Consider the following 72089-nt stretch of genomic DNA (forward strand, 5'->3'; position numbering starts at 1 on the left):
TGCAGAAAATCCGTCATCTGTGAGTCGCACAGTCGGGATGCTCGGGTGCATTACAGAGCACCCGAGCACAATAGAAGTCAATGGGAGAACCAGAGCATTAAACCAGGCACCCCCTGCTCTGAAGAGGGGATGGTGTCTGGTTCACAGGAAAAGGTCAGAAATTTATGAAAACACCACTGAAATAGTTCGGGAACAGCTTGGGGAGGATGTCTGGATGCATCTTGCTATCACTGAAGCCAACTACCTAAAACATAACTTTTAATATAAATATACAAAAAAATCTCTCATTGAGCCCCTCGCATAGGGACTAATATACATACAGACAGACAATAAGGGGCTGTTGAGGACCAGGTAGGGAAGAGGAGATGTTAACGGTGGTGGACAGGGGGCAAAGCCATACGGGTCCCTAGTATGTCCCTAGGTTATCCCTTACTTGTTCTCTGCCCAGAGATGCACCCAGATGGTAGGAGCACTCTGTCCCCGTACCTAACCTATCTGTCCTTAAAGCGCCCTTACAACACACATGGACCCATATGGATGCCTGGGTCGTTCAATATAAAGATATATATAATACAGATTGTCTAAATATGTGGTCCTCGTCTCGACGCGTTTCTCCTTATGAGCAAGGTTCGTCAGGAGACAGCCAGTGGACAACCAAATCGGTCGCTGCCAATATACAGCGAATGCACATTGACAATCAAAAGTGCAAAAAATCTAAATAAACCAAAATACTGGAGCACCCCCAAGACGGTGCTCAGCTGTCAGACAGGGAATGACCTAGCAAAGATAATGCAGGTAAGGAAAGCAGTTCTAAACAAAATGAACTTGCAGAGATAATGCAGGTATAAAAGAGGAAGAACAGTTCAATACTCATCCGATGATGTGCATCCCTTCTGAACAGCGGACTGCGGCTTGGGGTGCTCCAGGGGGCACTAAAGTGGGGCTCCAATTTGTGCACTGATCCCATTGCTATTTAAACCCTGAAAGGGGGCGGTCCCTAGATATTTCCATCCAATCACTTGCTCAAGGATGGATCACCTGACCTCATAATTTCCGGTATGTGTTGGGAGGAGAGAAAACAGAGGCTGTTTACTTGACTGGTTAACTCACAATCAGGGGGAAGCAATATAAAATGTATAGATGTCCACTAATCATATAAGGCAGCTATCGCTTACCCTGGCATGATTTGCTCCTCACCGATCGCAGGTGAAATGCACGCCAAAGCTAAAGATGGCCGTGCGTTCCACACGAGACCAATCAGAATCCTCTGCATGATTAATGGACTGTGGAGGCTGGGACGCACGCCGGAAACTAAAATGGCCGTGCGTTCCACCGTGAAAGAGCTGGTCCAAGCCAGCTAGTCGGCTGCGGAGGCTGGGTCACGTGGGCATATGCGTTCCAATGCGGTGTCCTGTGGGCGTGGTTATGCGTTCCACCAGCGGATTAGTGTGAGTTTAGCCCTCTTGGTAGACTAACCATATGTAAAAAAGATATTAGGGTCCCAGTATATTAATAAAAAGCCAAATAGGTACTTATTGTCATAGATAGATTAATTAATGGGTGTGCAAAGACTCAAAAATGTGAAATAGCTGCCCATAATAGGTCGCCATCCTAGATGTAATGCATGGACTGACGCACAAATGTACAGAATCCACCTAAGGATATTGGTGACAAAAAGGATGAATCAATATTATTATAAAATCATGGTTTTAGGTACAAATTTATACATAATGACACAAGTGTGAATTCGCTGCTTAATAACATCCTTACACATAATTTTTTTCTCTTCAATGGGCAATTCTTCCATCAGCTCAGGGGGACCGCAATGGAGAGCCCTTGTGACCCCACTTATGCAAATCTCCTCCTGGGCTGGTGGGAGGATAAAGTGATCTTCCCGGATATACATACTTGGTGGGGTGACAGGATCGTCTTCTGGACCCGTTATATAGATGATGTCTTCATTATCTGGAATGGGACCTCGGATGAGTTTGATTTATTTGTTAGGGCTCTTAACATTAATGAACTGGGGCTCTCCTTCACCTCCGAATTCCATACAGACTCTTTAACGTTCCTCGATGTCAGGGTCACGAAAATCGGAGGCGGTCTTGTCACCTCCACCTTCAGGAAGACCACTGCCACCAACAATCTACTACACTGGGATAGCCACCATCCATCAAGCCTAAAGAAGGGTATACCCCGTGGTAAGTATTTACGCATGATGAGAAACTGTTCGGACCGAGAAGTTTTTCACCACGAATCTAGGAAATTACAGAGGAGATTCACAATGAGGGGTTACCCACAGCATGTCCTTAGGGAGGCGTTTCAACATGCGTCCAAATGTGAGCGTAACACTCTTCTGGTACCAAGAGAATCAAAAGGAAAAAAGGATGAGGTTATTAGAATCATCTCGACCTTTGATACCAGGAGCCAGGAAGTCAGGGATATCATCAGTAAATACTGGCCCATCCTTTTGATGGACCCTGACGTGTCAGATAAACTATCCCCCCGACCAAGTATCTCGTTTAGACGGGGTAGATGTCTTCATGACCGGCTAGTCCACAGCCATTATTCAGGACCTGCCCCGAAAGGAACTTGGCTTGATCGTAAGCCACTGGGCACATTTCGGTGTGGATCTTGTCTGGCTTGTGGCAATATTAGAAAGTCTAAACATAATATCTGTTCGGTCACGGGTAAAATCTATGACGTCCGTGACTTCATCAATTGTCGTAGTAAGGGGGTGGTTTATCTGGCCCAATGTACTTGCCCAAGAGATTACGTGGGCAAGACGTTCAGGGAGTTTTGGAGGTGTATCCTCGAACATATTAATGATATTAAGAACAAAAAGGATACCCCCCTACCCAATCATATGTGGGAATATCACAATGCGGACCCCCGACTCATTAAGTTCTCTGCACTGGAACTGATTAGACCCTCCCCAAGGAGGGGCGACTGGGACCGCAGGATCCTCCAGAAAGAGACTGAGTGGATCTTCCGGCTCCAGTCGCAATCTCCGGGGGGTCTGAACGAACTACTTACGTTCTCATGCTTTCTGTAATTGACCGGGCTTCCTTGTTTATGGGGGTTATCCCCAATCCATAATTCGTCCTCGTATGACAGGAATCACTATCGACACATGAAGTGTCAATATCTCTATCCTAGGGCTTTCCTTTATCAGTAAGGCCCACATTTGAAAGATTTTGTTTTATATCATATCCAGACAACATTATTCACTGATATGCTATCAACCCTGCCCTGTATAAGTCTTTACTAATTTCCGGCTGTCATCTGTATACCCGATTACTCCAATGTGTTGATGTTATTGAGCAGCGAATTCACATTCTGTGTCATTATGTATAAATTTGTACCTAAAACCATGATTTTATAATAATATAGATTCATCCCTTTTGTCACCAATATCCTTAGGTGGATTCTGTACATTTGTGCGTCAGTCCATTCATTACATCTAGGATGGCGACCTATTATGGGCAGCTATTTCACATTTTTGAGTCTTTGCACACCCATTAATTAATCTATCTATGACAATAAGTACCTATTTGGCTTTTTATTAGTATACTGGGACCCTAATATCTTTTTTACATATGGTTAGTCTACCAAGAGGGCTAAACTCACACTAATCCGCCGGTGGAACGCATATGCATAACCACGCCCACAGGACGCCGCATTGGAACGCATATGCCCACGTGACCCAGCCTCCGCAGCCGACTGATGATGTAGCTGGCTTGGACCAGCTCTTTCATGGTGGAACGCACGGCCATTTTAGTTTCCGGCGTGCGTCCCAGCCTCCACAGTCCGTTAATCATGCAGAGGATTCTGATTGGTCTCTGGTGGAATGCACGGCCATCTTTAGCTTTGGCGTGCATTCCACCTGCGATCGGTGAGGAGCAAATCATGCCAGGGTAAGCGATAGCTGCCTTATATGTTTAGTGGACATCTATACATTTTATATTGCTCCCCCCTGATTGTGAGTTAACCAGTCAAGTAAACAGCCTCTGTTTTCTCTCCTCCCAACACATGCCGGAAATTATGAGGTCAGGTGATCCATCCTTGAGCAAGTGATTGGATGGAAATATCTATGGACCGCCCCCTTTCAGGCTTTAAATAGCAATGGGATCAGTGCACAAATTGGAGCCCCACTTTAGTGCCCTCTGGAGCACCCCAAGCCGCAGTCCGCTGTTCAGAAGGGATGCACATCATCGGATGAGTATTGAACTGTTCTTCCACTTTTTTACCTGCATTATCTCTGCAAGTTCATTTTGTTTAGAACTGCTTTCCTTACCTGCATTATCTTTGCTAGGTCATTCCCTGTCTGACAGCTGAGCACCGTCTTGGGGGTGCTCCAGTATTTTGGTTTATTTAGATTTTTCACTTTTGATTGTCAATGTGAATTCGCTGTGTATTGGCAGCGACCGATTTGGTTGTCCACTGGCTGTCTCCTGACGAACCTTGCTCATAAGGGGAAACGCGTCGAGACGAGGACCACATATTTAGACAATCTGTATTATATATATCTTTATATTGAATGACCCAGGCATCCATATGGGTCCATGTGTGTTGTAAGGGCGCTTTAAGGACAGATAGGTTAGGTACGGGGACAGAGTGCTCCTACCATCTGGGTGCATCTCTGGGCAGAGAACAAGTCAGGGATACCCTAGGGACATACTAGGGACCCGTATGGCTTTGCCCCCTGTCCACCACCGTTAACATCTCCTCTTCTCTACCTGGTCCTCAACAGCCCCTTATTGTCTGTCTGTATGTATATTAGTTCCTATGCGAGGGGCTCAATGAGAGATTTTTTTGTATATTTATATTAAAAGTTATGTTTTAGGTAGTTGGCTTCAGTGATAGTATTTTTCTTACAACTACCAGTTAAGTATTTTCTCGGTTGATAAAAACTGGATGCATCTTGGACTCCCAGGTCGCTACTGGGAACGATGTTGTCCGAGTAGTACGCCACTTTTACAGACTGACAATAATACGCACAAAACCAAAGATGAAATCAATTTTAGAGGAAAAATTGTTAGGAAACATTCTTTCCTATATATTTACTTGTATATAAAGTGCAAGTGTTGCCAAAAATAACAAGGAAGAAGCACTCTGATACAATCTGTATATCACATAAAGGAGGGCCTCATTCACATTGTGGTACAATTGTTCAGGTAGTGGGACTCCTACACTTATAAAGCCTATGCACTAAGTGAAATGGCTGTCAAAAATTACAAGGAACCGGCACTCCAATACACCCTTTATTACACATAAAGGAGAGCATTATACACACCCTTGAAAAATTATGATTGATGGCCTGCTGGTGACCCTCAAAAACTATTGGAGCAAGGGCCTGCTTATCTGACCATCTAAAACATCAGGGGCGAGGGCCTGCTGGTGACCCTCTAAAACATTATGGGTGAGGGCTTGCTGGTGAACCTCAAAAATATTATGAGTGAGGGCCTACTGGTGACCCTCAAAAACATTATGTGCGAGGGCCTGCTGGTGACCCTCTAAAACATTATGGGTGAGGGCCTGCTGCTGAGCTAACCCTCTAAAACATTAGGAGCGAGGGCAGCCTAATGAGCATGTTGATATGATGGAGGAGGAGAACGAGAAAAGGTAGATTGAACCATATACCCTTTAAGAGTCAACCGGTCAGCATTTTCAGTTGACAGGTGGATGCGCTTCTCAATTATTATGCCCCCTGCAGCACTAAATACCCACTCTGACAAAACTCTGGCGGTGGGGCAGGCCAGCACCTCCAAGGCATAGAGCGCCAGTTCGTTCCACGTGTCTAACTTGGACACCCAATAGTTGTAAGGCACAGAGGGATCACTGAGGACGCTGACACGGTATGCTACGTACTTCTTCACCATCTTCCAAAATCTTTTCCTCCTAGTGACACTAGGCCACACATCAGGTTGTGGGTGCTGCCGGGGTGTCATAAAACTGTCCCAGGCCTTGGAGAGTGGTGCCCTGCTATGTTGGAACTGCTGTGTGTTCCCCTCGTCCCCCCTCCTCGGTTGGCCAAGGAACTACGGCAGCCAGCGTTGTCAGCTGGAAATTTTTGGAATAATTTTTCCACAAGGACCTTCTGGTATTGCACCATTTTGCTCGTCCTCTCCACCACAGGAATGAGAGATGAGAAGTTCTCTTTGTAGCGGGGGTCAAGAAGGGTGAACAACCAGTAATCGGTGTTGACCAAAGTGCGTACAACGCGAGGTTCACGGGAAAGGCAGCCTAACATAAAGTCAGCCATGTGTGCCAGAATACCAACAGACAATACTTTTCTGTCCTCAAGAGGATGACTCTCAATCTCCTCATCCTCTTCCTCCTCTTCTACCCATCCACGCTGAACAGATGGAATAAAACTTCCATGGGTACTACCCTCTGTAGCAGAGGCAACTGTCTCCTGCTCCTCCTCCTCATCATCCAATTCGCGCTAAGAAGACGAACTGAGGGTGGTCTAGCTATCACCCTGTGTACTGTCTTCCCCCATTTCCACCTCTTCCACATGCAAAGCATCCACCTTAATTGTGAGCAGCGAGCGTTTGAGTAGACACAGAAATGGGATGATTAATAGCTTTATCGCCGCTCACCATATGTGTTGATTCCTCAAAGTTGCGTAAAACCTCGCAGAGGTCAGACATCAATGCCCACTCGTCGCTTGTGAAGAGCGGAAGCTGACTGGAAAGGCGACGACCATGTTGAAGCTGGTATTTCACTACTGCCCTCTGCTGCTCACAAAGCCTGGCCAACATGTGGAGTTTCAGCGCGTGCTCATGTCGCACAACAGTTGGTGAGCCCGCAATTGCAAGCGCTGCTGCAGCGTTGCCAGACCGGCGGAAGCTGTCGATAACTTGCAGAAATGGGCACACATGCGGCGCACCTTCTCCAGTAGCTCAGGCAAATTGGGGTAGGTTTTGAGAAACCGCTGAACCGCTAGGTTGAACACGTGGGCTAGGCATGGTATGTGTGTGAGCTTGCTGAGCTCCAAAGCTGCCACCAAGTTACAGCCATAATCAGACACAACCATGCCTGGTTCTAGGTTGAGTGGCGAGAGCCAAAGCTCAGTCTGGTCCCTTATCCCCTGCCACAGCTCTGCAGCGGTGTGCTGTTTGTCACCTAAGCAGATCAGTTTAAGCCCGGCCTGTTACCGCTTCCCCACTGCAGTGCTACACTGCTTCCAGCTACTGATTGATCTCTGACTGGTGCTGCAAGATGATAATTCAGAGGTGGAAGTGGAGGAGGAGGAGAAGAAGAGGGGGTTGCAGCCCCTAACGTAGAAGGTGGCGGAAACCCTGATGGAAGTAGGTCACGCAATCCTTGGCTGGTTAGACCTGTGCCATCCCAGGGTATGACTCACTCCCGGCCTCCACAACGTTCACCCAGTGTGCCGTCAGGGAAATGTAGCGTCCCTGGCCAAAAGCACTTGTCCATGTGTCAGTCGTTAAGTGGACCTTCCCAATAACTGCGTTGGTCAGGGCACGGGTGATGTTACAGGACACATGCTGGTGTAAGGCTGGGACTGCACACCGTGAAAAATATTGGCGGCTGCGGACAGAGTAACGCGGGATGGCCGCTGCCATCAGACTGCGGAAAGCCTCAGTGTCCACAAGCCTAAATGCCAACATTTCCAGGGCCAGCAATTTTGAAAGGTGCGCATTTAGTGCTATGGCCTGTGGGTGGGTGGCTGGGTATTTGCACTTTCGTTCAAAGGCCTGGGGTACAGACATCTGTACGATGCGCTGGGACACAGAAGTGGATGTGATAGCTTATGGTGCTTGCGAATGTCCAGGTGCATTGCTGGAGGCATCCGGGCCTGCATCTTGGACAGGGGATTGGCCAGCACAGGGGAAGAGGAGGTAGTGGTGTGACCCACAGACACTGATTGTAGACCCAGGCGTTCGGCCCACCATGCTGGTGGTGGTGAGGTTGCTAGTGTTTACGCCCCTGCTCATTTTGGTATGGCACAGTTTGTAAATGACAATTCTTTTATCGTCCGCACTTTCCTGAAAAAAGCACCAGACTGCGGAACACCTACCCCTTGGCAAGGGAGATTTACGCAAGGGGGTGCTCCGGGGAACAGTTGCGGGCCTGTTTGGTGTGGCCCACCTTATCCCTTTTGCCACCCCACTGCCTCTTCCAGCCTGTTGCTGTGCTGTGGATCCCTCCCCCTCTGTACTGCTGTCCTCACTCGGTTTGCCACCTTCCCAGGTTGGGTCAGTGACTTCATCGTCCACCACTTCCACTTCCTCACTCTGGTTATCCTCCTGACTGGTTGACCTAACAACAACCTCAGTTATTGACAGCTGTGTCTCATTCTCATCATGAACCTCTTGAGACACTAATTGCGGTTGACTTATTGGCAACTGTGTCTTATCATCATCATCCACCTCGTGAAACACTAATTGCCATTCTCCACCGTCATCTTCTTATGACTGTGGATGCTCAAGAGTTTGGAAATCAGGGCACAATATCTCTTCATGTCCCTCTTCAAGCGGGCTTGTCGAGAGGTCCAAATCAAGGAATGGCGATGAAAAGAGCTCCTGGAAATATCCGAGTGTGGGATCACTTGTTTGCCAAGACTCTCCTTAGTGGGAGGAATGAGTATCAGAGTGAGGATTCTGTTGACCAGCCTCTTGGCTACTGAGACTGGACTTTGTGGAAGACAGGGTGGTGCTTAACTGACTGGAAGCATTATCTGCTGCAATCCAACCTACCACCTGGTCGCACTGGTCTGACTTCGAGAGTGGTGTCCTGCGCCGCCCTGCAAACTGGGACATGAAGCTAGGTATCGTGGATGAGTGTGTTTCTTGTGCTCTGGCAGCAGGCACAGTTTCACCGCGCCCAGGGCCACGGCCTCTGCGTGCACCATCAGCAGCACAGCCACTTCCCCGTCCCTTACTGCTTGCCTTGCGATTATTAAATGGTATATATGCTTGCAAATATGTCACACGTACAGTAGCGTAGGTTTTGTAAGTGTATGCACAAATAAAGTACACAGAATGTCACAGATATTTTTAGGATGCGCACAAGTTAAACAGGAGATGTAGCACAGATAATGTCGCTGTCCGCAGCGTCTATGAAAAAAGTACACTGAATGTCACAGTTAATTTTAGGATGCGCTAATGTTATACAGGAAGTATAGCGCAAGTAATGTCGCTGTCACCAGCGGCTAATAAAAAATTACACTGAATTAATGTCACTGATATTTAGGATGCGCAAACGTTATACAGGAGGTATAGCGCAAGTAATGTCGCTGTCAACAGCGGCTAATAAAAAATTACACTGAATGAATGTCACTGATATTTAGGATGCGCAAACGTTATACAGGAGGTATAGCGCAAGTAATGTCGCTGTAACCAGCGGCTAATAAAAAATTACACTGAATAATTGTCATTGATATTTAGGATGTGCAAACGTTATACAGGAGATATAGCGCAAGTAATGTAACTGTCACCAGCGGCTACTAAAAAATTACACTGAGTTAATGTCACTGATTTTTAGTATGCGCAAAACGTTATACAGGAAGTATAGCACAAGTAATGTCGCTTTCACCAGTGGCAAAAAAAATTACACTGAATGAATGTCACTGATATTTAGGATGTGCACACGCTAAAAAGGAGGTATAGCGCAAGTAATATTACTGTCACCAGCGGCTAATAAAAGAAATTACACTGAAATAATGTCACTGATATTTAGGATGCGCAAAACGTTATACAGGAGGTATATCGCAAGTAATGTCGCTGTCACCAGTGACTAAAAAAAAATTACGCTGAATAATGCCACTGATATTTAGGATGTGCAAATGTTATACAGGAGATGTAGCGCTGTAATGTCGCTGTCACCAGCGGCCAAACAATTGCGATGAATGTCACAGATACCTGTATTTAGGCTGCGCAAATGTAAAATAAAAGATGTAGCAGAGGTTGTCTCACTATCAGAAGCAGCACTAACAATTGCACGGAATTTAGCACAGGTTGCACTAATAATATATACTGTGGGATGCGAAAGTTTGGGCAACCTTGTTAATCGTCATGATTTTCCTGTATAAATCGTTGGTTGTTACGATAAAAAATGTCAGTTAAATATATCATATAGGAGACACACACAGTGATATTTGAGAAGTGAAATGAAGTTTATTGGATTTACAGAAAGTGTGCTATAATTGTTTAAACAAAATTAGGCAGGTGAATAAATTTGGGCACCACAAAAAAGAAATGAAATCAATATTTAGTAGATCCTCCTTTTGCAGAAATTACAGCCTCTAAACGCTTCCTATAGGTTCCAATGAGAGTCTGGATTCTGGTTGAAGGTATTTTGGACCATTCCTCTTTACAAAACATCTTTAGTTCATTCAGGTTTGATGGCTTCCGAGCATGGACAGCTCTCTTTCTAGAATCTGCTGATACTGAGTGGAATCCATGCTTCCAAGGGCGTAGCTATAGGGGGTGCAGAGGTAGCAGTCGCTACCGGGCCCAGGAGCCAGAGGGTCCCCAAAGACCCTTCGGTCGCATAAGAAGATCCAGGTATTATAGAAAGTGCATGCAGGTCAAGTTACACTTCTGGCTGGAGGGAATGGGTGAGGTCAAGAATTTGGCATAAGGGGCTGGCAATTTCAATTTTTGCCTCAGGCAGCTCAAAGGCTATATGCTTCCCTGCCCCTGTCCTCAAAGCACTGAGGGAAGGGGGGGGGGGGGGCCCAAGATGAACTCTTGCACCAGGGCCCATGAGCCTTTAGCTACGCCCCTGCATGCGTCCCTCAACTTTGACAAGATTCCCAGTCCCTGCACTGGCCACACAGCCCCACAGCATGATGGAACCACCACCATATTTTACTGTAGGTAGCAGGTGTTTTTCTTGGAATGCTGTGTTCTTTTTCCTCCATGCATAACGCCCCTTGTTATGGCCAAATAACTCAATTTTAGTTTCATCAGTCCACAGCACCTTATTCCAAAATGAAGCTGGCTTGTCCAAATGTGCTTTAGCCCACCTCATGGTTGAACGATGCACAGTGACTCCATCTGCAGCAAGATGATGTTGTAGGTCTTTGGTGCTGGTCTGTGTGTTGACTCTGACTGTTCTCACCATTTGTCGCTTCTGTCTATCCAAGATTTTTCTTGGTCTCCACTTCGAGCCTTAACTTGAACTGAGCCTGTGGTCTTCCATTTCCTCAATATGTTCCTAACTGTGGAAACAGACAGCTGAAATCTCTGAGACAGCTTTCTGTATCCTTCCCTTAAACCATGATGGTGAACAATCTTTGTCTTCAGGTCATTTGAGAGTTGTTTTGAGACCCCCATGTTGCTACTCTTCAGAGAAAATTAAAAGAGGGAAACTTACAATTGACCCCTTAAATACTCTTTCTCATAATTGGATTCACCTGTGTATTTAGGTCAGGGGTCACTGAGCTTACCAAGCCAATTTGAGTTCCAATAATTAATTCTAAAGGTTTTGGATCAATAAAATGACAACAGTGCCCAAATTTATGCACCAGCCTATTTTTGTTTAAACAATTATAGCACACTTTCTGTAAATCCAATAAACTTCATTTCTCTTCTCAAATATCACTGTGTGTGTCTCCTATATGATATATTTAATTTACATTTTTTATCGTAACAACCAACGATTTATACAGGAAAATCAAAACTTTCGCATTCCACTGTATATATATATATATATATATATATATATATACACTGCTCAAAAAAATAAAAGGAACACTTAAACAACACAATGTAACTCCAAGTCAATCACACTTCTGTGAAATCAAACTGTCCACTTAGGAAGCAACACTGAGTGACAATCAATTTCACATGCTGTTGTGCAAATGGGATAGACAACAGATGGAAATTATAGGCAATTAGCAAGACACCCCCAATAAAGGAGTGGTTCTGCAGGTGGTGACCACAGACCACTTCTCAGTTCCTATGCTTCCTGGCTGATGTTTTGGTCACTTTTGAATGCTGGCGGTGCTTTCACTCTAGTGGTAGCATGAGACGGAGTCTACAACCCACACAAGTGGCTCAGGTAGTGCAGCTTATCCAGGATGGCACATCAATGTGAGCTGTGGCAAGAAGGTTTGCTGTGTCTGTCAGCGTAGTGTCCAGAGCATGGAGGCGCTACCAGGAGACAGGCCAGTACATCAGGAGACGTGGAGGAGGCCGTAGGAGGGCAACAACCCAGCAGCAGGACCGCTACCTCCGCCTTTGTGCAAGGAGGAACAGGAGGAGCACTGCCAGAGCCCTGCAAAATGACCTCCAGCAGGCCACAAATGTGCATGTGTCTGCTCAAACGGTCAGAAACAGACTCCATGAGGGTGATATGAGGGCCCGACGTCCACAGGTGGGGGTTGTGCTTACAGCCCAACACCGTGCAGGACGTTTGGCATTTGCCAGAGAACACCAAGATTGGCAAATTCGCCACTGGCACCCTGTGCTCTTCACAGATGAAAGCAGGTTCACACTGAGCACATGTGACAGACGTGACAGAGTCTGGAGACGCCGTGGAGAATGTTCTGCTGACTGCCATTAGGTACCTAGATGAGACCCTCAGACCCCTTGTGAGACCATATGCTGGTGCGGTTGGCCCTGGGTTCCTCCTAATGCAAGACAATGCTAGACCTCATGTGGCTGGAGTGTGTCAGCAGTTCCTGCAAGACGAAGGCATTGATGCTATGGACTGGCCCGCCCGTTCCCCAGACCTGAATCCAATTGAGCACATCTGGGACATCATGTCTCGCTCTATCCACCAACGTCACGTTGCACCACAGACTGTCCAGGAGTTGGCAGATGCTTTAGTCCAGGTCTGGGAGGAGATTGTCATGGTCTTACCTGCTTGCTGCTCTCCTTCGTTTGACATGTGCTGGCGGCCATCTTGGTTTCTGGGTTTCTTGTAGCCTTCCACCCTGCGGCTCCTCCTTCCCCTGGGAGGAGCTGGATGCCTAGCTCATATATATAGGAGGTCTGTGGCTTCAGTTCCTTGCTTGGTCCTCTTGTGTTCACATGCTTCTAAGACTGCTGCTGCTTCTGGTTCCTGATCCTGGCTTCGTCTGACTACCCTGCTGGTTCCTGATCCTGGCTTCGTCTGACTACCCTGCTGGTTCCTGATCCTGGCTTCGTCTGACTACCCTTCTGGTTCCTGACCTCTGGCTTCGCAAAGACTCTGCTCGGTTTCACCATCCGTTTGGACTTTTGCTTTACAGCTTTATTTTCAATAATGCCTTCTTATTTTCACTTATCTCTTGTTGTACGTCTGGTTCATGGTTCCGTGACAGAGATCCCCCAGGAGACCATCTGCCACCTCATCAGGAGCATGCACAGGCGTTGTAGGGAGGTCATACAGGCACGTGGAGGCCACACACACTACTGAGCCTCATTTTGACTTGTTTTAAGGACATTACATCAAAGTTGGATCAGCCTGTAGTGTGTTTTTCCACTTTAATTTTGAGTGTGACTCCAAATCCAGACCTTCATGAGTTAAAAAATTTGATTTCCATTTTTTTTATTTTTGTGTGATTTTGTTGTCAGCACATTCAACTATGTAAAGAACAAAGTATTTCAGAAGAATATTTAATTAACTCAGATCTAGGATGTGTTATTTTTGTGTTCCCTTTATTTTTTTGAGCAGTGTATAAATTATAATATGTGGGACAGTAACCTGCCCCCTATTTTACCTCTCAATCGCCCGTCTTATTAGCTGGTATGAAGTGACACTTGTTGATGGTAAAATATTCCTTTTCAATAGTCAAATAATCCTCTTGTATTAGTAGCAGGGTACAGTGGCTTTCCCATCTGTACCATAAATGTTATGCCCAATGGTTCCTTTGTCCTTCCTCCTGTATTACCAGTAAAACTGCGATTCACTTCCTGTATTTGCGTTCCATCATGCGGTCCACCATCGACTTCAGGTCACGTGACTTCCGGTTTTCGGCGCGCAGGTATTTAGAGCAACTCTGACTGCATGTAGGTATCTAGATGGCCACCACTGCATCACCAATGCTCCTGTGCTGACCCAGAATGACCAAATTATCATACCCTCTCCAGGCCTGGCATTTCAGTTGGGATTAAGGGAAGTATAATACCATATTTTCCCCTCTCTGCTACATCGATAGTTACTTTAATTAACCTTTCCCACTGTTTTTCCAATTTTACTTATACAGCCATATTAGTACTATCAGTAGTTAACTGGTATGCGGTATACTTTAAAAGGGGCTTATTAGTATCAGCATTGTGGACATTGGGTGTGTGATGCAGATGCATTATATTTGGTCCCAAATTTGTGGAAATTGTTATTATTTTTGGCCAGTAGAATTACCATTATCATATGGGCATTATCACAATAGTTTAATCTGATTCGCACACTTATTATTGCCTCCATTTTTGTATTGTTTGATTTGTGGAGTTTTTCTGTTATATGTCCCCTGATAAGCTGACCCCAGAGAACAGTTCAGAGAAACGCATCAGACCAAAGTTTGCATTCCTGGGACATATGGTATGTGTTCCTTTTTTCCACTGGTGATCATATTTGGACGCCACTGGTCTATTTGGGAGCATATATGTATTATGTGTGATTATTTATCTATGTTGTGACTTTATTATTTTCTGATACATGCATTGACCAATGACATTACTGTTCAACTGTATTCGTAATAGGTCTCTTCTCGGGTGGTGGTATCTATCCCTTGTCAGGGACATATAGGGCCTATCAGGAGGTTCCTGACACGGGATCTCCCCTATTGAGGCAGCCATTCCGTTTTTGCTAGGCAGGGCTTGTAGTTTGATAGGGCAAGTGTGAGGGTTAGATATTTTTCCTTTGCTTATTGCCAATTGCTTTTTGGGGGTGAGTTTTTATGATCAGTAAAGGTTACGTTTTACACTGGTGGAGGTACTCTGTGATTATATTATAATTAAATTACACTAGTGACTGCCTGACATCTGATGTCTATATCTATTAGAACTGTGATAATTTAAGATTTCTACAAGACAGCTTCCAGGAACTAAATCCTATAGACTGACATACACAGTGGCAAGTTTACCACCTATTATTTCTTTAATTCATTTTCTGGTTTAGTGTCCCTTTAAAGTGGAGTTTAAAGGGGCCAAATCGCTTGATTTCGGAAGTGGATAAATATTTTCCCATCTCAGTAGAAGTCTTTCTGCATTCACCCCATAAAACAACCTGTTTAGTCCAGGAAAGCTTTCTTCTTTGTTCAGAACACCTGCCGTTTGCTATTTTATGATTTGTGTTTTGCCATCTATAAAAAAGAATAGCCTCCTCTGGAGAATTTACTTAGCTTTATATTCCTTTTTTTTTAAGATGTCATATTTTCCTATTACAGACTTTGAATGTATTGGCACAGAATAGCAGATTAATTCATCTGCTGAGCCAATAAAAGACGCATTAAGCAGATGTGCAGAACATTGCGTGAGCAATAGAATATATGATTCATATTATTTATTTCAGACCCTCCGATGATAAAAATAAGAAAGGAAAAACAATATCCTGACAAAGATCACAGTGCAATGCACATTAGTCCCTGTAGTATGAGTGCTTGTTCATTCTTCATGTTGCAAAGATAAATGTATAGGAGTGAAGCTTCTCTAAACAGAGATAGCAAAAACGTATTGTTTGGAATAAGGCTACATTCACACAGTGAATGTAATATTACCACTTCGCAAAGCTTTGGTGACGAACATGCAGTTCAGTTCTGGGCACCAGTCCATATAAAGTATGCTCTGGAGCTGGAAAGAGTACAAAGGAGAGCAACTAAACTGATAAGGGACATGGAGGGTCTTATTTATGAGTAAAGATTAAAATAATTAAATTTATTTAGTCTTGAGAAGAAATGTCTAAGGTGGGACATGATTAACCTATACAAATATATAAATGGGCACTCTTATACCTGGACTACAAAGTAAGCAATATGACACTAGTTTATTAGTAACAATATGTAGAGGTCACCATGCACATATAAAATGAAGTGATATATCCTGAACAGATTGAAACCCTATTAGAATACAATTAATAAAATATAAATATAAATATAATGTAATATTAGTCCACTGATATAACTAATATACGGGGGTGGGGGCCTGATATGCCGGCCAAGGGATAATATATAGATGACCAAAGTTAAGCCAGACTGCAGGCAGGCTACAATACTAGATGTATTTGGTTAGTTAGAGCAATGGCCAATACCAATTATATCTCCACAAAATCAAATATAATGCAAAGTGTGCAAATAGTGCCAAACCAGTGCGTCAATAAATAAATACAAAACTAATATATTGGTGGTAAAAAATGGTGACATAAAAATAGTATTGATGAATCAGTGAAATAGATAGCAAAATAGCAGTGCTCAAATGGTTACGATGATACGTATCCGTGGAAAGTGTCTGTGGAGATTAATCCTAGAATTCAGTCTTTCTGCAATAGTGTAGCAAAGGCTCCTGAAAATCGGCTTAATGTTCCAATATTTGATCCGGGAAATATACTGAGTTACACAATGTAACAGTCCAGCAAGTCTCTGGTTAAAGCAGCCTTAGATTGCAGTGGCAATAGTTCATTAAATATGCAGTGAAGCGGTTAAGCAGCAATGTGTGCACATATAATAAAATATTTTATTACTCACATACGGACTTTTTACCGTCCTCACCATGGCGTCCCACGTAGTAGAAATTCAGGGTAAGATATATCCCTGGGCAGCAAACAGAAAAGCAGCCTAGCTGTTTAGGTGAAATACCTGTGAGGTATAATCTTGTGATTTTCCAGGTCCGGCTGTGAGTAGAGGTGCTTGATAATGCTTGGAATGTCCCACTGCAGGTTCACCTTGGATTTCCTTAATTGGAATGAATGTTCCACCTGTCTTTGGTGCAATCTCGTCCATAGGTGGCTGCTAAAAGGCCATAATTCCTTTATCCTGGAAAGCGCTTTCTCTTATCCAACATCGAATGGCAAACTGTTACAGTTAGGAATAGCCGGTATATTGTCAGGTCCAATTCATCCACGCCAGACGCGTTTCGAAGGTTATCCACCTTCTTCCTCAGTGGCTCTGTTGGATCTGACTAGTTTGCCTGCTTTTTATTCATTTTGGCTTCCAAAAGGGTTCTATAGTAAACCCGAAATGGATCGGGAAAATCTGGATGTCCCAGATACAATTTACCATATGTTGCGGTATTGCCGCAATTTGTCTGCGTTTTTTTGTACAACCATGCGTTTTCTTGTTTTATACAATCTTGAGTTCATCAGAATCGTTAGTCATACTTAATTTTCGATGTAGCCTGTTGCGTTAACCTCTTATATGAGTAAAATTATATAATAGTGTACATTTACAGGAGAACATAGCTACATGTAAAATATAATAAATAAGATCTACTGCAGTCTAAAGAATGAATATAAAAATATAGAAATAATCATAGAATCCCATCATAGCTTTTTCCTACTATCATGAGTATTCCATAATCATTATATAGTCATATAATTTTAGTCTATATATATATCCATCAGTTACATGGTAATATTAAATATAAAAATTGTGTATTAAACATTATATTATTAAAAAATAAACATTATTTTATTAAAAAAATAAAAATAAAATATTATTATAAAATTAGAAGTATTTAATAATTTATTTAAAAATATATTAAATAGAATTCCATATAGTGGGCGTCTGTTACAGGTCTAAAAGTATAAAATGTTCTGTAATTTAGGATATACGCCTCCATATAAAATATAGTCCAATTGGGGAATGGCGCAGAGATAGTTTCAGACAGGGGAGAACCAGGAGTCAAACCTGGCTACCCTAATAGATAGTATCCTAGCCCAGTGGGGCTCATTGCCTAAAATGGTTCGGGTAAGTAGAGGATACAGGTTGATGAATGACTGGATGATATAGGGGTGGAGACATGAAAACATGAAAGAAAAATTCTTGGCAAAGGACTATCCAGAGACAGTAGTCGAAAATGCTCTAAAAAAGGTTAGAATGATGGATAGGGAAAAATTCTTTGAAACCAACCAAGAGAGGACTGACAAGCCCAAGGAAGATAACAAATTCCGCATTATACTGCCTTATAATGCACAGCATAAGAAAATTGAGCAAAGTATTAAAAACCATTGGCACTTAATCCAAAAGGATAAAATTATAGGCCCCTTGATCCCACCAATACCGGAGATAGTCTATACGAAGGCCCCCAACTTGGGTCTGAAAATAGCACCATCAATTAAACAGAATACAAGAGAAACCGGCTCTATTAACAAATGGTTAAATAGGAGTGGGTTCTATAGATGCGGATGCTGTGTGAACTGTAGAAATACGTCTTTTGCAAAGAAGACTACACGTGTAAGCTCAACACAAAACACCTTTGCAGTTGAGATAAAGAATCTCCTTACATGTAACAGTTCAAATGTCATCTATATTATCGAATGCTCATGTGCTAAACAATACATAGGCAGGACTAAAAGACCTTTAAAAATCAGGATAGCGGAACATATAAATAATATCAAAAAGGGCTATGAAAAACATGTACTATCCAAACATTTTAAAATGATACACAACCAAGATCCGAAAACTCTAACCTTTGCAGCTTTCGAACAGATAGAGCGCAATTGGAGGGGAGGTAACCACATTGCCCGAATGTCTAGGGCTGAGTCTAGAAGGATTTTCGAATTCGGCAGTTTGGCTCCAGCTGGGCTTAATGCCGAATTGGAAATATTCGGGTTCCTGTGATGGGTTGGATGCCTTCGGCCCACGAGGGGTACTAGTCGGGCTGTTTAGCAGCACTATGACCCCTCCTGAGCTGTGGGTCTCCACCCCTATATCATCCAGTCATTCATCAACCTGTATCCTCTACTTACCCGAACCATTTTAGGCAATGAGCCCCACTGGGCTAGGATACTATCTATTAGGGTAGCCAGGTTTGACTCCTGGTTCTCCCCTGTCTGAAACTATCTCTGCGCCATTCCCCAATTGGACTATATTTTATATGGAGGCGTATATCCTAAATTACAGAACATTTTATACTTTTAGACCTGTAACAGACGCCCACGATATGGAATTCTATTTAATATATTTTTAAACAAATTATTAAATACTTCTAATTTTATAATAATAATTTTTATTTTTTATTTTGTAATAAAATAATGTTTATTTTTTAATAAAATAATGTTTAATACACAATTTTTATATTTAATATTATCATGTAACTGATGGATATATATATAGACTAAAATTATATGATTATATAATGATTATGGAATACTCATGATAGTAGGAAAAAGCTATGATGGGATTCTATGATTATTTCTATATTTTTATATTCATTCTTTAGACTGAAGTAGATCTTAATACAGATAAAGAGAGGTGACGCACTGGATCTGGAGCAGATTATGGTAGAGGTGCTCTCAGTAAAAAGGAATCACCCTTCCTTTGATAAAATGTGCAAATGAAAAAAGATACTGGGCACTCTCTAGAATACAAGGAACCTCACAATTTATTATCAATAAGACATATAAACATATAGACAGTTCATTTAATACCATTAAAACACCATAACATAAAATCCATATAAATATACTAAAATATGGATATAAAACTAGATTCCTAATAGTCTAAAAATATATATAGGAATAAGATCGCCTCTGATTGTTCGGGGATAAAAAGTCTTTGTAAATAAATGTTCCTCCAACTTTGAGTTTGGATATACTGTAGAAATATTCTTTAGGGTATTGATAGCCCAAATATAACTTCTCCTCCACAAATGAAATGAAATCTTAGTTTTTCAATACAGTGAGTGTGCGGCGTCCCGCTATTACTCACTGTTCAGTTGAAATGCTTTATTCCGCTGCTATGCCGGTACTTTGAGTTCAGGGATATCACATATGAGTTTCGTTCCCCTCTCTGTCTCGTAGGCGCCGCTCTATCAGTAGAAGAGCCGGCGCTCGATGGATATTGCAGGCTCCTTTTTCTGCGCTGGATTTGATTTGTGGATGAGGGTATGATACTCCTCAGAAAAGTCCTTTTGGAGTGCGCATAAGGTCTGCAGTGAGACACAGTTAATCCGGGTATCTGTGATACTTTAGCACGGAAAATCAATGTCCATCAAGGGGGATCCTAGCACCAAAAGCGTTTTGGGGTCTGTTATCACCCCTTCCTCAGTGGTAATGAGTCCCCCTTCTAAGTTTCTTTATATAGTCTTAAATAATGACACAACTCTCATCTGCTGTGTAATTGGACTTGTTTCACAAGACCTGGTGTGGATTTTGGAAACGCCTCATTTTCAACAGTTTCTTTTATTCTCTGTGTTAATTTGTATATACTTCTTTTTATCCTTCAACTATATCCCAATATAGGCAATACGAAATGTGAAAAACAAATTAAGTTGGCATCATACAATTGCCAATTTTTATCACTACATCCAATGCGATTTGTCGCCATTTCTATAGTATCTTATCTGCAACAAAACGCAATCTCTCCCGCGGTATTCATGCGGTTTTCTTCCGACTTGTTAATATCACCAAAAATTTACTTGTATCCAATAAAATTTAAAATTAAAACAATTGCACCGGCATCAATATAAATATGAATAAATAAATATATAACTAATCATTTTATACATTTTATCAAAAAATCTTTTTAATTTCTACAAAGTTTTTGCGTAGGGTAAGGGCGAGTTCGTGGTTAAGCAGGGTATACATGAAAAGTGTCGGATACGGGACTGAAGTGTCAGTGGAGGCCCGCCGCGGAGGACCGGACCCCCCCCAGAAAAGAATTCACTGAGAGGGATCCCGTCCCCCGCCGCGGGCCCCCCCCCCATCATAAGAATCCGAATAGCTCGAACTCTGAGTTCAGTCCTCCCGGCACAAGCGTGTTCAGTTCATAAATTCTCTGCGTCTCCACTCTCGACATTTTGCCTATATGATCTCCCCCCCTCCATTCTTTAGTCACCTTGTCAATTGCGGCAAATTTAATCCCAGATGGATTCTGATTATGTAGCATTTTAAAATGTTTGGACAATACGTGTGTCTCCAATCCTTTTTTAATATTAGCTACATGTTCGGAGATGCGTTTTTTCAACATTCTTTTTGTTCTCCCCACATATTGTTTCCCGCAGGGACATTCTATGATATAAATTACGTTTTCAGAACTGCAGGTTAAAAAATCTTTTATAACATGTTTGTGGTGATTCACTGTTGAGATCACTTCTCCTGTTTTACGTGGGAATGTGGTAATTTTGCAATTACCACATTGCCCACATCTATAGAATCCTTCCATATGAATCCAATTTTGTATGGAGGGTTCAGGTATTTTATTCTTTTTTATCGTCGGTGCCACTATATTTGCCAGGTTAGGGGCCTTGGTGAAAGTAATGCATGGATTAGGTGGAATCAGGGGGCCTATTGTTTTTTCTTTCTTTAATATGTGCCAATGTTTGCGTATGATTCCCTGAATTTTTCTATATTCATTATTGAATGGGAGTGTGATCCTAATTTGATCATTTTTGCAAACTTCATCTTCCACCTTTTTATTTTTATTTTCAAAGAAATCTTTCCTTTGCATTCGTCTCACTTTATCTAGTGATCCCTTAATCAAACTCTCTGGGTATTCTTTTTTCCTAAATGTTTCTGACATTACAAATGCCTCCTTCTCAAATTGTTCATCCATCGTACAGTTACGTTTTAATCTTTGAAACTGTCCCTGTGGGATATTTGTCAACCAATTGGGAAGATGACGGCTACTGTATAAAATATAACTGTTCCTGGTTGCAGGTTTGATGAATGTGCAACTTTTTAAAAAACCGTCTTCTACATATAATTTTAAATCTAAAAATTCTAAAAATTCTTGACTAATATTGTTGGTAAATTTGAGGTTAAAATCATTTACATTAATAATATTAAGAAATTCTTCCAAACTACTTTTGCCCGATTTCCAAATAAAAAACACGTCATCTATATATCTTTTCCAGAGCACCAGGTCCGTCGCCAGCCGGGGCGCTATAGCCAAATCCTCCCAAAATGCCATAAAAAGATTGGCATAGCTGGGGGCGAACCTGGTGCCCATCGCCGTGCCCTGAATCTGTAAGTAAAAATTTCCCTCATAATAAAAATAATTGTGCGTTAAAATGAAATCTATCCCTCTTATTAAGAACTCTATTTGGTCATCTTTTAAACTTCCTTCTTTTTTTAGTTGAGCACTCACTGCCTCCTTGCCCTGTTCATGTTTAATGATCGTGTACAGTGAGTGTACATCCAGAGAGCCCATCCACCAGCCTTCCTCAAATACCATATTTTCCACAGTTTTGATTATTTCTGTGGAATCTTTCGTATAGGAGGGAATTTTTTTAACTTTAGGTTGTAATAGTGTATCTATATACTGGGACAGATTGCATGTTAAGGAATCTATCCCTGACACTATTGGACGACCTGGTGGATTTACCATATCCTTATGGATTTTCGGGATGCAGTAAAAGATTGGGATTCTCGGGTATTTATTTAAAATAAAGTTATATTCCTCATCTTTTAAAATGCCCTTCATTTTACCTTCTTCACATAGTTTGACCAGTTCTTCAAAAAATTCATTTGTGGGATCTTTAGTAAGTTTCTGATATGTATTAGTATCAGACAATTGCCTAAGACATTCCGAATTGTAATTTTCCGTATTTTCTATTACTATCGACCCTCCTTTGTCGGCAGGGCGGATAATAATATTGTTGTCCTTTTGTAACTGTTTCAAAATACCAATTTCGCCTTTCGTTAGATTTTGGCGCTTAAACCTATTCGTATCTTTAATCTTACGTATGTCATTTCCTACATTCTCCCTAAAAGACGCCATTTCTTGGCTGATTTCGTTTCTCAGATATTTTTTTGAGCGATTTTTTAGGTTAGTGTGGGTGTAATTTTTGTTTTCTATTCCACTTATTTGTAGTTCCCTTTCTATAGGATTTTTGGCGAAATATTTTTTTAGACATAGGCGTCTTATGAATTTTTCTATCCCAATAAACGTTGTGAATTTGTTTAATTTTTCGGTTGGGGCGAACTTTAAACCTTTATTTAAAAGATGACTTTGGACTTCTGTTAATATAGTGGAACTTAAATTTATGATAGCATCGTTATTTAATAATGTGTTTTTTACCTGTGATAGTGATCCCTTCCTCCTACCTCTCCTTGTTCTAACCTTTCTTCTTCGTGAAATCGTCTGATTTGTGCATTGTGTGCATTGGGGTATTGGTGATGTCTCCCTGATCTCGGTGTTTTGTAGTCTTGCTGTGTCCAATGTGATGGAGGTCTGTCCCTCAAATTGTAGTGATGATCTATTGGTGAATTGTGGTGAGCCCTGTGTGTTTTCTTTGGAGGTGATGGGTTTCTCGTGCGTGTGCGGTGATGTGGGGGAGTTCGATCTAAAAAAGACTCCCTTTCTTCCAAAGCTTCAAACCTATTGTGTACTGGAATGTTGAAATTGTGGTGTTTATTTGAATCTTTACTTTCTTTTTCTTTTGTTACTGTGCTCGTGCCTATTTGAGTGTCTCCCTTACTTGCTACCATTATTTGTTCCGCATTTTGTTCTTTCCTTTCTTTTCTTTCTCTTTTATGGAAAAATAATTTTTTTATTTTTTTGTCCATTATTTCCCGTTTTATTCTGTCCAAATTGTTGCACAATCTATTCTGCAATGTACTAGATTCTTCATTTTTTGGAAATTTGTCTGATAATTTTAATTTCAGCAATTTTTTGCGTAGTTTCCTCCAAGATTATGCACCGCCTTGTAATTATCAGGTGGGTTAGAGCTATGGATTGCTCCTGTAATAATTTATCCCACTCCTGATTAAAATCTGGACTGCATAAATCCTGGGCCGGGGTTTTTATATGTAATAACCCTTTAGGGATCCGATTTATTTCTATACATCTTTTGAGGGTTTTTATTTCCCATCGTTGTTTTAATTGACGGATCAACAGGCTTTCCAATTCTCTAAAAACTGTGCCCATATGTACATCTTCCACATATTCCCCACTATTAGTATCTTCAAACTGGAAATTATCAACTTTTTGTTTTTTTGACTCTATGTGGTTCCATATATCCATGTCTGCTTGCAATCCGTGCTGTCACCAGGGTGAATTGGAAAAGTAATACAGATAAAGAGAGGTGACGCACTGGATCTGGAGCAGATTATGGTAGAGGTGCTCTCAGTAAAAAGGAATCACCCTTCCTTTGATAAAATGTGCAAATGAAAAAAGATACTGGGCACTCTCTAGAATACAAGGAACCTCACAATTTATTATCAATAAGACATATAAACATATAGACAGTTCATTTAATACCATTAAAACACCATAACATAAAATCCATATAAATATACTAAAATATGGATATAAAACTAGATTCCTAATAGTCTAATAGGTGCGTCACCTCTCTTTATCTGTATTACTTTTCCAATTCACCCTGGTGACAGCACGGATTGCAAGCAGACATGGATATATGGAACCACATAGAGTCAAAAAAACAAAAAGTTGATAATTTCCTGTTTGAAGATACTAATAGTGGGGAATATGTGGAAGATGTACATATGGGCACAGTTTTTAGAGAATTGGAAAGCCTGTTGATCCGTCAATTAAAACAACGATGGGAAATAAAAACCCTCAAAAGATGTATAGAAATAAATCGGATCCCTAAAGGGTTATTACATATAAAAACCCCGGCCCAGGATTTATGCAGTCCAGATTTTAATCAGGAGTGGGATAAATTATTACAGGAGCAATCCATAGCTCTAACCCACCTGATAATTACAAGGCGGTGCATAATCTTGGAGGAAACTACGCAAAAAATTGCTGAAATTAAAATTATCAGACAAATTTCCAAAAAATGAAGAATCTAGTACATTGCAGAATAGATTGTGCAACAATTTGGACAGAATAGAACGGGAAATAATGGACAAAAAAATAAAAAAATTATTTTTCCATAAAAGAGAAAGAAAAGAAAGGAAAGAACAAAATGCGGAACAAATAATGGTAGCAAGTAAGGGAGACACTCAAATAAGCACGAGCACAGTAACAAAAGAAAAAGAAAGTAAAGATTCAAATAAACACCACAATTTCAACATTCCAGTACACAATAGGTTTGAAGCTTTGGAAGAAAGGGAGTCTTTTTTAGATCGAACTCCCCCACATCACCGCACACGCACGAGAAACCCATCACCTCCAAAGAAAACACACAGGGCTCACCACAATTCACCAATAGATCATCACTACAATTTGAGGGACAGACCTCAATCACATTGGACACAGCAAGACTACAAAACACCGAGATCAGGGAGACATCACCAATACCCCAATGCACACAATCACAATGCACAAATCAGACGATTTCACGAAGAAGAAAGGTTAGAACAAGGAGAGGTAGGAGGAAGGGATCACTATCACAGGTAAAAAACACATTATTAAATAACGATGCTATCATAAATTTAAGTTCCACTATATTAACAGAAGTCCAAAGTCATCTTTTAAATAAAGGTTTAAAGTTCGCCCCAACCGAAAAATTAAACAAATTCACAACGTTTATTGGGATAGAAAAATTCATAAGACGCCTATGTCTAAAAAAATATTTCGCCAAAAATCCTATAGAAAGGGAACTACAAATAAGTGGAATAGAAAACAAAAATTACACCCACACTAACCTAAAAAATCGCTCAAAAAAATATCTGAGAAACGAAATCAGCCAAGAAATGGCGTCTTTTAGGGAGAATGTAGGAAATGACATACGTAAGATTAAAGATACGAATAGGTTTAAGCGCCAAAATCTAACGAAAGGCGAAATTGGTATTTTGAAACAGTTACAAAAGGACAACAATATTATTATCCGCCCTGCCGACAAAGGAGGGTCGATAGTAATAGAAAATACGGAAAATTACAATTCGGAATGTCTTAGGCAATTGTCTGATACTAATACATATCAGAAACTTACTAAAGATCCCACAAATGAATTTTTTGAAGAACTGGTCAAACTATGTGAAGAAGGTAAAATGAAGGGCATTTTAAAAGATGAGGAATATAACTTTATTTTAAATAAATACCCGAGAATCCCAATCTTTTACTGCATCCCGAAAATCCATAAGGATATGGTAAATCCACCAGGTCGTCCAATAGTGTCAGGGATAGATTCCTTAACATGCAATCTGTCCCAGTATATAGATACACTATTACAACCTAAAGTTAAAAAAATTCCCTCCTATACGAAAGATTCCACAGAAATAATCAAAACTGTGGAAAATATGGTATTTGAGGAAGGCTGGTGGATGGGCTCTCTGGATGTACACTCACTGTACACGATCATTAAACATGAACAGGGCAAGGAGGCAGTGAGTGCTCAACTAAAAAAAGAAGGAAGTTTAAAAGATGACCAAATAGAGTTCTTAATAAGAGGGATAGATTTCATTTTAACGCACAATTATTTTTATTATGAGGGAAATTTTTACTTACAGATTCAGGGCTCGGCGATGGGCACCAGGTTCGCCCCCAGCTATGCCAATCTTTTTATGGCATTTTGGGAGGATTTGGCTATAGCGCCCCGGCTGGCGACGGACCTGGTGCTCTGGAAAAGATATATAGATGACGTGTTTTTTATTTGGAAATCGGGCAAAAGTAGTTTGGAAGAATTTCTTAATATTATTAATGTAAATGATTTTAACCTCAAATTTACCAACAATATTAGTCAAGAATTTTTAGAATTTTTAGATTTAAAATTATATGTAGAAGACGGTTTTTTAAAAAGTTGCACATTCATCAAACCTGCAACCAGGAACAGTTATATTTTATACAGTAGCTGTCATCTTCCCAATTGGTTGACAAATATCCCACAGGGACAGTTTCAAAGATTAAAACGTAACTGTACGATGGATGAACAATTTGAGAAGGAGGCATTTGTAATGTCAGAAACATTTAGGGAAAAAGAATACCCAGAGAGTTTGATTAAGGGATCACTAGATAAAGTGAGACGAATGCAAAGGAAAGATTTTTTTGAAAATAAAAATAAAAAGGTGGAAGATGAAGTTTGCAAAAATGATCAAATTAGGATCACACTCCCATTCAATAATGAATATAGAAAAATTCAGGGAATCATACGCAAACATTGGCACATATTAAAGAAAGAAAAAACAATAGGCCCCCTGATTCCACCTAATCCATGCATTACTTTCACCAAGGCCCCTAACCTGGCAAATATAGTGGCACCGACGATAAAAAAGAATAAAATACCTGAACCCTCCATACAAAATTGGATTCATATGGAAGGATTCTATAGATGTGGGCAATGTGGTAATTGCAAAATTACCACATTCCCACGTAAAACAGGAGAAGTGATCTCAACAGTGAATCACCACAAACATGTTATAAAAGATTTTTTAACCTGCAGTTCTGAAAACGTAATTTATATCATAGAATGTCCCTGCGGGAAACAATATGTGGGGAGAACAAAAAGAATGTTGAAAAAACGCATCTCCGAACATGTAGCTAATATTAAAAAAGGATTGGAGACACACGTATTGTCCAAACATTTTAAAATGCTACATAATCAGAATCCATCTGGGATTAAATTTGCCGCAATTGACAAGGTGACTAAAGAATGGAGGGGGGGAGATCATATAGGCAAAATGTCGAGGGTGGAGACGCAGAGAATTTATGAACTGAACACGCTTGTGCCGGGAGGACTGAACTCAGAGTTCGAGCTATTCGGATTCTTATGATGGGGGGGGGGGGCCCGCGGCGGGGGACGGGATCCCTCTCAGTGAATTCTTTTCTGGGGGGGGTCCGGTCCTCAGCGGCGGGCCTCCACTGACACTTCAGTCCCGTATCCGACACTTTTCATGTATACCCTGCTTAACCACGAACTCACCCTTACCCTACGCAAAAACTTTGTAGAAATTAAAAAGATTTTTTGATAAAATGTATAAAATGATTAGTTATATATTTATTTATTCATATTTATATTGATGCCGGTGCAATTGTTTTAATTTTAAATTTTATTGGATACAAGTACATTTTTGGTGATATTAACAAGTCGGAAGAAAACCGCATGAATACCGCGGGAGAGATTGCGTTTTGTTGCAGATAAGATACTATAGAAATGGCGACAAATCGCATTGGATGTAGTGATAAAAATTGGCAATTGTATGATGCCAACTTAATTTGTTTTTCACATTTCGTATTGCCTATATTGGGATATAGTTGAAGGATAAAAAGAAGTATATACAAATTAACACAGAGAATAAAAGAAACTGTTGAAAATGAGGCGTTTCCAAAATCCACACCAGGTCTTGTGAAACAAGTCCAATTACACAGCAGATGAGAGTTGTGTCATTATTTAAGACTATATAAAGAAACTTAGAAGGGGGACTCATTACCACTGAGGAAGGGGTGATAACAGACCCCGAAACGCGTTTGGTGCTAGGATCCCCCCTGATGGACATTGATTTTCCGTGCTAAAGTATCACAGATACCCGGATTAACTGTGTCTCACTGCAGACCTTATGCGCACTCCAAAAGGACTTTTCTGAGGAGTATCATACCCTCATCCACAAATCAAATCCAGCGCAGAAAAAGGAGCCTGCAATATCCATCGAGCGCCGGCTCTTCTACTGATAGAGCGGCGCCTACGAGACAGAGAGGGGAACGAAACTCATATGTGATATCCCTGAACTCAAAGTACCGGCATAGCAGCGGAATAAAGCATTTCAACTGAACAGTGAGTAATAGCTGGACGCCGCACAACTAAATCACTGTATTGAAAAACTAAGATTTCATTTCATTTGTGGAGGAGAAGTTATATTTGGGCTATCAATACCCTAAAGAATATTTCTACAGTATATCCAAACTCAAAGTTGGAGGAACATTTATTTACAAAGACTTTTTATCCCCGAACAATCAGAGGCGATCTTATTCCTATATATATTTTTAGACTATTAGGAATCTAGTTTTATATCCATATTTTAGTATATTTATATGGATTTTATGTTATGGTGTTTTAATGGTATTAAATGAACTGTCTATATGTTTATATGTCTTATTGATAATAAATTGTGAGGTTCCTTGTATTCTAGCTGAAGTAGATCTTATTTATTATATTTTACATGTAGCTATGTGCTCCTGTAAATGTACACTATTATATAATTTTACTCATTTAAGAGGTTAACGCAACAGGCTACATCGAAAATTAAGTATGACTAACGATTCTGATGAACTCAAGATTGTATAAAACAAGAAAACGCATGGTTGTACAAAAAAACGCAGACAAATTGCGGCAATACCGCAACATATGGTAAATTGTATCTGGGACATCCAGATTTTCCCGATCCATTTCAGGTTTACTATAGAACCCTTTTGGAAGCCAAAATGAATAAAAAGCCGGCAAACTAGTCAGATCCAACAGAGCCACTGAGGAAGAAGGTGGATAACCTTCGAAACGCGTCTGGCGTGGATGAATTGGACCTGACAATATACCGGCTATTCCTAACTGTAACAGTTTGCCATTCGATGTTGGATAAGAGAAAGCGCTTTCCAGGATAAAGGAATTATGGCCTTTTAGCAGCCACCTATGGACGAGATTGCACCAAAGACAGGTGGAACATTCATTCCAATTAAGGAAATCCAAGGTGAACCTGCAGTGGGACATTCCAAGCATTATCAAGCACCTCTACTCACAGCCGGACCTGGAAAATCACAAGATTATACCTCACAGGTTTTTCACCTAAACAGCTAGGCTGCTTTTCTGTTTGCTGCCCAGGGATATATCTTACCCTGAATTTCTACTACGTGGGACGCCATGGTGAGGACGGTAAAAGGTCCGTATGTGAGTAATAAAACATTTTATTATATGTGCACACATTGCTGCTTAACCGCTTCACTGCATATTTAATGAACTATTGCCACTGCAATCTAAGGCTGCTTTAACCAGAGACTTGCTGGACTGTTACATTGTGTAACTCAGTATATTTCCCGGATCAAATATTGGAACATTAAGCCGATTTTCAGGAGCCTTTGCTACACTATTGCAGAAAGACTGAATTCTAGGATTAATCTCCACAGACACTTTCCACGGATACGTATCATCGTAACCATTTGAGCACTGCTATTTTGCTATCTATTTCACTGATTCATCAATACTATTTTTATGTCACCATTTTTTACCACCAATATATTAGTTTTGTATTTATTTATTGACGCACTGGTTTGGCACTATTTGCACACTTTGCATTATATTTGATTTTGTGGAGATATAATTGGTATTGGCCATTGCTCTAACTAACCAAATACATCTAGTATTGTAGCCTGCCTGCAGTCTGGCTTAACTTTGGTCATCTATATATTATCCCTTGGCCGGCATATCAGGCCCCCACCCCGTATATTAGTTATATCAGTGGACTAATATTACATTATATTTATATTTATATTTTATTAATTGTATTCTAATAGGGTTTCAATCTGTTCAGGATATATCACTTCATTTTATATGTGCATGGTGACCTCTACATATTGTTACTAATCTTTATTACTATTGCTTTATTTTGGTGATCGGGGTACGACATCGGGTTGGAGCACCTTGCCAGCTTGAGTCAGGGGTGAGCCGTCCTTTACCTTATCTAAATATATAAATGGGCCGTACAAAAAATACAGTGAAAAGATGTTTCATGTAAAATGCTCTCAAAAGACAAAGGGGCACTGCCTCCGACTGGAGAATAAAAAGTTCAGTCTCCAGTGGCGTCAAGGCTTCTTCACTGTAAGAACTGTGAATCTGTGGAATAGTCTACCTCAGGACGTGGTCACAGCAGGAACAGTGGACAGTTTTAAAAAGGGTTTTACATAAATTCTTAAAAGTAAATGACATTATTGCTTATGAAAATGTGTAGAAATCTGGGTCTTACTCCCTTTTCTAAAATTTGCATCCCCTCCTATCCCTTGGTTGAACTTGATGGACTTTTTTATCCGCTTTTAATGGCCGTTTTGTATCCTTTTTTTAACCCTAAAAAGGCCATATAGCAGAAGTGTAACCACAGCCGTGCAGTCCTGTCTAATGGGCTTTAAAAACTATTCCATTTATTTCAATGGGGTCCATCTGAACATTTTCTATTTTTTGATGGACGCTATTCACAGGCCGTTAAAAAAAATGAATAGCCTTATTGACTTCAATTTGTTCTAAAAGTGACAGTGTGATGGCCATTACAAAGAGGGCCGTAACATGGCTGTTTTTCACTGTCAAGTGAATGTAGCCTAATGGTCATTCAAAGTGGATACAGTGGGGCAGATAAATTAAGAAGGTTTATTATGTTCCAGAATATTGTGCCTGCAACATTTTTATTGTCAAATTTATGAGCAGTATGTATTTGGATCAGTAAATGTGTCTAAATCTGTGATGTTGTTTTAAAGGGGTTATCCCATGAGTAATGTAAAAAGAATGAAATTCACACATATAGTATGTAAAGGGGGAATATTAACCAAATATCAATAATTAATATTCATAAATAGGAGGAGCCAACTATTGATGACTCCGCCTATTTATACCTTTATATAATAATATTAATACTTTCACTATACTTTACACTAGTCACTAAGGTAGCTGCATGTGCCTTACTACACTATCGCTAATAACCACACGTTACACGAATAGTTGTACATAAAACACAGTATTTATTATTACCTAATACATTAAGCACGCAATGCACTAACAATACAGCACTAAATATACAGCACTAAACTACCCTACACATTCCCAAATTCCACCCACAATCTATCTATACAATACACACACTCAATATTAACAGCCCACCCACCTGGTTCTATATACTATCCCTATGGGGTGGACAAAGGTTAACGGTGGTCTTACAGGGGTGTAAGCAGACCACAAAACACAAATACAGTGATAGGACCGCGGGAGGTGAATAGGGTAAATCAGGGATCAGGGACCAGGGTGTACAGTATACCGTGTATACACTAATCGTACAAGGGGTGTAGTGCCAGGGGTAATAGGGTTAACAAGGGGTGTAGTACCAGGGGTGATAGGGTTACCAGGGGTATCCAGGGGTAATAGGGTAAACAAGGGGTGTATAGGGTTACCAGGGGTAATAGGGTTAACAAGGGGTGTATAGGGTTACCAGGGGTGTCATGGGGTAATAGGGTTAACAAGGGGTGTATAGGGTTTCCAGGGGTAACAAGGGGTGTCCAGGGGTAACCAGGGGAGAGATATCAGTAGGGGATCAGGGGATATAGGATTAGGAATCGTTGGTGGGATAGCTGTAGGGGGTCAGGGGATATAGGGTTAATAGGGGGAGAATCGTTGGTGGGATAGCTGTAGGGGGTCAGGGGATATAGGGTTAATAAGGGGAGAATCGTTGGTGGGATAGCGGTAGGGGGTCAGGGGATATATATGATACTTAGTTGCTCGTTCGTCCAGGGGGTCTCCTTCAGTGGGGGGGGGGATATTTATATCCGGCAGCCCGCACTGCCGCACCGCGCACCACCATTGGAGACACGTGGGCGTCTCCTGAACGAGCGCATTGGGGCCGCGCTACATGCCAACAGGCGGGGGAAGCCTTTGATCTCCCGCCTGTGGCACTCAGCATTCCGGCCAGCGAGATGTTAATTTCGCTGCCGGAATGCGCATAATAGAAGGAGGGGAGGCTTCTCCCCTTCTCCTATCATGTATAATTGTCTCCAGTGGCGCTGGCGACAATTATATCAAAGGGCTCAGATTCTGTGGAATCCGAGTCCTTTGTAGTTATCAGGATGACCGGACCTTAGTCCGGTCATTCTGATGCAATCAACCAGATTGCATCTGTGTGAATGCTTGGGGGACATTGACACCGATGCATCTGGTTTCAGGTGTATGGAGGGGAAGGGGGGATATTGTATAATATATATATATGTGTATGGATGCATGGGGCACATCCATACACATGTATACAAGGGGTCACAGCCATATATATATATATATATATATATATATATATACATATTATAAAGGGGGATTATAGACATATATATGGAACAGGGGGCCACAGTCCATATATATGTATATAGATACATACTAAGGGGGCACATATTTCCCACAGGGGCCACCATGAGCCCCTGTGGGTCACCATGGGCAGACGTGCGCAGATGCTGGGCACATCTGCACACATCCTCCCATAAGGTGACCATTAGTGCATGCATATATATCACACATGCACGCACGTGTTTGCATGCATGTATGTATATATATATATGCATGCAAGTGTCTCAACCCTTCCTCAACATAGTACATGAGTCTTTCTTTATCAAACTTGGAACCAGGCCTGTACCTCATGTGGGTCCAGAGATTTCCCCATTCATTGCAGCTATTGGTCTGATAGATTTATTTCAAGCTGGCAGCTCTGGGTGCGTGCACTTTCTCACGGAACATGTCCTTTCTGTTGCAGCTGGTGGCAATTGAAGGATGGAACTGAGCATGTGCATCCACCTCAGTGAAATGGACAGAGAATTTAGAAAAAAGACAAACAGCAGTTGACGTTATACAGATTTATTTTGGTGAGTAGTTGCACTAAATTTTTAATTACATGAAATTACAAAAGTACAGTATTCAGATCCAGGTGCTTGTTTAAAAAATGTAGAATATTCTTTAACAAATTCCAGACCGGGCCATTTACCCCCTTCCTGACTAGGCCTAATTTTGCAAATCTGACATGTGTCACTTTACAGTATGTGGTAATAACTTTGGAACGCTTTTACTTATCCAAGCCATTCAGAGATTGTTTTCTCGTGACACATTGTACAGTACTTCATGTTAATGGTAAATTTGAGTCAATGTGTTTTACCTTTATTTATGAAAAAATCCAAAAGTTAACGAAAATTTTAAAAAATTCACTGTTTTCTAGATTTGAATCTCTCTGCTTTTAAGACAGATAGTGATGCCTCATAAAATATCCATTAATTAACATTCCCCATATGTCTACTTTATGTTGGCATCATTTGGTCAACGTTTTTAAGGACCAGTTCAGTTCTGAAGTCACTTTGTGGGGCTTACATAATAGAACCAACCCATAAACGACCCCATTTTAGAAACTATACCCTTCAAACTATTCAAAACTGGTTTTAGAAATGTTGTTAACCCTTTATGTATTCCAATGAAATTAAAGCAAAATAGAGGTGAAAGTTCAAAATGTCACTTTTTTTGCAGATTTTCCATTGTAATCATTTTTCTGGAACACAGCAAGGGTTAACAACAAAACAAACCTCAATATTTATTACCCTGATTCTGCAGTTTTCAGAAACATCCCCATATGTGTCATATACCACTGTTTGGGCACACGGCAGGGCACATAAGGCAAGGAGCAACATAGGGCAGATTTAGGCTACTTTCACACTTGCATTCGGGGTTACGCTTGTGAGTTCCGTTTGAAGGCTCTCACAAGCGGCCCCGAACGGATCCGTACTGCCCCAATGCATTCTGAGTGGATGCGGATCCACTCAGAATGCATCAGTTTGGCACCGTTTGGCCTCCGTTCCGCTCAGCAGGCGGACACCCGAACGCAGCTTGCAGCGTTTTCGTGTCCGCCTGGCCGTGCGGAGCCAAACGGATCCGTCCAGACTTACAATGCAAGTCAATGGGGACGGATCCGTTTGACGTTGACACAATATGGTGCAATTGCAAACGGATCCGTCCCCCATTGACTTTCAATGTAAAGTCAGGAGTCCCTATTAATATACCATCAGATCGGAGTTTTCTCCAATCCGATGGTATATTTTAACTTGAAGCGTCCCCATCACCATGGGAACGCCTCTATGTTAGAATATACCATCGGATTTGAGTTAGATCGTGAAACTCAGATCCGACAGTATATTCTAACACAGAGGCGTTCCCATGGTGATGGGGACGCTTCAAAGTTAGAATATACTAAAAGAACTGTGTACATGACTGCCCCCTGCTGCCTGGCAGGTGCTGCCAGGCAGCAGGGGGCAGACCCCCCTCCCTCCCTCCCCTGTATTTAACTCATTGGTGGCCAGTGCGGCCGGCCCCCCCTCCCTCCCTCCCCTATAATTAACTCATTGGTGGCCAGTGCGGCCCCCCCCCCCCCCCCCCCCTGTTTTTAACTCATTGGTGGCCAGTGCGGCCGGCCCCCCTTCCCTCCCCCCCTGTTTTTAACTCATTGGTGGCCAGTGCGGCCGGCCCCCCCCCCCTCCCCCCCTAATTAAAATGACCGCCAGGCAGCAGGGGGCAGAACCCCCCCTCCCCTTTATTTAACTCATTGGTGGCCAGTGCGGCCGACCCCCCCTCCCTCCCCTATATTTAACTCATTGGTGGCCAGTGCGGCCGCCCCCCCCCCCCCTCCCCCCCTGTTTTTAACTCATTGGTGACCAGTGCGGCCGGCCCTCCCTCCCCCCCTGTTTTTAACTCATTGGTGGCCAGTGCGGCCGGCCCCCCCTCCCTCCCCCCCTAATTAAAATTACCGCCAGGCAGCAGGGGGCAGAACCCCCCCTCCCCTTTATTTAACTCATTGGTGGCCAGTGTGGCCGCCCCCCCCTTCCCCCCTGTTTTTAACTCATTGGTGACCAGTGCGGCCGGCCCTCCCTCCCCCCCTGTTTTTAACTCATTGGTGGCCAGTGCGGCCGGCCCCCCCTCCCTCCCCTATATTTAACTCATTGGTGGCCAGTGCGGCCGGCCGCCTCCCTCCCTCCTCTATATTTAACTCATTGGTGGCCAGTGCGGCCGCCCCCCCCCTCCCTCCCCTATATTTAACTCATTGGTGGTCAGTGCGGCTGGCCCCCCTCCCCTATATTTAACTCATTGGTGGCCAGTGCGGCCGGCCCCCCCCTGTTTTTAACTCATTGGTGGCCAGTGCGGCCGGCCCCCTCTCCCTCCCCCCTGTTTTTAACTCATTGGTGGCCAGTGCGGCCGCCCCGCCCTGTTTTTAACTCATTGGTGGCCAGTGCGGCCGGCCCCCCTCCCCCCCTAATTAAAATGACCGACCCCCCATCATTGGTGGCAGCGGAGAGTTCCGATCGGAGTCCCAGTTTAATCGCTGGGGCTCCGATCGGTTTCCATGGCAACCAAGACGCTACTGCAGGCCTGGCTGCCATGATTACTTAGCAATTTTAGAAGCATTATACTTACCTGCGATGTCTGTGACCTGCCGGGCGCTCCTCCTACTGGTAAGTGAAAGGTCTGTGCGGCGCATTGCTTATAGCACAGACCTTTCACTTACCAGTAGGAGGAGCGCCCGGCAGGTCACAGACATCGTAGGTAAGTATAATGCTTCTAAAATTGCTAAGTAACCATGGCAGCCAGGAATGCAGTAGTGTCCTGGTTGCCATGGTTACTGATCGGAGTCCCAGTGATTAAACTGGGACTCCGATCGGAACTCTCCGGAACTAGGGGGGGAGGGAGGGGGGGCCGGTCGCACTGGCCACCAATGAGTTAAAAACAGGGGGGGAGGGAGGGGGGGCCGGCCGCACTGGCCACCAATGAGTTAAAAACAGGGGGGGAGGGGGGGCCGGCCGCACTGGCCACCAATGAGTTAATTATAGGGGGAGGGAGGGAGGGGGGTCTGCCCCCTGCTGCCTGGCAGCACCTGCCAGGCAGCAGGGGGCAGTCATGTACACAGTTCTTTTAGTATATTCTAACTTGAAGCGTCCCCATCACCATGGGAACGCCTCTGTGTTAGAATATACTGTCGGATCTGAGTTTTCACAAAGTGAAAAATCAGATCTGAAAAAAACAGTTATGCAGACGGATCCGTTCTGAGCGGATGCAAGCGTTTGCATTATAGGAGCGGATCCGTCTGTACAGACACCAGACGGATCTGCTCCTAACGCAAGTGTGAAAGTAGCTGGAATGGTCTTTGGGCACCATGTTGCATTTGAAGAGACCCTGAGGTTCCCCCACAGTCAAAACCCGCAAAAAGTGACCACATTTTGTAAACTACACCACCCCATTTTTAAGGGATGTAGCAAGCACTTCACTCAACAGGTGTTTCATAGAATTTTTTATACTTGGGTGTGATAATAAAAAATGAATTTTTATTTTTATTTTACAAGAAAATTGTGCTTTAGGCTCAAACTTTCTTTTTCACAAAAGATAACAGGAGAATATCCCCGCCCCCCCCCCCCCAATTTGATACCCACTTTCTCCTGAATACAGAAACACCCCAACTGTGGTCGCAAACTGTTATTTGGGAATACGCCGGGCTCAGAAGGGAGGGAGCGGCATCTAGATTTTCTAACATGGAATGTTCTGTCAGTGTTTTTGAGAGATAACTTTTTTTTAATATTTTGTTGAATTAGCTGCATGAGGGCTTATTTTGTGTGGGACAAGCTGTCGTTTTTATTGGCACCATTTTACATTTCGCTTTCTGGCTGCTTTTTATCTCATTTTTTGGGAGGTGAAGTCACAAAAATAACGGTTAGGTGTCATTTAAAAAAAAAAATTGTACCGTTTACGTAATAGGGTAGATGTGATATTTTTATAGATCCGGTCAGTACAGACGCAACAATACCAAATATGTCTAGTTTTGTTTTTATTTTTACGTTTTAGACAATAAAAACATTTTTTGAAAACAAAATCATGTTTTTGTGTTGCCATTTTCTTAGAGCCATTTTTTTTTCATTTTTTTGGCTATAGTCCCGTGTAAGGGCTTGTTTTTTGCGGGACGAGGTGATGTTATTATTGCTACCATTTTGCTGTTTTGGCATAATTTTTATTAGTTTTTTTACACCGTTAACTTGATGGTGTAGATCATGTGATATTTTTGTAGTGCCAATTGTTATGGATACAGCGATACCAAATATGTCTATTTTGTATTTTTTTTTTTTACGTTTTACACAATAAGAGCATTTTTAGAAAATAAATCATGTTTTAGAGCCATATTTTTTTTATTTTTCTGGCTATAGTCTTGTGTGGGGGCTCATTTTTTGCAGGATGAGGTGACGTTTGTATTGCTACCATTTTGGGGTACATACGACTTTTTGATTGATTAACATTATGTTTTTTGGGAGGTGAGCTAACTAATAAATCTGTTTTGGCATAATGTTTATTTATTATTTACTGTGTTCACCTGATGTTGTAGATCATATGATATTATTATAGAGCCGGTCGTTGTGGGCACGGTGATACTACATACAGTATGTCTATTTTTTTTTCTTCTATTTTTAACATTTTTTGAATAACGGATTTGGGGAAGATGTTTTTTTTTTTTAAATGTGAAACTTTAGAATTTTGATTTATTTTACACTTTGTGTCCCCCATAAGGTCATACAAGACCTCTGGAGGACATTTAACTTAATTTTTATTTTTTTTACTATTGATTTCTCCTGTAACTGGGGCTGACATAATAGCCCCAGTTACAGTGGAAATACACCCCCCAGAGAGGCTATACAGCAGAATACAACGCTGTACAGCCTCAGTGCAGGGCTAATTGTGGTCTATGGAAGAATCGTCAGCTCCTGCACTCCCCCGGCCCCGGCGGTCACATTACCACCTGGCCGGGACAGGAAGCGGTTATAGCGCTTCCTGATCTGTATACACAGCGCTCGGCAATCTAGAAGGCAGGGACATACAGGAACGGTACCTGCCTTCTCTCTTGGGTGTCCTGCTGTCACTGACAGCGGGCCCCCCACTCGGCAGCTGCCGTCTCTAAAAGGACATTTCAGAACGTCCATTCAGAGATAAACCGCCCGCCCAAGGACGTTTATAGTGAATGGGCCGCCGGGAAGTGGTTAAAGTGTAACTGCCATTTCACTACCAAAAATGAAATTTCTAACATATGTGATGCTGAAGAGAAGCTATTTATGAAGCTTTATTTTTCAGTTAATTTTACCTTTCTGATGTCTATATTCAGCCCTTAGCAACTCTATTTCTCTCTGCCACTATTTCAGCATCTTCCTATGATGGCCCCTGCTGCACTTCCTGTGGTGATCTTTGCCCTGTCCTTGAGGCCATCCTGTATTTCCCTCACTTCCCATAAGCCCTTGCTATCCTCATATGAACTAGCAGGATCAATCAGAATGCAGATGACTTCCCCACAACTAGTGTTGAGCGAGCATCGCAGTGTTTGGCTGAAAACTGCAAGTGCTTGAGTACAGTTTAATACAATTAAAGTCAATGGGAGACCCTAGCATCAAACCAGGTACCCCCCTGCTATGAAGAAGAGAAAATGTCTGGTTCACGAAAAAACTTTAGAAATTGATGGAAACCCCATCAAAAAGGTTTGGAAACAGCATTAGGAGAATGGCTGGATGCATCTCGGACTCCCATTACCTATGACATACAGTAGACAACCACACAAAGGCTATATGCCAAAATCCAGGTATGTGCAAGCCAACAATCTATCCATGATACAGATACAGTCAGCATACCTTACAATGACAGCCTTGTGCACTATGAGAAATTCCAAACCAACTCTCATCTGACTGAGAGCAAGTAAGCCTCAAAGTTGCTTCATATCTGTTGGATGGCTTGGGTGGACCTGCGCATCCTAGATCAATATCATTAGTGTGACAAAAAGTTTTCTCATGTTTGTTCTAACATAATATTCAATAACCTTTCTATACAGTTTTGTCATGTAAACTCATTTGCATAAACATGGGCATATGGGAAAGACATGCAAATGAGCAGAATCTGCCTTGTTTGTCAGCTGAAAAACCATTTGCATGGAAAATTTGCGATCTACACTACTCATGAACAGCGCCATCCATTGGATTCATAGTCTTATGACAAGACTAATAGTCTTGTCATAAGACTCATAGTCTAATAGTCTTGTCATTAGACTTTGAAACCAATAGATGGCGGTGTTCAAGACTATTAGTCTTCAAGAAAATTTAGACTAGCACATTCATTTACATAGTCACAGGTGCATATTCATCAAGCAAACATGGTTGATAAAAAAAATGGCTGCACAACTTTACACATAAAAACAATAGAGCTAAGAAATAGGGATCATTCTAAATTAAAGTGGTATTATACCTACTATAAATGGAAAAATGGAAGCGCTTAGCGCACATTTTTGATCAAAAATGTGTCGGGCCCATCTACCAGGCGTCAAGGGCGGAAAGGGAATTGCGGACCTGCCCACTTTATTGTGGATTGCCTTTGTGACAGCGTTTGTCAGACTCTGAGAACAGCTAACGGCTCTGCGGGCAAGTCTATGTCTCGCTTCTTCCTTCTGCCCCTCTGGAGGGGTTTGGGCTGGGACAAGTGGGACGCTCCCTCGTATTACGGAGATGTCGTCAAGTTTGTGAGGGAACATCATCTAGAGGGCCTCAAACCCGACTTGTGGAAACCAAAGACTATCCACAAGCTCCTCAGTGCAAAGGACGCTGAGGAGTCAATTCCAGGGATCCATGACGATACTGCAGAGGCAGTTTAGACTAATGTGTCATCAGACAGGTTAACCAACGGGCACAAAGACTTGTCATGGATGGTCATTCAGGGTGGCTTGCCCATCCGGTCATTCATGCACGCCCGTAATCTGAGCAAAACACCAGGTGCCCATTCAAGGAAGAAACATCGTATCATCTGTTTTGGGAGTGCCCCTTTGCACAGGGCCTGTTGGATGCACTGGAACATGAACTTAAATACTCTGTGCCCAGGAACAGCCTGCAATACACTTCGGTGATGTACGGACTATTTCCTGGGATTCATACTGTTGGAGCCATCCAGGAGGCCTGGGGCCTTATGAACTGTTTTAAGGACGCAATATGGTTTGCCAGGAACCACCTCGTATTGAGGAGGGAGAACAAGTCCGTACTGGACTGCCGCAGACTTATCCACAGTCTGCTGCGGGATTACAACAAAACCTATCTGAATGCAGATAACCTCCCCCACTACCCCAGAGCAGTGTGTATCCTCTCACATCCAGCTAACCAGAGACAGACAAGACCAATTAGAATGCAGATAACCTCCCCCACTACCCCAGAGCAGTGTGTATCCTCTCACATACAACTAACCAGAGACAGACAAGACCAATCAGAATGCAGATAACTTCCCCCACTACCCCAGAGCAGTATGTATCCTCTCACATACAGCTAACCAGAGACAGACAAGACCAATTAGAATGCAGATAACCTCCCCCACTACCCCAGAGCAGTGTGTATCCTCTCACATACAACTAACCAGAGACAGACAAGACCAATCAGAATGCAGATAACCTCTCCCACTACCCCAGAGCAGTGTGTATCCTCTCACTTACAGCTAACTAGAGACAGACAAGACCAATCAGAATACAGATAACTTACCCCACTATCCCAGAGCAGTGTGTATCCTCTCACATCCATCCAAGCCCTTAAATCAGTAAGAAATCAGTAAGCATTTGTTTTAGCCTCTCAATAGTCACCTGTCAGCTCTGTAGCTGCTGCCTCATTCTCTTCCACACTGACAGGGGGGGGGGGGGTGTTTTAGCTGCTCATATCTCTGGTTTGGTATCAGCTAGAGATATGGGCTCTGTATTGTTTAAAAGCTGGCATTCCGAGCTTTCAGACAATACCAGAATGACAGCAATCTGTTCAGTACTGTGGAATATTATTCCTGACTCGATTTCTCCTCAGTGATTTCTCCTCTGTTGCTCAAACAATACCAGTTGCATGTTTCTAGCTGCTACCATTCAGGAGATATCAGCATGTAAAGCATCCCTCCACTTTCTACCCGAGCCTAGACACTCAGGGCTGTGCTCCTCCTCCCATTGCTCTCCCCGGCACTCAGGGCTGTACTCCTCCTCCCAGTGATCTCTCAGTCACTCAGGGTTGTGCTCCTCCTCCGAGTGCTCTTCCCGACACTCAGGGCTGTGCTCCTCCTCATATCTTGTTTATAATACAGAGGAGACACCTGCACATGACAACGCTGTGAGAAGAGGCTGCAGAATAGGAAAGTAGCACACATTTCTGGGAGTTATTATAAGGTAAAACCAAAAATGTTAACCCCTTAACGCAAAAAGCTGTGCATGTACGGTGGGGAAGGGGGTGCATTGCCAGAATGCATTCCACCGTACATGCTTACAAAAACAAAATGGCTGCACACCATTATATATACAAACAATAGAGCTAGGAAATGGGGGTCATTCTAGATAAAAGTGGTACAATACCGACTATAAATGAGTATACATGAATAATGGAAGCTCTACGTACGTGTCGGGCCCATCTACCAGGCGTCAAGGTGGCTTCCGCAGATGGGTCCCTATCACTAAAGAAACTGCCTCACTTTGGACTTACTTAAGCCTACAATATTCAGGGCAGTGTAGAGACCAGCTACATACGTACTCTGCTCAGAAGTCCCAGGTAGATAGTCGGTATTGTACCACTTTTATCTAGAATGACCCCCATTTCCTAGCTCTATTGTTTGTATATATAATGGTGTGCAGCCATTTTGTTTTTGTAATTATGATTGCCTCATGGATATGCACCTGTGATCCTGAAGGTTTTAGTCTAAATTTTCTTGCAACATGTTGGGGGTGGCACCCCTTTTAGACTGGACACACCCATCTACCTGGGACTTCTGAGTAGAATATGTTTGTAGCTGGTTCCTACACTGCCCTGAATATTGTATGCTTAAGTAAGTCCAAAGTGAGGCAGTTTCTTTAGCGACAGGGACCCATCTGCGGAAGCCACCTTGATGCCTGGTAGATGGGCCCGACACGTATGTGCGCTAAGAGCTTCCATTATTCATGTATACTCATTTATAGTCGGTATTGTACCACTTTTATCTAGAATGACCCCCATTTCCTAGCTCTATTGTTGGTATATATAATAATGTGCAGCCAATTTGTTTTTGTAATTATGTTTGCCTCATGGATATGCACCTGTGATCCTGAAGGTTTTAGTCTAAATTTTCTTGCAACATTTCCACTGTACATGCACGGTGGGATGATCGGGCGGGCACCGTGCATGGTGGGATGATCGGGCGGGCACCGGAGCGGTGCGCGCCAGATCACTGCCGGGCCCCTGCTGTATCTGCTGGCATCGCTGTACAAGCCGATGCCGGCGGATTAACCCCTTCTATGTCGCGGTCCACGCTGACCGTGACATAGAAGTGGTTTGCGGAGGGTGATGGAGCGCATCGAGTCCCCGTGCTGCTGTGGCAGGAACCCGATGCGTGACCAGGCAGCCCTGCACGGCATTCGGGACCTGCCTTCTACGTGTGCCGAGGAGATCCAGCCTCAGGCTGGGTCTCCTAGGCAACCTGTTAGTGTATGACTCAGTGTCATACACTGACAGGTAATGCATTACAATACAGATGTATTGTAATGCATTGCAGAGGGGATCAGATCCCCAAAAATTAAGTCCCAGAGTGGGACAGAAATAAAGTTTAAAAAATAAAGTGTATTCAATAAAAAAAAAAAAAGTTTCAAATTAAAAAAAGAAAAAACGCACATATTAAGTATCGCCGCGTCCGTAACAACCGGCTCTATAAATATATCACATGATCCACCCCGTCCGATATTTTTGTCATGTTACAACACCAAAAGTGCAACACCAAGCGACCAAAAAGGTGTAGGCCCACAAAATTAGTACCAATCTAACCGTCACCTTATCCCGCAAAATATTAGCCCCTACATAGGACAAGCACCTGAAAAATAAAAAAAACATGGCTCTCAGACTATAGAGACACTGAAACATGTTTTTTTTGGTTTCAAAAATGCTTTTATTGTGTTAAATGTAAAAAAAAAAAAAGTATACATATTAGGTTTCTCCGTGTCCGTAAAAACCTGCTCTATAAAAACACCACATGACCTAACCTCAGGTTAACACCGTAAAAAAAAAAAAGTGTCAAAGAAACCATTTTTTGGTCACTTTACATCACAAAAAGCGTAATAGCAAGCGATCAAAAAGTCATACGCACCCCAAAAATGGTACCAATCAAGCCGTCATCTCATCCCGAAAAAATTATACCCTAACTAAGAGAATCGCCAAAAAATAAAAAATAAACATAATTTTTTTTGGTTTCAAAAATGATATTAGTGTATAAAACTTAAATTAAAAAAAGTATACATATTAGGTATCGCCGCATCCGTATCAACCTTCTCTATAAAAATATCACATGATTTAACCCCTCAGATGAACACCGTAAAAAAATAAAAATAAGAACAGTGTCAAAAAGCTATTTTGTTACCTTACATTACAAAAAGTGTAATAGCTAGCGATCAAAAAGTCATATGCACCCCAAAACTGTACCAATCAAACCATCATCTCATCCCGCAAAAATTATACCCAAAAAATGACACCCAAAAAAAAATATGGCTCTGAGACTATGGTGACACTTGAACATTATTTTTCTTTTGTTTCAAAAATGATATTAGTGTATAAAACTTAAATAAATTTTTTTTTTTAACATATTAGGTATCGCCGCATCCGTAACAACCTTCTCTATAAAAATATCACATGATTTAACCCCTCAGGTGAACACCGTAAAAAAATAAAAAGTTATTTTGTCACCTTACATCAGAAAAAGTCTAATAGCAAGCAAGTCATATGCCCCCCAAAATTATACCAATCAAACCGTCATCTCATAGTGAAAAAAATTAGCCCCTACATAAGACATTCGCCCCAAAAATAAAAAAAACTATGGCTTTCAGAAGATGGAGACACAAAAAAATGCTTTATTATGTAAAACTGAAACAAACAACCCAAAAAAAATTTAATATTTGCTATTGTCGCGTCCGTAACAACCTGCTCTATAAAAATAGCTCATGATCTAACCTGTCAAATGAACGTTGTAAATAACAAAATATAAAAACAGTGCCAAAACAGCTATGTTTTTGTTACATTGCCTCACAAAAAGTGTAATATAGGGCAACCAAAAATCATCTGTACCCTAAAATAGTACCAACAAAACTGCCACCTTATCCCGTAGTTTCCAAAATGGGGTCATTTAGACAATGAAAAAGCATTTGATTCTGTTGAGTGGCAATTTCTATGGGAAGTATTAGCAAAGTTTGGGTTCCCAAAGAACTTCTTGAAATGGCTGCATCTGTTATATGCGGACCCGTCAGCGAGAGTGCGTGTGAAGGGGACGTTATCCAGGCCCTTTTATTTACGCAGAGGGACCAGACAAGGGTGCCCACTGTCGCCGTTACTCTTCGCTCTGGTGATGGAACCAATATCTATTTTGATAAATAGCAGCCCAGGTATAGAGGGTTGGAATATTGCGGGCATCACAGAAAAATTATCACTTTACGCCGATGATATGTGGTATATTTGGGACATACGGAGAAATCACTAGATACACTCTTAGAAGTGGTAGATGAATACGGGTGGTATTCAGGACTTAAAATTAATTGGGCCAAACCGGTGTTGTAGTTGGTGGATGAAACCGAGAATACGAGAGTATCGGCAAGGTCAAAACTCTTAGTGGTTGATAAGTTCAAATATTTGGGAGTCATAGTGCATAAAGAGCCTAAACAGTTCACCACTCTCAATTTGCTTCCGACTATGGAATATATTACGCAAAAATTAAAGGCTTGGGTAGCCCTTCCTCTTTCCCTGGTGGGGCGGATAAATATCTTCAAAATGGCCTTGTTACCAAAATTACTATATATGTATAGGGCGGCGCCGGAGCTTTTAAAGAAATCCCATTTTGAGGCGATTGATAAATTACTGACTCCCTATGGCCCAATACACAGCCCAGAATTGCTAGAGATACGCTGAAAGCATCTTATGTCAGGGGTGGGTTGGCTCTCCCTGATATGTACAGTCAGGTCCATAAATATTGGGACATCGACACAATTCTAACATTTTTGCCTCTATACACCACCACAATGTATTTGAAATAAAACGAACAAGATGTGCTTTAACTGTAGACTGTCAACTTTAATTTGAGGGCATTTACATCCAAATCAGTTGAATGGTGTAGGAATTACAACAGTTTGCATATGTGCCTCCCACTTGTTAAGGAACCAAAAGTAATGGGACAGAATAATAATCATAAATCAAACTTTCACTTTTTAATACTTGTTTGCATATCCTTTGCAGTCAATTACAGCCTGAAGTCTGGAACCAATAGACATCACCAGACGCTGGGTTTCATCCCTGGTGATGCTCTGCCAGGCCTCTACTGCAACTGTCTTATGTTCCTGCTTGTTCTTGGGGCATTTTCTCTTCAGTTTTGTCTTCACCAAGTGAAATGCATGCTCAATCGGATTCAGGTCAGGTGATTGACTTGGCAATTGCATAACATTCCACTTCTTTCCCTTAAAAAACTCTTTGGTTGCTTTTGCAGTATGCTTTGGGTCATTGTCCATCTGCACTGTGAAGCGCCGTCCAATGAGTTCTGAAGCATTTAGCTGAATATGAGCAGATAATATTGCCCGAAACACTTCAGACTTCATCCTGCTGCTTTTGTCAGCAGTCACATCATCAATAAATACAAGAGAACCAGTTCCATTGGCAGCCATACATGCCCACGCCATGACACTACCACCACCATGCTTCACTGATGAGGTGGTATGCTTAGGATCATGAGCAGTTCCTTTCCTTCTACATACTGTTCTCTTCCCATCACTCTGGTACAAGTTGATCTTGGTCTCATCTGTCCATAGGATGTTGTTCCAGAACTGTGAAGGCTTTTTTAGATGTCGTTTCGCAAACTCTAATCTGGCCTTTCTGTTTTTGAGGCTCACCAATGGTTTACATCTTGTGGTGAACCCTCTGTATTCACTCTGGTGAAGTCTTCTCTTGATTGTTGACTTTGACACACATACGCCTACCTCCTGGAGAGTGTTCTTGATCTGGCTGTTGTGAAGGGTGTTTTCTTCACCAGGGAAAGAATTTTTTGGTCTTCCACCACAGTTGTTTCCCGTGGTCTTCTGGGTCTTTTGGTGTTGCTGAGCTCACCGGTGCGTTCCTTCTTTTTAAAAATGTCCCAAACAGTTGTTTTTGCTATCTCTCTGATGGGTTTGTTTTGTTTTTTCAGCCAAATTATGGCTTGCTTCACTGATTGTGACAGCTCTTTGGATCTAATCTTGAGAGTTGACAGCAACAGATTCTAAATGCAAATAGCACACTTAAAATGAACTCTGGACCCTTTATCTGCTCATTGTAATTGGGATAATGAGGGAATAACACACACCTGGCCATGGAACAGCTGAGAAGCCAATTGTCCCATTACTTTTGGTTCCTTAAAAAGTGGGAGGCACAAATGCAAACTGTTGTAATTCCTACACCGTTCACCTGATTTGGATGTAAATACCCTCAAATTAAAGCTGACAGTCTGCAGTTAAAGCATATCTTGTTTGTTTCATTTCAAACCCATTGTGGTGATGTATAGAGCCAACAATTTTACAATTGTGTCGATGTCCCAATATTTATGGACCTGACTGTACAAGTACTACCAAGCAGTGCAGCTGACATATGCCAGTTGGTGTATCAGAGCAGACGCCAATAATCCAGCGACTGTTCTGGAGGCTGCATTGTTGGGGTCATATGAAGCTTTAACAAACTTCATATATAGGGAGGGTAAATACCCAGTTAGATGTCTTACCTCTAATATGTTGGCGGTATTAACTATTTGGAGGAAAACTGTACGGGTGAACAAGAATGGGGAAGACAGAGGGGAGTTGTCCCCGGTGACGCCGATGTGGCGTAATCAAGGACTACAGGAATTGTATAAGCTGCAGGAGTTTGAGTTCTGGCCGCAACATGGGGTGAAGTAGGCTACCCAACTATATGTAGAGGGAAACTTCAAGACATTTAGAGACTTCAGGGAAGAATTTCAGATTCCCAAATCTAGTTTGTTTAGATACTTGCAACTTAGACATGCATGTACTAAACAATTTGGTAAGGATCCCATTAAGCTAGAATATAGTTCCATTGAAAAGGTTTCTAGATTGAGAGAGTTGTGTAAACCAGTATCTTACTTCTATGTGGAACTGATGTCGCAGGCCTCATCCCCCTTATCAAAATCTTTGGCTAGGTGGAAGGTGGATATTCTGCAATTGGAGGATTGGCACGAGAAAGAACTAATGCACACTTTGAGGCACTCGGTAATCAGTGCAAGGGACCAATTAATACAGGCTAAATGGCTGCATCGCACATACCTGACTCTAGTAAGGCTACATTGTATGCGTAAATTGGATACTCCTCAATGCTCTAGATGTGGCGCAGAAAGAGGCACCTTGATTTACATGATATGGAGTTGTCCAGTGATAGCACAGTTTTGGTCAGGAATTCACAAATTTCTTAATGAGAAATTAGGGTTACCAGGAGTATGCTCCCCAGAGAATAGCTTATTGGGACTAGTGAAAGATCTGATCCAAACTAAGCACACTAGGATGCTGTATAGACTCTTAGGCCCCTTTCACACAGGCGAGTATTCCGCGTGGATGCGATGCGTGAGTTGAACGCATTGCACCCGCATTGAATACCGACCCATTCATTTCTATGGGGCTGTTCACATGAGCGGTGATTTTCACGCATCACTTGTGCGTTGCGTGAAAATCGCAGCATGCTCTATATTCTGCGTTTTTCACGCAACCCAGGCCCCATAGAAGTGAATGGGGTTGCGTAAAAATCGCAAGCATCCGCAAGCAAGTGCGGATGCGGTGCGATTTTCACGCACGGTTGCTAGGAGACGATCGGGATGGAGACCCGATCATTATTATTTCCCCTTATAACATGGTTATAAGGGGAAATAATAGCATTCTGAATACAGAATGCATAGTAAAATAGCGCTGGAGGGGTTAAAAAATAAAATAAATAAAATTAACTCACCTTAATCCACTTGATCGCGATGCCAGCATCTCCTTTTGTCTCCTTTGCTGAACAGGACCTGTGGTGAGCATTCATTACAGGTAAAGGACCTGTGGTGACGTCACTCCGGTCATCACATGATCCATCACATGATCTTTTACCATGGTGATGGATCATGTGATGACCAGAGTGACGTCACCACAGGTCCTTTACCTGTAATGAATGCTCACCACAGGTCCTGTTCAGCAAAGGAGACAGAAGGAGATGCCGGCATCGTGATCAAGTGGATTAAGGTGAGTTAAATTATTATTTTTTTTTAACCCCTCCAGCTCTATTTTACTATGCATTCTGTATTCAGAATGCTATTATTTTCCCTTATAACCATGTTATAAGGGGAAATAATACAATCTACAGAACACCGATCCCAAGCCCGAACTTCTATGAAGAGGTTCGGGTTTGGGTACCAAACACTCGCGCGAAAAAATCGCGGGTGTTCCCGTAACGCACGTCTGAAAGAGGCCTTAATGTTCTACGCCAGGAAGGTCATTTTACTGAACTGGAAACCTCCGTCGGTACAAAAGTGGATCCAAATTATAGATGCAGTTTTGCCGATGTATAAACTAACGTTTATGGCGAGAGGCAACGCAGAGAAATTTGAGAAAATTTGGGGACTCTGGCTACAAGCGAGGCCAGCGCCTGAAATAGTATGAGTAAAAATATTACCTACAGGAAAGGGGAAATGTGGTGAACAGTGGGCTTATTATTATTAATATGAAAAGAAGAGTGCAGTCTTATGTTATAAGGATGAGTCTCTTCCGTACTCTTACATAGATGGTGATGCATATGAGTGGTTCGGCCGACAAATCTTTCCTTACCTAGGGGGGGGGAGCTGCAGCGCTGTGGTGGGTGTGATTGTGAAAGTGGTCTTAACCCTGGAGCTTCGGATGCGAAACAATACAATGTGGGGTGATGTACTCTGATATTTTCCACTGTCATGAAGTAGACTCCTGTAACACTTTAATAATGTACTGTCTATGAAACTCTGATGGCACTAGTCTTGAGACCTGCGAGTCTGATGTATGTTGTTACTCCTATTTTTCATCTGGAAAATTAAAAATAAAGTCTATAAAAAACAAAAACAAAAAAAACAACAATATGGCGTTCCTTTCCTTCTGCGCCCTGCCATGTGGCCATACAGCAGTTTTTGACCACATATGGGGTGTTTCTGTAAACTACAGAATCAGGTTTGGCTGTTAATCCTGGCTTTGTTAGCGGAAGAAAATGATTAAAATGGAAAATCTGCCCAAAAATTCTGAAATTTTATATCCATTATCAATTAATTCTTGTGGAACACTTAAAGGGTTAACAAAGTTTGTAAAATCAGTTTTGAATACCTTGATGGGTGTAGTTTCTAAAATGGGGTCACTTTTATGGAGTTTCTACTCTAGGGGTGCATCAGGGTGGCTTCAAATGGGACATGGTGTCAAAAAACCAGTCCATCAAAATCTGCTTTCGAAAAACCATATGGCATTCCTTTCCTTCTGCTCCCTGCCGTGTATGGGATGTTTCTAGAAACTACTGAATTAACTAAATAAATATTGAGTTTAGTTTGGCTGTTAATCCTTGCTTTGTTAGCGGAAAAAAATGATAAAAATGGAAAATCTGCAAAAAATATTGAAATTCTGAAATTTCATATCCATTTTCAATTAATTCTTGTGGAACACTTAAAGGGTTAACAAAGTTTGTAAAATCAGTTTTGAATACCTTAAGGGGTGTAGTTTCTAAAATGGGGTCATTTTTGGGTAGTTTCTATTTATGTTATGTAAGCCTCACAAAGTGACTTCAGACCTAAACTGGTCCTTAAAAAGTGGGCTTTGGAAATTTTCAGTTAAATGTCAAGGTTTGCTTCTAAACTTCTAAGCCTTCTAACGTCCCCAAAAAATTAAATAACATTCACAAAATGATCCAAACATGAAGTAGACATATGGGGAATGTAAAGTAATAACAATTTTAGGAGGTAGTACTATCTGTTTTAAAAGCAGAGAAATTGAAATTTGGAAAGTTGCAAATTTTTCCAAATTTTTGGTAAATTTGGTATTTTTTAATAAATACAAATGAAACATTTTGATTTAAATTTACCACTGTCATGAAGTACAATATGTGACGAGAAAACAATCTCAGAATTGGCTGGAAGTTATCACCACATAAAGTTATCACCACATAAAGGGACACATGTCAGATTTGCAAATATTTGTCTGGTCCTTAAGTTGAAAAATGGCTAGGTACTTAAGGGGTTAAAGTACATGTACGGCGCTGGTGGACGTGACTTAAGGACCAGCACCGTACATGTACGGTAGGCTGATCAGGCGGGCGCAGCTCTTGCTGCATACGCTGGCATCGGTAAAAACACAGATGCCGGTGTGTTAACCCCATGTATGCCACGGTCAAAGCTGACCGCTGCATGCAGAGGGCTTGCGGAGCGTACGGGTGCCTGGCGGCGGGGACCTTCCATAGGCATCGGAGCTTGCCTTCTACGGATGCCTGTGAGATCCAGCCCTTAGGATGGGTCTCACAGGCAGGCTGTCAGCATAAAAGCTGACATCCAATGCATTACAATACAGGTTGTGGCCTCATTCACATGGCCGTTGCCAGGCTGTGGCCGTATTGCGGCCTGCTAACAGTGAGTCCGCAATATGGGGGCACCGGCAGTGTGCTCCCCGCATCACGGTTGAAGACCCTTTTACTTGAATACTGTAGGTCCGCAATCCGGAGCTGTGGTGCGAAACGGAGGCACGGAACCCCACGGAAGCACTACGGAGTGCTTCCGTGGTGTTTCTGTCCATGCCTCCGTACCGCAAAAAAATATAACATGTTCTATTTTTTTGCGGTGCGGACAGCTCTCGGATCCATTTAAGTTGAATGGGTCTCGATCCATCCCTGCCACCGCATGGACGTTGCCCGTGCATTGGGGACCGCAGATTGCGATCCCCAATGCACGGAACAGCCGCACAACAGCCGTGTGCATTTGGCCTGTGTTGTAATGCATTGCAGAGGGGATTAGACCCCAGAAGTTGAAGTCTTAGAGTGGGTCAAAAATAAAAAGTAAAAAAAAAGTAAAAAGTGTTTTTCATAATAAAAAAATAAAGTTTCAAGTAAAAAAAAAATTAAATTCCCTAAATAAAACACATAAAATATAAAAAATAGAAAATCCGACATATTGGGTAATTGCTGCGTCTGTAACGAATGGCTCTACAAAAATATTACAGGAGCACCGTAAATTTTTTTAAATAAAATCTGTGCTAAAACAATCATTTTTTGTCACCTTACATCACAAAAAGTGCAACACTAATGAAACCGTTACCTCATCCTGTAAAAAATGATCCCCTACATAAAACAATCAGGCAAAAAATAAAAAACCTATGACTCTCAGAATATGGAGACACTAAAACATGATTTTTTTTGTTAAAAAATGCTGTTATTGTGTAAAACTTACCTTAAATAACGAAATAATAAGTATACATATTAGGTATCGCCGCGTCCGTAAGAAACTACTGTATAAAAATATCACATGAACTAACAAAAAATATAAAAACGGTGTAAAAAAAGCCAAATTTTTTGTCACCTTACATCACAAAAAGTGCAATACCAAGTGATGAAAAAGTCATAAACACCCTAAATTCATACCAATCAAACCATCATCTCATCCCTCAAAAAATTAGACCCTACCTAAGACAATCGCCCAAAATATACAAAAAGCTATGGCTTTCAGAAAATGGAGACACTAAAACAGGATTTTTTGGTTTAAAAAATGCTGTTATTGTCTAAAATATAAATAAATAAAAAAAGTATACATATTAGGCATTGCCGCATCCGTAAGAACTTGCTGTATAAAAATATCACATGACCTAACCCTTCAGGTGAACACAGCAAAAAAAAAAAATAATATAAAATTTTTTTTGTCACCTTACATTACAAAAAGTGAAATACCAAGCGATCGAATAGTACCAATCAAACCGTCATATCATACAAAAAAAATGAGCCCCTACATAAGACATTCGCCCCAAAAAAAATATATATATGGCGTTCAGACATAAAAAAATGCTTTATTATGTAAAACTGAAACAAAGTAGTAATATTTGGTATTTTCGTATCCGTATCAAACTGCTCTATAAAAATAGCACATGATCTAACCAGTCAGATAAACATTGTAAAAAACTAAAAAATACAAATCGTGTCAAAACAAAAAGTTTAATATAGAGCAACCAAAAATCATCTGTACCCTAAAATAGTACCAACAAAACTGCCACCTTATCCCGTAGTTTCCAAAATAGGGTCAGCTTTTGAAGTTTCTACTCAGGGGTTCTTCAAATGTGACATGGCAACTTAACATTATCCCAGTGAAACCTTCCTTCCAAAAACCATATGGCGCTCCTTTCCTTCTGCGCCCTACCATGTGCCCGTACAGCAGTTTACGACAACATATGGGGTGATTCTGTAAACTACAGAATCAGGGTAATAAATATTGAGTTTTGTTTGGCTGTTAACCCTTGCTTTGTTAAAAATGGATTAAAATGGAAAATCTGCCAAAAAAGTTAAATTCTGAAATTTCATCTACATTTTCCTTTAATTCTTGTGAAACACCTAAAGGGTTAACAAAGTTTGTAAAATCAGTTTTTAATACCTTGAGGGGTGTAATTCCCAAAATGGGGTCACTTTTTTGGAGTTTCTACTCTAGGGGTGCATCAGGGGGTCTTTAAATGTTACATGGCAACTTTAAATTATCCTAGTGAAAATCTGCCTTCCAAAAACCATATGGCGTTCCTTTCTGTGCTCTGCCGTGTGACTGTTCAGCAGTTTACGACCACATATGGGGTGTTTCTGTAAACTGCAGAATCAGGGTAATAAATATTGAGTTTTGTTTGGCTGCTAACCCTTGCTTTGTTACTGGAAATAATGGATTAAAAGGGAAAATCTGCCCAAAAAGTTAAATTCTGAAATTGCATCTACATTTTCCTTTAATTCTTGTAGAACACCTAAAAGGTAGATCCGAATTTATTTGCGGCAAATCGCGTAAAAAGAACGGCTATTTGCTGGCTGCAGAGACAGGCGTCGCTTTTAGAATCACTGCACACTTCACTTATTCGGGCAGTCACGGGGCCAAAACTGACTAAATAACTCAAGTATGAACTCAGCCTTACAGATCGATGTTAGCACCAAGAAGAAGCGCACTCCTTTTACACCATTGTCAGCTGATTCCACATAGATGTCTACAGAACCTGTTCTATTAAACGCTTATACAAGTAGAGCCCCCCGACAGAGTGGAGAGTAAGTTTTTGTTGACGTCACTGATTAATTTGCCCTTCCTCTGATCCGTCAGAACAATAACCCCCCAAAAATGAATCCTGTCTGTTGAGCATCCGCCTTCACTCGGTCAGCATTTGGTCAATAATCCATCAGTATTGCTAATGCCAAAAAAAACAGGAATGGATCCAAAACATAGATGGCACGTGAATGGAATATTTGCATGTCTTCTGTGTTTTGTACCCACTCCTGCTTTTGGCTACCAAATCACAAGCCAAGTCTGATGGGACCATACAAGCCTTACAGCTGCTACTTATAAAGGTTGCGCGTCTCATTTTTTTATTCCTTCTGACAGATCAAAAGAAGGGTCAAAGAAATGATGATGTCAGCTAGGCCAAAAGGCAAAATAGTGGCCCAGTCATGCAGTGGGGAGGGTTGGAACATTATGAGAAGTCCACAGAGTGGCCCTATGACATAGTGGTTAGGTGGTAGCAGCATGAGGAGACCACAGAGTGGCCCAATGACAGAGTCTGGAGGTGGCAGCAGCATTAGGAGGAGGCCACAGAGTGGAATAATGACAGTGTGGAGGTGCCAGCAGCATCAGGAGGTCACAGAGCAGCTCAATGACAGAGTACGGAGGTGGCAGCAGCATCAGGAGGAGGCCACAGAGTGTCACAATGACAGTGTGAAGGTGGCAGCAGCAGCAGGAAACCACAGAGTGGCAAGATAACATAGTATGGAGGTGATAGCAGCATCAAGAAACCACAGAGTGGCAAGGTGACATATTGTGGAGGTGGCTGCAACATCAAGAGACCAGAGTGACCCGGTGAAAGAGTGGGGATGTGGCAGCAGCATCAGGAGACCACAGAGTGACCCGGTGACAGAGTGGGGAGCTTGGTGGAAATACGAGTACTAGCTGAAGATGGTGGGTGAAAGAAGGAGCACTTGGCATCAGATGTGTGGCATCAGGTGGGTGGCAGAATCAGAATAGTAGCTGAGGCAGGTAGTCAGAAGAAACCGTTTTCTTTTGTCAAAGTGTTGGTGTGGCACAATAGATGATCTAGTCTGATGCATCAGGCATTGGTGGGTGGAAATCCTGGCTGATCCACGCCTGATTCATCTTGACAAAGGTCAGTATCTCCACAGGCGAGTTCTTCTTGGGGTAACTATGGCCGCCGCCGCACTAAACACCTGCTCTGAAGCCACACTACTGGCCGGGCAGGACTGCTTTTCCAGGGCAAACTCTGCTAGTTGTGGCTACAAATCCAGTTTGGCTGCCCAGTAGTCCAGCAGATCTTCAATGTGGGGTGGTAGGGTACTGTCCAAGTATGCCACCACCTTCTGGTTCAGGTCCTGCTCCAGGTCTAGCTGCTGCTGCTGTGAGTAGTTTCTTCACTAGGCGGGTGAAGAAAGCTGTTCATCGGCGACTCTAGACTCAAGTTGCTGCTGATGAAGCTGGAACTGCTCCTACCCCCCCACCCTGCCACATCAGCTACGGCAGAGGAACGTGAGCGCAGAGGGCCCCCCGGTCAGACCTGTGAGAGGATGGACGATTACGCAGATTGGCAGCGGCCAACTCACTACATAGGATGTCTCTATAGTAGTTCAGTTTGTCCTCCCTCTTTACGGTTGTAAAAAGGGCCCCCATTTTGGACCCGTAGTGAGGATCCAACAAGGTGGCGAGCCAGAAGTCATGCCTCTGCCGAATGGTGACAATTTGGCTGTCACTATGCAAGCAAGTGATCATGCATCGGGCCATTTGTGCAAGTGGCTCGGAGGGACTCCCTGCCACCATTTCCACTACATACTACCACTGTGTGTCTGGGTCCTCTGCCTTGTCTTCCTCATTGCCCTGTAGCTCCTCCTCCTCCAGTTCAGCCCCCACAGGGCTCATGTGGCCGTGAGATCTAGTCGCCACGTCTCCAGTTCCCTGACCAGCCAGGTTTCAGGACATGTGGAATAACGTTGTTCATCCCGTAGTCCTGGCGCCTGACAAATCAAGTGGTCTCCTCAAAGGGCCTGAGCAAATGGCAGGTGTCACGCATGAGCTGCCACTAGCTGACATCGAAGTTACACAGAGGAGTACTCCTGTCCGCTTGGATCATCAAGAAATCGTTTATAGCCTTTCTCTGTTCGTTTAGTCGGTCCAACATATGAAGGGTGAAATTCCAACAGGTGGAAACGTCGCATATCAGCCTAAGGTGGGGGATGCCGTTCTGCTGCTGCAGCTCAAGGAGGTTATGCTTTGCGGTGTACGAGTGGCTGAAGTGCATGCAAAGTTTCCTGGCCATTTTTAGTCATGTCTTGCAGATGGGTGGAAGACTTCAGGCGGTTTATAATTGGGGCATTTGGGTCTGTAGCCTCGGGCCTGTCATCGCTGGGGGGCCCAATGCCATGCCCACAAACTACGGCGGGGCATGGGAGCGCATAGTTCCCTGCCTCCTGATCAGCGCTATAGGCTTCAAGCCTAGTAATCCTGAAGCCTATGCGGTAGTAAAATCCTGGCGCAAGCAGGCGTGATGATGTTATCGCACGCCTGTGCCTGGACGCAGCACACTGGTGCTGTATTCCCCTATATGTAGAGCTGGCTGACTACTGTGACCTGTGTCTCATCTTCTCCGCCAAGTCTTTTTTTTATCATAATCATATGTATTTTAAATTTGGCAACTAAAATTTTAATTTGTCACCTGCAGTCCTATGTAACAGCCCAGATAACAGTGATAACTTTCTGTGTGCAGATAATGTAGTTGATGTTCCATGAAGTCCTATGTAACACCACACATAACACAATAGTTCACTGTGTTATGTGGGGTGTTACATAGGACTGCAGGTAACATCTATGACATCTGTACTCAGAGAGTTATGAGATGGTGGGGGTCAGACTCCTGTCAACCCCCGCCAATCAGCTGTTTGAGGAGACCGCGATGTCTCAGTGAGCACTGCAGCCTCTTTGCTCCTTACCAAGTACAGCGCTGTCCATTTGATAGCACTGTGCTTGTATTGCAGCTCAGCCCTAATCACTCAAATGGGACAGAGCTGCACCTAGACCAGCTGAACGATGTCATATGGCCTAGGAAGAGACTGTGGCGCTTACGAAGCACCGCAGCCTCTTCATACATAAAAAAACTAAAATGGAGGTGGGAAGGGGGCGAGTTGGGTAGACAGCTCCGGGCCTATCATGCACATCCCTCCTTGATGCAGCCTGAGACCATGTTCTTCTCGTTGTCGGTCACCATGGTTCCAATTTTGAGTTGTCACGGAGAAAGCCAGGATATGATTTCCCCTGTGTGACTCCGTTCGCCAAGGCAAACGAGGGGCAGAACAGAGTGACACCGCCGTGCCTTGCACATGTGGTATGCTGGAGGGGCACTGTGAATTGTCCCTGCAGTGGAGGCTGAGGACACGGTGGAGGATGAGGAGGCAGAGGCGGACATTGTCGCAGTACCAATGGCGTGAGAACGTGGAGGCGGAAGTGGCGTCACCTGGCAAAGTTGCTGGTCTGGCTGTGCAGGAAGCACATTCACCCATTGGGCTGTAAAGGACATGTTTTGTCCCTGACGGCCTGACCGTAGTTACAGCTCCAAACGTCGGCGCTGCCGTGCACTTTGGCCGACACCGACAGGCTCAAGGACTGCCACACCTTCTGTTCTACATGTGTGTCCAGGGCTGGTAATGCATTTTTGACAAAGAAATGATGTCTTGGGACTCTCCACCTCGGCTCGGCACAAGCCATCAGTTCTTTGAAAGGTGCCCACCACTTAGAAAGGGAGGGACCGCAGCACCAGCTACTTGGCTAGGAGCACATTCATCTTCTGCGCGTTAGATGAGTGCACACACACTGTTGTCTCTTGGCAATCGCTTCAGTGATCAATTGCTGACGGAATGACTGAGTAGGAGAAGGAGGAACAGAAGTATCAGGACCAGCAGATGATGGGAAGGACAGACAGCTCCCTTCAGCTGAGATGGTGGAGCCTTGACTGCCTGAAACCGGGTGCATGCCACTGGGTGATGCAGCGGTTGCTACGGCAGGCTGGACCACCACATTGCAGCCACGGTTCTCCCAGGCCACTTTATGGTGACGCTGCATATGTTGATGCAGGGCCATGGTGCAAACATTGGCACCCTGGCCATGCTTAACCTTCTGCCCACAGATTCTATATATGGCCATGTTCACCTCCTCCGGCGGCTAAACAAAAAACTGCCACACCACCGAGTAGGTGATTTTACCCCCAACACTACGTACTGAAAGACTGTTATCGTTGCTGCTTTCGTGATCCCGTTCACGACTACTTTCCCGGGCGAATTGGTTGGTCTACCCCGGGCACGTTTGGCTACCGACCTCCCACTAGTGCCACCCTGCTGACTCCCGGCCATGCTACCGACTTGCTGGCTCCACCGCTGGCTCACGGGCAAGCTGCCACCATCTTTTCCCAATAATAATGAAGCCCCTAATTCACCCAGCTCCCAAGTGCAATCAGCTACATCATCATCATCATCGAGTACTGTCTGCACATCACTGATGTCCTCCTCAACAGTCTCTGGGTCAGGAGCCTCACCGCTCGCAACACCACCTCCCACGCCACTCTCCTCATCACTACTTGCCCGCCTAGCGGAGGAATCGGCGGATGTCTCCTCCACATCTTGGCTGGTCAGTAGCTGCTGACTGTCCTCTAGTAACTTGTCCTCGCTTTATAGTGGGGCTGAGCCCACAGCATATAATACCTCTCTGGCTAAGGGAACAGAAAATGACATAGGCAGGTTGAGGACAGATGAGGGCACAGGGCCTGCTCCTGGGCCATGCCAACTAAGGGTTGTTTCTGATGAACCCACCGACTCTTGTCTGGGGGTGTCTGATGTCACTTGGGACAAAGTGGATGACCGAGTCAACCATTCAAGAACTGCTGGGTTGCTGGTCAAAACATGACTGCTAGTTGACACCGGGAGCTCAGGCCTCTTGCTGCGACTCAGGATGCCACGCCCGCTTACTCTGCTGCGACCTGTGCCTGCACCAGAACTATTTTGGCCTCTGCCACTCCCCTGTGCAGGGCCTGGCACATCTCTGTCTGACATACCGTTAGATCAAATAAATAAATAAAAGGGAAATTAAAACACCCCAATAAAGTCAGCAATTTTATCACTTCACCACACAATGGCTAATAAGCCCTTTTTTTTCCCACTAATGCACGCCAAAAAGGGATGTAATTTTCTCACTTCACCACACAATGGCAAATACTTTTTCTGTGCCACTAAGGCCTCTTTCACACTTGCGTTGTTGGGATCCGGCATGCACTTCCGTTGCCGGAGGTGCCTGCCGGATCCGTAACAACGCAAGTGTACTGAAAGCATTTGAAGACGGAACCGTCTTCCAAATGCTTTCAGTGTTACTATGGCACCCAGGACGCTATTAAAGTCCTGGTTGCCATAGTAGGAGCGGGGAGCGGGGGAGCGGTATACTTACAGTCCGTGCGGCTCCCCGGGCGCTCCAGAATGACGTCAGAGCGCCCCATGCGCATGGATGACGTGATCCATGCGCTTGGGGCGCCCTGACGTCACTCTGGAGCGCCCGGGGACCCGCACGGACGGTAAGTACACTGCTCCCCGCTCCCCACTACACTTTACCATGGCTGCCAGGACTTTAGCGTCCCGGCAGCCATGGTAACTATTCAGAAAAAGCTAAATGTCGGATGCGGCAATGCGCCGAAACGACGTTTAGCTTAAGGCCGGATCCGGATCAATGCCTTTCAATGGGCATTGATCCCGGATCCGGCCTTGCGGCAAGTCTTCAGGATTTTTGGCCGGAGCAAAAAGCGCAGCATGCTGCGGTATTTTCTCCGGCCAAAAAACGTTCCGTACCGGAACTGAAGACATCCTGATGCATCCTGAACGGATTACTCTCCATTCAGAATGCATTAGGATAATCCTGATCAGTATTCTTCCGGCATAGAGTCCCGACGACGGAACTCTATGCCGGAAGACAATAACGCAAGTGTGAAAGAGCCCTCATACACGCAAAAAAGGGCTTTAGAACATATAACTGCACCGCTGAATGGCAAATATATTTTTCTTTTTTCCACTTATACACTCCAAAAAAGGGCTTTGGAACATATAACTGCACCGCTGAATGGCAAATAGGCCCTTATTTTTCTCCACTTTGACACAACACAAAAGGCTTTAGAACATATAACTGCACCGCTGAACGGCAAATATATTTTTTCTTTTTTCCACTTATACACTACACAAAAGGGCTTTAGAACATATAACTGCACCGATGAACGGCAAATATATTTATCTTTTTTCCACTTATACACGACACAAAAAGGCTTTAGAACATATAGCTGCACTGCTGAACGGCAAAGGCGCTAGGGACAGTGCTAGAAAAGCGATTTACAAGTGCAGTGAACGATTATTTGGGGATCCAAATATCCATTATACAGCTCTGTCATTCCAGCAATTTTCAAACAAGAAAAATATATACGCAGTTCACCTCTGCAGTTATATGTGTTGAAAGCGTACAGAAAGAAAAAAATATATGCACTTCACTGGTGCACTTATTTGTGGCAAAAGCGTTTAGTGGCCTCTTTCATGATAGAAAGAAAAAATATACGCACTTCACTGGTGAAGTTATTTGTGGCAAAAGGTTTTAGTGGCCTATTTCATTAAAGAAAGAATTCAATATACGCACTTCACTGGTGCAGTTTTTTGTGGCAAAAGCATTTAGTGGCCTATTTCATTATATATAAAAAAATATAAACACTTCACTAGTGCACTTATTTGTGTCAAAATAGTTTAGTGGCCTATTTCAGTACAAAAAGAAAAATATATACGCAGTTCACTGGTGCAGTTATTTGTGGTAAAAGCGTTCAGTGGCCTATTTCATTATATATAAAAAAATATAAACACTTCACTAGTGCACTTATTTGTGTCAAAATAGTTTAGTGGCCTATTTCAGTACAAAAAGAAAAATATATACGCAGTTCACTGGTGCATTTATTTCTGCTAAAAGCGTTTACTGGCCTATTTAAGTACAAAAGGAAAAATATATTCTCAGTTCACGTCGGCGGTTATATGTGTTGAAAGCGTACAGAAAGAAAAAAAAAGTGTTTAGTGGCGTATTTCCTTATTAAAAGAAAAAATATACGCATTTCACTGGTGCAGTTATTTGTCAAAGGGGTTTAGTGGCCTATTTCATTATAGATGGAAAAAATATATACGCACTTCACTGGTGCACTTATTTGTGGCAAAAGCGTTTATTGGCCTATTTCATTATGGAAAGAAAAAAATATACGCACTTCACTGGTGCACTTATTTGTGGCAAAAGCATTTAGTGGCTTATTTCAGTACAGAAAGAAAAATATATACGCACTTTACTAGTGCATTTATTTCTGCTGAAAGTATTTACTGGCCTATTTCAGTACAAAAAGAAAAATATATTCTCAGTTCACGTCGGCGGTTATATGTCTTGAAAGCATGGCTGGGAGTCAGCAGGGTGACAGCAGTCAGTCAGCAGGATGGCAGCACTGGGAGATCGGGAGCCAAACGTGCCCGGGGTAGATCACCTGCTTCGCAGCAGCCTACCTGCCCGGGAAGTAGTGGTGCAGGGGTTCACGGAAGTAGCGGCGGTAGCAGTCAGTCAGTGCGGCAGTTATATATGTTATTTTGTATTTCAGTACAAAAAGAAAAATACATTCTCAGTTCACGTCGGCGGCGGTTATATGTCTTGAAAGCGTTTAATGGCCTATTTGAGTACAAAAATAAAAATATATTTTCAGTTCACATCGGCGGCGGTTATTTGTCTTGAAAGCATGGCTGGGAGTCAGCAGGGGGGCAGCAGTGGGAGGTCTGGAGCCAAACGTGCCTGGGATAGACCACATGCTTCGCAGCTGCCTACCTACCCGGGAAGTTGTGGTGCAGGGGTTCACGGAACTAGCGGCGGTAGCAGTCAGTCAGTGCGGCGGTTATATATGTTATTTTGTATTTCAGTACAAAAAGAAAAATATATTCTTAGTTCACTTCGGCGGTTATTTGTGTTGAAAGTGTTTAGTGGCCTATTTCAGTTCAAAAAGAAAAATATATTCTCAGTTCACGTTGGCGGCAGTTATATGTCTTGAAAGCGTTTAGTGCCCTATTCCAGTACAAAAAGAAAATTACAGATGTAGCAGAGGTAATACACACACTCTTAACTCAAATTTCTTAACTCATCGCGTTATCTTGAAACAAAAGCCATTGAAAAGCAATTGCTTAACGCATTTAGTTGCATTTAGTTTAGATAACATGTCTCATAAAGCATGTGTGTTAACCCTGCAACATCCGTATATTCTCAGTTCACGTCGGCGTCGGTTTTATGTCTTGAATGCTTTAGTGGCCTATTTCAGTACAAAAATAAAAATATATTCTCAGTTCACATCGGCGGCGGTTATATGTCTTGAAATCGTTTAGTGGCCTATTTCAGTACAAAAAGGAAAAATATATACGCATTTCACTTCTGCAGTTATATGTGGTGAAAGTGTTCAGTGTCCTATTTCAGTACAAAAAGGAAGAAAATATACGCACTTCACTGGTGCATTTATTTCTGCTAAAAGCGTTTATTGGCCTTTTTCAGTACAAAACGAAAAATATATACGCATTTCACTTCTTCAGTTATTATTTCAATACAAAACAAAATATATTCAGCGTTCACTTTTGCAGTTATATGTGGTAAAACCTTTAGTGACGTATTTCGGTAGAAAAAAATAATTTATTCAGCGTTCACTGTTGCAGTTATATGTGGCAAAACCTTTAGTGACGTATTTCGGTCGAAAAACAAATACATTCAGCGTTCAGCGCTGCAGTAATATTTGTGGTAAAATCATTATTGACGTATTTCGGTCGAAAAACAAATTTTATTCAGCGTTCAGCGCTGCAGTTATATGTGGTAAAATCTTTATTGACGTATTTTGGTCAAAAAACTAATTTTATTCAGTGTTCAGCGCTGCAGTTATATGCGGTAAAATCTTTACTGACATATCTTGATGGACTTCGCGACTCTTCCGGGCTCAAAGCTATCTTTGTCTAGCTTTGTCTTCTCATTGTCTGTATCTACTAGAGGCCTGTTCATGCCAGGCAGGTTCCCCCAGAAGTTTCTGGGTCGATGAGCAGCCGATACCGCACATGCAACAATCCTGACAGGGCTCACCTCCAGGTGGAGATAAATTGTTTTTTGGAATGCTTTCTCCATCGTAACCATGTCCTTGAATAAACATAAGACTTGAGGATTCTCTCCTGTCTTAGGCAACAATTTTTATTATTATATTTATTGAATATTAAATGGAACCAAAACTTGATTAAAATTATAAGAAAGTAAACTTAAATTCGCCAATATATTATCCCAATCTACGAGGGAAATTCATGGATAATAAATTTGCCAAGCCTTTTGTGCCGGAGAACGTGTATTATTAAATCGCGTTTTAAGCAACACTTTATAAAGTTGAGAAATTTTAACCTTCTGTTCTATTCCATATTCCCTATAAATGAATAGACTAAGCAGCCACTCTGTGGCCTCCTCATGCTACTGCCACCTCCACAATCTCTCTTCGTCGTGCCACTCTCTGGCCCCCTCATGCTGCTGCCACCTCCACAATCTCTCTTCGTCGTGCCACTCTCTGGCCCCCTCATGCTGCTGCCACCTCCACACTATGTCACCTTGCAACTCTTTGGTCTTCTGATGCTGCCGCCACCTCCACACTTGGTCATTGTGCTACCCTGTGGCCTCCTCCTGATGGTGCTGCCGCCGCCACCTCCAGACTCTGTCATTGTGCCACCCTGTGGCCTCCTCCTGATGCTGCTGCCACCGTCACCTCCCCACTCTATCATTGTGCCCTTCTGTGGCCTCCTACTGATGCTGCTGCTGTCGTCACCTCCAGACTCTGTCATTGTGCCACTCGGTGGCTTCTTCATACTGCCGTCACCTCCAGACTCTGTCATTGTGCGACTCGGTGGCTTCCTCATTCTGCTGCCACCTCCACACTCTGTCATTGTGCCACTCGGTGGCCTCCTCCTGATGCTGCTGCCGCCATCACCTCCACACTCTGTCATTGTGCCACCCTGTGGCCTCCTCCTGATGCTGCTGCCACCATCACCTCCCTACTCTGTCATTGTGCCACTCTGTGGCCTCCTACTGATACTGCTGCTGCCGCCACCTCCAGACTCTGTCATTGTGCCACTCGGTGGCTTCCTCATACTGCTGCCACCTCCACACTCTGTCATTGTGCCACTCGGTGGCCTCCTCCTGATGCTTCTGCCATCACCTCCAGACTCTGTCATTGTGCCACTCGGTGGCTTCCTCATACTGCTGCCACCTCCACACTCGGTCATTGTGCCACTCGGTGGCCCCCTCATACTGCTGCCACCTCCACACTCTGTCATTGTGCCACTTGGTGGCTTCCTCATACTGCTGCAAACTCTAGACTCTGTCGTTGTGCCACTCGGTGGCCTTCTCATGCTGCCACCACCTCCAGGCTCTGTCATTGTGCCACTTGGTGGCTTCCTCATACTGCTGCAAACTCTAGACTCTGTCGTTGTGCCACTCGGTGGCCTTCTCATGCTGCCACCACCTCCAGGCTCTGTCATTGTGCCACTATGTGGCCTCCTGATGCTGCCACAACCTCCAGACCCTGTCATTGGGCCATCTCTTCCTGCTGTCCCCCCCCCCCCCCCCCCCCCCACTTCATGACGAGGACACTATTTTCCAGCTGGCCTGGCTGACATCATCATCAGAAGGAAGGAAAAATGAGACACACAACGGATCCTGTCTGTGTAGCAGCTGTAGGGCCTGTATGGTCCCATCAGAATTGGCCTATGATTTGGTAGCCAAAAGCAGGAGTGGGTACAAAACACAGAAGACATGCAAATATTTAATTCACATGTCATCTCTGTTTTAGATCCAGTCCTGTTTTTTTTTGGCATTAGCAATACTGATGGATTATTGAGCAAATGCTGACCGAGTGAAGGCGTATGCTCCACAGACAGGATCCGTTTTTGTGGGCTATTGTTCTGACAGATCAAAGGATGGGCAAATAAATCAGTGACGTCAACACAAACTTACTACTGACACCCTCTACACTTTGTCGGGGGGCTCTACTTTTATAAGCGTTTAATAGAACAGGTTCTGATAACATCTATGTGGAATCAGCTGGCGACGTTGTAAAAGGAGTGCGCTTCTTCTTGGCAGTAACATTGACCTGTAAGGTTGAGTTCATACTTATTTGGTCAATTTTGGCCCACGTGACTGTGCAGTGATTCTAAGAGCGACGCCTGTCATCTGCATGTCATACGGACTCACAGTAATATTTCACTATCAAAGCAGACTCCCTATGCATGTTACTACAAGGAACAGTGTTCTACACCACTATAAAGGATCTCAGCCGCCAGTAAATAGACGGTTTTTACCATAATTCGCAGCGAATACATTCGGATCGAACCAAATTTTTCCCGAAAAATTTGGCGAAGCGGCAAAATGATTTTTTTTTATTTATCTCTATTTGCAAACAATGGTAATTGGCATAAGGTCACTTTCACCTGGTCAGGATTATGCATCAGTAGTTGTAAGCCAAAACCTGGAGTGAAGCCTTTACAGAAAATAGAAGTATAATGGACAGATTTGTGCCTCTTCTGTGCTTTGAGCCACTATTATTTTTGCCTTACAAATATTGCTGTAAAATATTGACAAAAGTACTGCAGTGCAAAAGGGGCCTTACCAATAAATATATACATATATTTGGCTTATGGTGCTGCAGGAGAACAGTGGATTGCACACATCAAAGCAAAACAAGACAAGTTTGCCATGTAAAGTAGAACCTTCCATGGTCACAAATGCTATTAGATTTTTAAACATGACCCAAGAGTAGCACGTGGAGAAGGGATAAGCAGGTTTTCTTGACATGTACTGTTAAAACAGTCAGAACTCCCATGTTTTCTTTGACTTATGACACAAACCATGATGCTTCATCTCTGAACTTTGAGACTTTTAGACAGGTGTACCATTTACTATTTTGCAATTAAATGGGTTATGTTTCCCCAGAGGCCTCAAGGCTCTGTCCTGGAAACATTGCCTGGAAGTGACAGATTTCTAAAGGCTTTACAGTTGGGCATTTATGGTCATATTGCTTACTATAGAATCTACTATATTATGTTTCTGCAAATAGACATCCCATAATATACAGTAGATATGAATGTATTATCTAATAGATGCTCATGTACAGATTTACATAGCTGTTGTGGGAGGGTCGCATAAAATTGTAGAGTTACCCACATACAGCCATTTTCCCCCAGTCCAAGCATTTTTATTTTATATACTAACCTTCTATGTGGTAGAGTATTAAATGCTTTGGCGAATTCAAGATATACTATATGCATTGGATCAGACAGGGCACTTTTAATGGTTAATTTAATTTTACATTCTGCATTTCATGTGACAGTTTATTTTCCTCAGTGAATACAGTAGGTAAAAAAAAATTAATAGCTTTGCTTTCTCCTCATCACTCTGTAAAGGTCCAACCCCTTCAGATTTATACTTTTTACCATTTATAATAAGAACATTTTAGAGTTAGTTTTACTCTCTTTGGCAATTAATCTCTCCATCTCCAGTTTGGCTGCTTTTATTTTTCTTTTACATATTCAGTTTTTTTCCTCATAGCTTTTTAATGCTTCCTCGCTACCCTCCTGTTTTACTTTACTGCAGTTTCCTGCTTATATACACATGTAGGCGATATTATTACAAGCAGAATTAGAATGACAGATAACACAGGATTCACTATTAACAATACGTGATTGTCAAATCTTATCTGTGCTTTCCTTGTACAATGACCTCTGCACAGGTCACAGAGCATGCCTACAAAACTCTCCCATAGAAGTCAATATAGTCTCCTCCGGGCCATTGTGTCTATGGACCATGGGGCTGCTGTAAAGCAATTTTCTTAACACTTTCTATCTGCTGTTGAGAGCAGCTCAGGCAAGATGGCCACTCTCATAATCATGTTCAGGAAACAGAATAAAATGATTTGCAATCAGAAAATGAAAAGAGATTAAGAAAAAGGGTTTTAACTGGCAGAAAAAAAAAATTGTGACACATTTCCTTTAATTGGATCAAGTCCTTTAGGGACATTTGCAGGACTGTAGAAGGAGGTCATCATGGGGGAACGAGGAAGTAGGAAAGCCATCTGTGTTTTGCTCCAAAGCTTCCTCACCCTGGCTTCATCAAGAATATTTTTGAGTTTACTCCTGAAGGCGGGTTTAGTCAGACCAAAGGAGCAGCTGATTGTCGGGAAGGAAGCATTTCTTTCCCGACAGTCAGCTGCTCGCTCAGTGAAGGAGACCGTTGCATTTACATGCAGCAATCTCCTTCACAATATGAGGACGACGGTCCCCATACAAAATCATTGGCAGAAGATTGCTGTTTATACAGCCTGATCTGCTGCCCAGAAACGATGATTGGTGGTGCCTGCACGAATGATAGGATGACCCAATGAGTGTTTTGCTCGTTTATCGAGTGATCAGCAATAAATTTAGGTGGCCAGATTATCTGGAAAGAGCGTTCACAGAAGGTCGTTCCCAATAATCTGGAAGATCTGGTCGCTCTGTGACCTCACACTGTGCGCCGCTATACACAGCCAGCCGACAGCAGAATGAAGAATGAAGAGGATCGCGATGGTGACCAGGACCAGGAGCAGGAGAGGTAAGTATTTTATTTTATTTTATTTGCGCTGATGGCTGACCTGGGGCTGACATGAGGGGCTAATGGGGGGCTTATGGCTGACATGAGGGGCTAATGGGGGGCTTATGGCTGACATGAGAGGCTAATGAGGGGCTTATGGCTGACATGAGGGGCTAATGGGGGGCTTATGGCTGACATGAGGGGCTAATGGGGGGCTTATGGCTGACATGAGTGGCTAATGGGGGGCTTATGGCTGACATGATGGGCTAATGGGGGGCTTATGGCTGACATGAAGGGCTAATGGGGGCTTATGGCTGACATGAGGGGCTAATGGGGGGCTTATGGCTGACATGAGGGGCTAATGGGGGCTTATGGCTGACATGAGGGGCTAATGGGGGGCTTATGGTTGACATGAGGGGCTTATGGGGGGCTTATGGCTGACATGAGGGGCTAATGGGGGGCTTATGGTTGACATGAGGGGCTAATGGGGGGCTTATGGCTGACATGAGGGGCTAATGGGGGGCTTATGGCTGACATTGGGGGGTTTATGGCTGACATTGGGGGGGGGTTATGGCTGACATTGGGGGGTTATGGCTGACATTGGGGGCTGATAGATGGCTAAAGGTTTGGGGGTTGATCTGAGCCATTGGGGGTCTGATCTGAGGTCTGATTAACATTGGGGTCTGATTGCTGGTCTGACCTGAGGTGTAATGAAAAATATTTTTTTCTTATTGTTCTCCTCTAAAACTAGGTGCATCTTATAGGGTGAAAAATACGGTACAGTGCAGCAGAGACTAGTGCAGCAGAGACTAGTGCAGCAGAGACCAGTGCAGCAGAGACCATAGTCAGTTTATATAGTCATTATATAGTGTTATATATTTTAATATGCACCTTGTGTTTTGTTATGCGCGTGAATCAGTAAGCCCCTCCCACCCCCTAAGCCCTGCCCCAGAACCCCCCCCCCCTTCCCCCCCCCACCCGGTCCCTGGGAAAATTGTCTTGCATGAAACCGGTCCTTGGTGCAAAAAAGGTTGGGGACCACTAATCTAGAATGCTCAGACTCATTTGTACATAGAATACTTGATCCAAAACAATATACCCCCCTTTTTCAGAGGGTTTAATTACTATTGATTTGTCTTCCTCCAATAACAACAATCCTTCCATTAATTCCTTTGTCATATTATTATTGCAAAACACCCCCTTCACTAAGGCATGCAGCTCTTCCATTACTACCTCCAGGAAAGAATCAGGAGAGAGTTATCCCTGCTCAGGAGGCACATTGTGGAAGGCAACCTCAAGTCTTTAAATGGCCCTTCCCCAGTTAATTTCTTCCCCTCTTTCCAAAGCTCTGCCAGCAGCATGATTTCTGGCAGATCACCCGAATCAATACCTAATTCCAGTCTCCTATCATACGCAATGAGGAACTTTTCCCACTGAACTTTACTTATAGACAAATTCAGGTCTGTCACCCAGTGAAATGCCTTGAATTTATGGGTAGGAACAAAGGATAGACCTCACTAAGGGCCCTTTTTGATAAATTAATAATTTACAACATGTTTTCTTCAGTATTTATTAAGTTATTGTATTTCATTGATGACCCATTTTCTTTCTCTGACACTACTATCTCTTCCTTTCCTACCCTTGCCTCTTGAATTCCCTTTATATTGTTGTGGTTCAGTATGGTAAACACCACAATTCAAATCTGATTCACATTCTCCATCTGATGAGGAATGTTCAGTGTCTACCTCCATTGCCTTATTGTCTTTGACACTATAATTGAATAACCAGCCTTCTTTCAAGTTCTGGGTATCCCTCAATTATTGGAAGTGCTTATGTTCTTGTGCAGTGAATTTTTTAATGGCCTGTTGCAACACACTCTCTTTTCTCCCAAAAAAGTGTCCTTCGTAGTGTCCTTAATACTGTTTTTCAGCTCTTTAGTGCTTTTTTCCAACATAACCTTCTCCTTCCATCAGTAATGTCATTAGACAAATGGAGGAGTCTATAGATTCCTTCTCCCACTTTCTTAGAAATTCAACCAACATGAGAATCTGGGAGTAGGTGAATTCTCAGACCTCTGTGGGCTAGTTCATTGCATAGATATGTCTCTAATGTTTGATTTTCCTGCAATGATCTCAAACTGTTTTTTATATATCCTGGTGAGATTTTTAAATGCACTTTAGTGCATTGTAGGTGCAACTTGAGTTGATATAGTCACTATCCAAAATGTGAAACTATCTCTCATAGAGATATAGATATTAGGCCACTTTATGGTCCCCTTAATATCTTGTGATGCTGCAATGAGCACAGGATGAGCACTATAAGTATTTAAGGTGGGGTACCATTCAGGGAGGGATATGAATGGCATGTGATGTGGCACACCACCTCCCCTGGGTTTGTTCCCATCCAGGAATTGTTCAACCTGGGGGCAGGATTTGCCCCACTATAATTAGTGGAATTGGTGGTTGTTTCACAGCTATTCCAGCACTGGATCATGTTACCACACATCATTATGGACAATGGGTGTGGAACCACTGTGTCAACCAGCTGGTTTGACTTTGGGCTAATCCTAAGGGTGTTATTCTGATAGTACCCTGGTATTTATCCTTTAAACCTTATACATGGATCTGGACTTCACTTCAGGTAAGCCACCAGGCTGTTGCCTCTTGGAGTAGTCCTGTTGTGGTTAACAGCTGACCCTCATAGGCCAGAGATAAAGCACCAAAGGATCAGGTAAAACTCATAGTCATAAAACAAGCCAAGATCTGGGCAGGCAGAGTTCATGTGAATCTTTGAAACAGTCAACTTGGTCAGGTCAGGCAGCACTGGGCCAGTATGGTGAACAGGCATGAGTCAGGTCAGACCGCAGAGTGTCAAAATCCAGGAATCAGGCAGAAGTTGGTACACAGGCAGACAAGCACCTTTGCAGTATCTAGCAAGCCAGTAAACCTTTTGTTCAGGCACCTCTCTGTAAGCAAAGGTGCTCTAAATATCCTTAGGTGTCCAGCCATAGGCTGGTGCAGATTGGTGTGAATGTGTGCGGGCTCCCTTTATGGGCCGGGAGGCATGCGCCCACCCTACAGGACTAGACGGTAGGCCTGTAGCCTTCAGTAGAAAACACAGAGCTCCGAAGGTTGGGCCACCTAGGGGTCATGGGAGGGCCTGGGGGTCATGGGAGGGCATGTGGCACCCACCGAGCAACAACAACAGGGTCAGTGATGCGATTTCCGAGCCTAAGATAGCGGGATGTTGGCTGCCAAGGAGTGTCACCATAACAATCAGATATGGCTGGCATCTGCATGTGCTAATACATAAACATTTGGTAGTCTCCTACAACTGGACTGTTGATGTCTGAGATAGGATGTTGAAATCCATTAAGCGTCATATGATAGGTAGGAGTTCTAGTCTTATCCTAATATGAATGGCAATAAGCAGTGTAGTTAGCAAGTGATAGAAGGTGCAATTTAGGGAGAATGGTCCAGAAGTACTGCATTAAATGCTGGATGATCCTTCGAGCAGCAGCCTTATCACTGAGTGCTATTGTGACTAAAGCTAAATATGCTACAGTATACAACAGCAGCATACAGTAATTTTTTTTGCATATCTGGGATGAAGAAGCAGCAAGAAAGGAATGTGTTAGGCGGGAGGTACCCATCGTACATTACACAGTGACATAGGTTAGATACATTGTGAGCCAGTCACCTTGCAACATAACAGTGGGGAAACTACAAGCAATCTCCATTGGTGATCGGTTATATACATAGCTATGTTTGTACTGGCAGCAAATAGTCTGATTTAGCACTGTGGGTGCGTGCTTTCCCCATCACTATCCCTTGGTTAAACAGATATAGGGGTATAGCCCAAGGTTTTTCGTTGTCTTTTTTATTATCTGTTTTCTATGTATCAAAAAAAACTTTTTTTTATTTTGTGTTTTTGCCATTTTCTCAGGCAGTGACTCATTATTTATGAAAACAGATTTGCTCTTGATCAATATCTGTGAGACATAATCACATATGTAATGATATGAAATAAATCAGGATGGATTGTTAGACCTTACAGGGGTTTTCCAGATTATTATTTTTTTAAATCTCAAACCACCCAGGAGATCTGTGAAGAATGCTATACTTACGTGCTCCCGGTGGCTCTGTTGAGGCTTTGTGGCTCCAGAGCTGTCTTCACCAGACTTCCAAACTCTGCCTGGAACTTCCTGTGCACTGCTGCAGCCAATGACCAGACTCAGTAGAGATGTGTTCTAGCTGTGACATGCCGCTTGAGCAAACATCACCACTAAGACCAATCATTGGCTGTCTGAGCAGGAAGATTACAGGCGGAGGCTGGACATCCAGTGAAGACAGACCAGGAGCCATGGAGCCTGAACAGAGCAGCCGGGAGCAGGTAAGAATAGCTCTCTTCCCA

At 42.8% G+C, this 72089-nt stretch overlaps 1 long non-coding RNA gene across 1 annotated transcript; it reads right to left on the bottom strand.

Annotated features, from left to right (window-relative positions):
- Positions 1-15858: 15858 nt before the first annotated feature.
- Positions 15859-30952, bottom strand: LOC120997022. The gene is made up of 3 exons (XR_005778037.1): positions 30651-30952; positions 30072-30076; positions 15859-15904 (listed from the first exon to the last, which is right to left on the bottom strand). It is a non-coding gene; the product is annotated as an uncharacterized LOC120997022 (long non-coding RNA).
- Between the last annotated feature and the right edge of the window lie 41137 nt (positions 30953-72089).

Source organism: Bufo bufo, chromosome 1 (assembly GCF_905171765.1).
Source record: "Bufo bufo chromosome 1, aBufBuf1.1, whole genome shotgun sequence".
Lineage (NCBI taxonomy): Eukaryota > Metazoa > Chordata > Amphibia > Anura > Bufonidae > Bufo > Bufo bufo.